Raw genomic sequence first — 70034 nt, 5'->3', positions numbered from 1 at the left:
CTAAAAAAGGTCGAATTTTTTATAATCACACTTTCGTGTGCAGGTTCTTTCATGGTCGTCTTCAGGAAGGTCTTCCTGAATGATCCGTGAATTACAGAGTTCACCGTAAAAAAACAAACACGCCGGCAGGCTGCATGCTTGCTAACTGGTATGGCTCAATGGATAGAGCCTCGGGCTGAGGACTGAAGGGTCCCAGGTTCGATTCCGGTCAAGGACATGTACCTTGGTGTCAAGCTCCACCCCTTGTCTACCTCCATCCACAGTGGGGTGTGTGCAGGAGGCATCTGATTGATGTTTTTAACTCACTATCCCTCTCCCTTCCTCTCTGTAAAAAAATCAATAAAAATGTATTAAAAAAAACACACACAAAAACAAAAAAACAGACATGCCTGCTTCCCTCCTCGCTTCCTTCCCTTAAACAGAGCCACTTAAGTGTGTGCTGTTTGTTACGTGTAACTCTGTGGTCCGTCTGGAGTTTATCTGGAAGGACAGAGTGAGGTGATGGTCCCTCTTTTTCCTCAGGTGCCCGGTGTCCCTGGCGCCTGCAGTGATTGAGCCACGGCTCGCCCTCCGTTGGCTGGTACCTCCCCGTCACAGCGCGGGTCTCAGGTGCAGGAACCAGTGTCACACCGTCTGTCCATCCCCATATGCCATCTGTCCATCCCCATGCCAATGCAGCACCACGCTAGCCACTATTCCCTACAGACACGTTCTAACATTCTCCCATTGTGGGTATGCTGAGTTACTCTGAACACTGAGAACCACTCCTGTCCCATCCTAGGCAACATCCCACTGAGCTTTTCCCTAAATAAATTGGGACGAGTCGCTATCTTTCCAGAACGTCTCTCTGAAGTTGGTGTCATTATCCTCATTTTACGAAAGAGGAAACGAAGGCTGAGAGAAGGCCCTGGCCTCCCGGAAGTCCCCTCTGAGTTGGTCTAAGATGCAAGTCCACTGCCCCATTCTGGCGGCTCAAGTTTTTCTCCCAGCAGCAAGCTGAGAGCATTTAAAAATAAGGGCATTTGAGCCAAAACCGGTGTGGCTCAGTAGATAGAGTGTCGGCCTGCGGACTAAAGGGTCCCGGGTTTGATTCCAGTCAAAGGCATGTACCTTGGTTGCGGGCGCATCCCCAGTGTGGGGTGTGTGCAGGAGGCAGCTGATTGATGTTTCTCTCTCATAGGTGTTTCTAGCTCTCTATCCCTCCCTCTTCCTCTCTGTAAAAAATCAATAAAATCTTTAATAAAAATTTAAATTTTTTTTTTTTAAAAAAAACAAAGGCATTTGGGGATTTCTTACGTTTAGCAAACATGCCACACCTGCTCCGAGGGTGCCACATGTTGGGGGTAAAGATGAATGGGACACAATCCCTGCTCTCTGAAGGCGCTCCTCGTCTCAGGGAAAGGAGGAGAAATATACCAATAGTGACCACAGAGATTAATTCGTGTTATGTCAAAACCATAGGTTCTCGTGTTGGGGCCAGGCAGGCTGGTTCTAAGCTCTTGGCCCACACCTTCCCATTTCGCAGGTGAGAAAACAGGCTCTGTGGGCACAGGTGACTCCGCCATCCCTCGCGGTGTTGGAGAGAGGATGCACACTCCAGCGCATCTGCGTGGAAGGCCGACCCCGCACCCCCACCGCGGCCGGGCAGGGTGGGGCCGCAGTGACCCGAGCTGTGGGAGCAGGAGCATCCCGGGTCAGGACACTCGCCACGGGGAGCCCGCAGGTCACCTCCTGACAGTAATTAGAACGGAGCGCTGCCGGGAGATAAACCCCACAAAGCATTCCTGGCATTCCTGCCGTGGATGGAGCAATATTAGCTTCGTTGGGGGGCGTCGCTGGGCAGCCGCATCAGGGTCCCAGGGACCCCTTCCGTCTCCCCTTGGCCCTGGAAAGCCTCTCCCTTCCCATCGGGACAATGCGCCGAGCGGCTGGAGCCGGAGCCGCGGTCAGTGCGTGCGGCGCCATCTGGAAGGCATTTGGGCACCAAAGGGCCGTCGCCATCTGTGATCCTGAGAACACACACCAGAGACGGCGCGGGGACTTTGAAGGGAAACCAGGAAAGACAGGCAGCGCCGACTGTGTCAACACGTCCCATGGCCGCGGGCGGGCGGGGAGACGCTACTGGCATTCAAGCTGCAAAGGAGGCTGGGGGAGAAAGCCGGCCCACGGGGGACACGCTGACTCCATTTTGCAGATAAGACTGAGGCTCGGGAATGTGAGGAACTTGCTGGAGACCATGGGGCAGTTGAGGTTGGAGTTGAATCCCTATCTGTTCCACTTCAAACCGTCGCTACTATTGCTCCCTGAACGACTCCACATCTGGAATACCGTGAAGAAGAGATTTGGAAAGTTTTTTGTTGTTGTTGTTTTTTATTGTAATGAATGTCAGAAAACATCAATACCTATTTGGATATAGAAAGTGCATTCAAGCCAAAGCCAGTTTGGCTCAGTGGACAGAGCGTCAGCCTGTGGACTGAAGGATCCCAGGTTTGATTCCAGTCAAGGGCATGTACCTTGGTTGCGAACACATCCCCGGTAGGGGGTGTGCAGGAGGCAGCTGATCGATGTTTCTCTCTCATCAATGTTTCTAGCTCTCTCCCTTCTTCTCTGTAAAAAAAAAAAAAAAAAAAAAAAATCTAAAAAAAAGAAAATGCATTCAACTGGATGAGAAAAAGAAAAATCAGACCCTAATACACAGGAGGTCCCTCCCAAAAATGTGTATATACTTAAACAGCTGGTAGCTCCAGCTTGAAAATGAAAGCATTTCAATAAGCACTGCCTTTATCATTATTCAAACTGTGTGTGTGCGCAGGTTTTAGGGACACCCTATGTGAGTGAGCTACAGAACAGCTCCCAGGTGCAATTTAGATCAAATGTGAAAGGCTCGGCGATCGCTGAGAACACTTAAAAGACCACGGGTTTGCTGCTTACTGAAATAAATCCGGGACACATGACAGCATCCAATGGGGCGTGAGGAGGAACCGGAGCGTGCCAGCCCCGCCGGCAGGCAGCTCTCATTGGCCGGCCTTGTTGAGAACCATTTGGCAATGTCTTCTAAACACCACACATCTTCATGGGACTGGCCTCCCCCGTCAATACTCCACCAGGAAGGCTGCTGTCCTGCCGCAGCCACCGGCACGGAGAAACTGAGGCCATCAAAACGCTCCTCGGTGGGGCCAGTGCTGCTGGCTATGGGACATCCATTCAAAAGACGTTGACACAGTCTCTTTAAAAAACATGTTGAACCGAAACTGGTTTGGCTCAGTGGATAGAGCGTCGGTCTGCGGACTGAAAGGTCCCAGGTTTGATTCTGGTCAAGGGCATGTACATTGGTTGCGGGCACATCCCCGGTAGGGGGTGCGCAAGAGGCAGCTGGTCGATGTTTCTCTCTCATTGACATTTCTAGCTCTCTATCTCTCTCCCTTCCTCTCTGTAAAAAATCAATAAAATATATTTTAAAAAACAAAAAAACCATGTTGAGCCCTGACCAGTTTGGCTCGTCGGCCTGCGGACTGAAAGGTCCCAGGTTCAATTCCGGTCAAGGGCATGTCCTTGGTTGCAGGTGCGTTAGGACGTGGCTCCTGGGAACCAAAGAACGCTCCCCTCCCTCTCAGGCATCGCCCCAGGGGGTGAAGATGGGCTCTTGGAGGGGGAGAGTGAAAAACCTTCTCTTTGAATGAATAAAGCACAAACACATGTACAGCACAGAAAACAGACGCAGAGTGCATGAGGGTGCTGAGGAGGATTGGATTTCAGAGAAAAAAAAATCTAGCCCTAACCGGTTTGTCTCAGTGGATAGAGCGTTGGCCTGCAGACTGAAGGGTCCCGGGTTTGATTCTGGTCAGGGCACATGCCCACGTTGCAGCCTAGATCCCCAGTAGGGGGCGTGCAGGAGGCAGCTGGTCAGTGATTCTCTCTCATCATTGATGTTCCTACTCTCTCCCTTTCCTTCTCCCTTCCTCTCTAAAATCAATAAGTACTTCTAAAGAAAAAGGAAAAATATCTAAACATCTCAGGGATGAGAATGAACGGAAGGCTATGTCTGTGGGGGCCCTCAGATTTCGGGAGCCAATGAGTGCCAGCCTCCACGTGCATGGAGATGGGGACACATCCTGACGAAGGGAAGCAGCGGTCACTTCTGCCGTCACTTAACATGGAGAGAGGCTCCAGACATCACAGTCTAACCCTCCCCTGAGCAAACCCCGGTTCAGGGCCCGGCTCCGAGGCAGCCCCTCCCGGCCAGGCCCCGGCCCCACCGCACACCCGCCGGCGCTGCCTCCTCGGACACGGCTCCGTGAACCAGCCACGGCGGCGGCGTCTCCACGCGTCACGTCCTCTCTCGCCTCCGAGTGACGATGGCGTTGTCCTGTTGGGGCCCCCCCAGGTGACCGAAGTCTCAGCGCGCCAGCGGACGCTCTGGAGAGACTTCATAAACGGAGCTCAGGAAGCCCGCACTTGCCAGACGCCAGTCCCGTCCTGGCGCCCCATCGGACAGGAGAGACCGAGCTGAGCGATGACAGGCTGGGCGGGAGCGTGGCCTGTCCCTGACCTTGTCCAGCTCACTGGCCCTGCAGGAGAGGGAGGGGAATGAAACGTGTGAGGCGCCTACTACGCGCTGGGCGCTGACTCGCAGGCATCAAGGCTTCATCTTTTCTCAGCCCCGTTTAGCCTCACAAACCCCGAGAGCGGCACAAGCCATTCGCCATCCGCCCTTCCGCCCCCTCCCCCAGCCCAGGGCGGGCTCAGCCCTGGCCTGTCTCCAGGGCCAGTGGCTCCGTCACAAGCTGGTGTTTTGGACACACGAGTGCCCACTCTCTTTCCCCAAAAGAGGTGGCATTTGCATCATGTTCCCGTGGAGCGGGGCCGTGCGGGGAGGGAGGCAGACGTCCCATCGGCGAGGAGGCCGCCCGCTGTGGCCCGAAGTGAAGGAGCACCTGTCTTCGCTCTCAGGGGCTCCCGGGGGGCCGGCGGGAGGAAACCTCCAGCGTCGAGGCTCCGTGTGCCCCCGCTCACGTGGCAGCGGGGCCAGCCCTTTCTGGGAAGGACTGTGCCTTCATCACCGAGCGGAGGTAATGACGATGGTGCTTCTGCGTGGCTGTCACTGCTCCCTGCTCCCTGCAAAAGGCCGGCCCCGCCTGCCCCCGGGGGAGGGGGGCTCACCAGCTGCCCAGGTGAGCGTGCGCAGCTCCCCGCGCAGGCCAGGCCTCGAGCGCCCATCCACACCGATCGCCGCCTCCCCCCGCGCCCATCCACGGGGCTTTCTATTATGTCTGACTAATTCCGCACAAAGTCATTACTGAGAGCAATTTGTCTCCGGGTGAGAGGCAGCACCTCCCTTCCCGAGAGGTGGGCGGGGAGCATGTCATAATCCACCCGCTTCGGTGTGAGTGATTAAGCGGTCACAGGAGTTCAAAGGAGAGAAATAATGAACAGGTAAGTCATCACATGTAAAAATTCCTCCTCTGTATTATCAAAATACAAATTAATTATAGATAAGATCAAACGAGTTCTCCGTAATGGATGGCTTTCCCAGAGCAGCAATGGGAGCGCCTGCCTGTGGGCGGGGCGCCGGGGACTGGAGAGGGATCTTCCCTGAACCACGGGCGTTCCCTGGAGACACGGGGCCTGCGCGGCCGCGGGGCAGGGCCCGGGGAGCTGTGGGATGAGCACGCACCCGCTTTACTGCAGGAGCTGCGGACTCCGGGAAGCTCATCCCAGAGGGTCCCCCTCGGGGTGACAGCGAAACCCCCCGCACGATGGCCCCGCCTGCCTGAGCCAGGACGGGCTGAGAGGGGCGGTCAGCAGTCTCCCGCCCAGGCAACAGACCTGCGGTCATGGCCGTCCCAGGGTCCTCAGTCTTTGTTTGTTTGTTTCCTAAATATATTTTTATTGACTTCGGAGAGGAAGAGAAACATCAATGATGAGAGAGAATCACCGAGTGGCTGCCTCCTGCACGCCCCCTACTGGGGATCCAGCCCACGTCCTAGACACCACGTGCACGGACAGGGAAATCGAACCGTGACCTCCCGGTTCATAGGTCGACGCTTAACCACGGAGCCATGCTGCCGGGTGGCTCGCATTCTTGATCTTCCGAGCAAGGAGCAGAGCGGAGGCCAGCCCCAGGCCCCTGCCTTGGGCCGAGGGAAGGGAAGAGCAGAGCAGAGGGACAGCCCCCCTCCACCTTCCCGCCCCTCCCAGCTGTATGTAATGCTAATATTCACATGACAGCGAGCATTTTCAAAATAATAGTCCTCTAGACTTAAGGTTAATCAGAACGGGCGCCATCCAACTTGCCAAGGTAGCAATTTTCCTTCATTAAAGCCAAATCAAGAAAGAGAACTTCGGGATTCCTTAGGGCTAATTACAAGGTGTTAATAATAACAATATAATGGCAGCAATTTTCCAGCTTTGCTCAGACCCATAATCTGCTTGAGTGCCTTATAGGATTGTCTGTGAGTTTATATAAAGCCGAGTGGTAATCCAAAAATGTTTTCAGTAATTTCATTTTTACATCATGTCTCTCCCGAGTGTTTATGATGATGTGGTAATTGGTGGTGAAGACGGCTCTCTTAGGGCGAAGGACGAGTCGTAACTTGACACCTCCCGACCCTCCTTTTGTCTCCGGGCAGTGCACCCTGGGAGAGGATGCGTCAGCTCGGGGAGCCCTCCCCCCACGCCCAGAGACTGCGAGGCGCATGGATGCTGACGTGGCCTGCGGCTCCCCCACACACGGCCCCGAGAGAGACAGAAGGGCCACAGGACCCCTGGAGAGGAGAGAGCCGGAGAGCCGGGGCTGCAGCAGAGGGTGGGCAGGGGACATGCCTGGTGGTTTCAGGTGATGGCGTTCCTCAGAGCCTGGCCACCTGGGGAGGGGAGGGGATGCCCAGAAAGGATAAGAAATGCTCGCCTTGGCTCAGCACAACCACATGGGGACCCCTTTCTTCTCGGGGTCTCAACTCTGCAGACTGGGACCATTGATCGAGAGAGAGAGAGAGAGAGAGAGAGAGACGGGGGGGGGGGGGGCATTTGCTTGCTCTCTCAGTACTCTGGGCATGACCACATCCTCATTTAGAAGCAAAAGGCCTTTAAGGCCCAGAGACACACTTCTTGCTCTTTCTCTCTCACTCCAGGCCGCCGGGGGGGGGGGGGGGGGGGTCCATGTTCCGGACGGGAAAGCACTGCTTGCCCGCTGCTGCCGTGTTGGGCCCTGGAGCCCTCTTTACAGTTTCTAAGTCTGATCGTAAAAGTTGCTGATGGAAAAGCTGAGACCGTCCGAAGCCCGTGTGTTTGGGATAGCTGTGTGAGAAGGCCCAGGAGACACACCAAGCCAGAGACGATAACCTGTCCTAATTGGATCAGAGCCACACAGATGAGCAGGCAGCATCTGGGTCCTGCTCGCAGGGGAGTCAGAGCCGGCCCGTGGGACCTACACTGTCCTGGACTCTGACTTTCTTCTCTCTGGCCGTCCAGGGTGCCGGGCAGAGGTGATGGGGGGGGGGGGGGCGCCAGACGGGACGCAGGGACAAAGGGAGACACGGGGTGCCCATGTCCTCCTTGGGCAAACGGAGCCTATTGGATACTGCATCTCTCTCCCAGCACTTACTCCTCCCGCTGTGGTGTAAGACTGTGTTTGACTTCTCTCCTGGACCATGAACCCTCTCGGGGAAGGAATAATGCTTTTCATTCATCCCACAAATCTGTGTCAAGTAGCTACAATGTGTAGGCCCAACGAGGTGTCTACAGTTTGGTTAACGCCTCAGAGGTGTCAAAAGATCAGAGCTGCCTGGCCGGCATGGCTCAGTGGTTGAGCGTCGACCCATGAACCAAGAGGTCAGGGGTTCGATTCCTGGTCAGGGCACATGCCCGGGCTGCAGGCTCGATTGCCAGTAGGGGGCATGCAGGAGGCAGCTGGTCGAAGTTTCTCTCTCAGCAATGTTTCTATCTCTCTATTCTTCTCCTTCTAAAAAATCAATTTAAAATATATATTAATCCTTACCTAAGAATATTTTTCATTAATTTTTATTTATTTTTTATTTTTTTAAAATATATTTTATTGATTTTTTTTACAGAGAGGAAGAGGGATAGAGAGCTAGAAACATCGATGAGAGAGAAACATCGACCAGCTGCCTCCTGCACATCCCCCACCAGGGATGTGCCCGCAACCAATGTACATGCCCTTGACCGGAATCGAACCTGGGACCCTTCAGTCCGCAGACCAACACTCTACCACTGAGCCAAACCGGTTTCGGCTTTCATTGATTTTTAGAGAGAGTGAAAGACAAAGGGAGAAACACATCAATTGGTTGTTTCCTTCCTTCATGAGCCCCATCCAGGGCCAGGACAGAGAGGAGACTGCCCTTGACTGGAATCGAACCCGGGACTCTTCGGTTTGCAGGCCGATGCTCTATCCACTGAGCCAAAACAGCTAGAGCAATAAAAGCATATTTTAAGAAAAAAACTATCAACTATCAAAGTATATAGTAAAACAAAGGGGTCTTTGCAAAGATTAAGTTTGTGACTTATGGATCCCCTTAGCCATCACAGCAGACACCAGAATGAAGATGGAAATATCCGAGAAGAATCACTGGAGTCCCTTCTCCCATGGAGTGAACTCCCACCGCGTACACAGGGGGCCCCAAGGTTCGTGAAATTTTCTGTCAGCAGAAGCACTGTTGGCTCAGAGTGGCAGTCAAGGTTAAGGAAGGCCACGGGACCAGCGGTGTAGAATGGACTCCATCAGAAAACAGGAGGCCAGCTGCCTTTTTAAACAGGGACGTGACTAGATCTGGATTCTAGGAAGATCCCTCTAAGAAAGGGGGAGCTGAAGAGCAGCCCCAAGGCAAGACTAAAATGACTGCAGTCTTGTAGCTGACGGGATCGAACTCTGATGACGGCCCCGGAAACGGACAGAAGAGAGCTGTTACGAAGCCTATGGAGGAGGCGGAACAGAAAGGAGAAGCTGGGGGGAGGGGGATCATGCTTGTCCTCCTGGAAGGTGAGTCCAAAGGGCTAACTCCCTGCTCAGCCCCACCCCCAAAGCAGGCGCTCCGGCGGCATATATCAGGTCACGGATGAGTCTGTGCGGGCAGGATGGATAGTGGTGGCAGCCACTGAGATGGGAACGCCGGAGAGGGAGACGATGAACGCCCGGCGGGCGAGGCCCCAGAAGCAGCGGGAGGAGCTAGGAGAGATCCGAGCTGCACGGACACACATGCCTCTGAATCCCATGGTTGTGGGTGACACGGCCTCTGTTCCTCATCTCTCTGGGCCTCGGGGCTGCCTGGTGGAGATAGGACGAATGCTCCATCTTCTTCCAGAGCCGGTGGAGACAGTGACGGGCCACGCACTGCCGACGGAGCATCTCCCTGGGACCCGGGACCCAGACATCCTCTGCTCCAGCGCACCGGGCTCGGACAGCTCTCGCCACTCCTCAGAACCCGCTGAGGGCACTACGCCTGGCCTTGATTGGCATCCCCAAAGCCCAATCCACAAACCTTTAATGAACACCTACAAGGTGTGACCATGGCAGCCAGGCCGGCCCCGGCCCCAGACCCGAAGTGGTGCCCGGCGACCGTCCTCCTGGCCCGGGGCGATGTGGTGCCAGCGGTGCCCAGGGCTGGGCGCTCTGTGGACTTGCTTATTTTTTTTTTTTTTAATCCTCACACGAAGGTATTTGGCCAGTGATTTTAGAGAGAGTGGGAAAGCGAGGGAGAGACAGAGAGAAATATTGATGTGAGAGAAACATCCATGGGTTGCCTCCTGCACACACTCTGACCAGGGCGCTGGCAAGGGAAAAGCCTGCTACTGAGGTACCATACGTGCCCTTGACAGGAATCAAACCCAGACCCTTCAGTCTGCAGGCCGACGCTCTATCCACTGAACCACACCGGCTAGGGCTCCACAGACTTTCTTAAAGGACAAGAACCCTGCACAACGCCTACCACTCGTGCTTCCAGACACTCCGAGCCCGGGGGATGCAGAGACATCCTGAGGGCATGCAGGGAGGAAGCCGCCAGGCCTGAGTCCGGCTGCTTTCCCCAAACCCCAGCTTTTCTCGACACCACCTTCTCCCCGCCCGCTTCTTCCCATGGAGCCACTGCCTCTGGGGTCTGCGATCTAAGCCGTCCGTTTTCAGACACCATCGCCCCTCGGGCCTCCCCCGCATTAGGCTTGCAATCTTTCTTCCCTGTCAGCACGTGATCCTGCCGCTGGCTGATCTCCCTCCGTGGGCAGCTGGCGGGACCTAACAGCCTTCCTCACACGAGTCTCCGCCTCCGGGGGCCTCGGAGAGAGCCGAGCAGACAGCCCCTCACCGCCCGTCCTGATCGCGCTGCCCATCGCCGACATCAGCGCCAGCGGCCTAGGAAGTCCGCGCTCGCACCAGGCCTGGAAATCAAAGGTACTATTTTTGGACCCAACTTCAATCATTTTCCCCTGGAATCCCCTCAAGGCGAGAGAGAGAGGGAGCAAATAATTTAACCTGATGAGACTGAAACAACCCCAGAAAGCGGTCTGTTTATACCCTTGGCACCATTCCTGACAGGGGCATGAGGGAATCAAAGTCCATGGGCTTGGACCAGGGCTGGGGAGGAGCCAGGGGCTGGGGCCTGGAGGCCGGCCGGGTCCCTGCTGAGGGGGAAGCTCCCTGGCAGAGCCACCCTCTCCGCACCCGCGGGGGCCTGATGGGTGCGGAGGCCCAGCTTCCGGCCCGCTGCTCCGCCATCTGGGCAACACGCGCCTCCCTCGTGGGATGGGCCCTGGCTTTGTTCGGGGGCCCTCGGGTCCCTGTGAACCTGCCATCCCCGCCCTACGCCCCTCTCACCGCCCCCTCGGTGATCACGGGGTGCACAAGGCCTTGGGACGGTCCAGAAGAGACCCCTCTTTCCACTCCTCCTTTCCACTCCACTCCTCCCACTTCTGGAGCCCAAACCACTGCCAGGGCTTCCTCTCCGTGGCCTGGGCTCTCCCTTCCTCCAGGGACCCCAGTCCTGGCTGCGCCACGCTCCTTCCTAAAGGATGTGTCTGCTGAAGCCGGGAGAGGAACACGGCCTGGAGAGGGAGGCCTGGGCAGGGGGAGGCCTGGGCACTGAAGCCACATGGAGACCCCTGCCCACCTGTCCGGCCGGGGCCACTGGTTCTCCCCTGCCTCCCCCCCACCCCCATCCCCATCAGAACCGGAACTTCACACGAATCCCTCCTGCGGGCCCTGCGGGGCCACCCCTGTGCCCAGGCGGCCCTGCTCTTGGGGACCGTGTGTACAGCCCAGTAGCCCCATCCGGGATCAGCGCCACCGCCCCGGCCCCGGCCCCGCGGGGCCCGCGGCCAGGCCTCTCCGGACAGACAGGCGTCCCGCTCCCACCCCGCTCCCCGCAGGCCCGCCGCTCAGCCTCCGCCCGAGCAGCCCGGCCGCTCCGTGCAGACCGCCCACCGGAGCCCCTCCCGGCGCCCAGACACGGCGGGCGTGCGGGGGGTGCGTGCGTGCGTGGCCACAGCCTGCAGGCGCCATCGCGCGAGGCGCACGGGGGAGGAGGGGGGAGGGTCCCGCCAGGCCCGGCTCCTGCAGCTGCCCCCCCCCACGTGTTTGTGCTCAGGGCGAGCAGCACTTCCGGCAGCACTTCCGGGACTTCCTCCCGCCCCACCTCCGGGGCTGCTCCGCCCGGCCCGGCCTCTCCTGGCGCCAGGGCTCCCCGACAGCCTTCCCAGCGCCCCTTCGCCCAGGGCTCCCCACCTCGTCCAAGTGGCTTCCGGCGGAGGAAACAAAATGGCGTCTCCCGCCCCCTGGCTCAGCGGCTGAGCGTTGACCTATGAACCGGAAGATCATGGTTCATTTCCGGTCAGGACACCTGGCCGGGTTGCGCGCTGCCTCCCAAACTGGGGCGAGTAGGAGGCAGCCCATCCATGACTCTCTCCCATCATTGATGTCTCCATGTCTCTCTCCCTCTCCCTTCCTCTCGGGATCAATAAAAATATTTTTTTTAACGACAGCTCATAAAAAATAAAGAAAAAGGAACAAGCGTCACTCACACACAGCTGTCCTGGTGTCTGACCCTCACCGTTGGTTTCGAGACATCAGCTTTAGGGTTCAGTGTGGAGCCACTCCCCACGTGGGCCCTGAGAAGGTGGGCACCCCGAGGGGTGGCCTATTGCGGGGAAAGCAGCCCAAGAACAGGTTTTGCACGTGTTCGGGTCCCAAGCCTCCTACAGAGTCCGCGGAGAGCACCCCAACCTCCCGGCCTGAGAAGTTAACTCGGGTCAGGGTGCTGAGTCAGCCTTGGGGCCAGGATCTGAGGGTACACAGGGGAATGGAGTGATTACCGATGACTCTGATTAAGGTGGACAGGGGGCGAGATCCGGGAGGCGACACAGCGAGCCTGGAAGGACATCACACCTGGACACCTCCCATGTGTCCGTCCCAGGGCCCAGACGACTCTGTCCCGAGTATGATTTCCTGGCCACTCACGTCACTGCCATCACCCGGAAAGCCTCCATGGCCCAGCCTGGGCCGGGCAGGCACCCGCGCCATTCTCAGTCCTGCACCAGCCACGCGGGCCAGGAGGGCCCAGGCCGGCCTCGGTGAGGAAACCGAGCTAGTGCCCAGCCACTGAGAGGCAGGGCTGCGTTTTGGTTCGTTTCACATGGTGCTTTTTTTTTTTTTTTTTTTTTTTTTTGGTGTTTACTTTTTGAAAATCAGACATGGACAAGGGCGTGTTTTTATTTATTTATTTATTTTTGTAATATATTTTGTTGATTTTTTTCAGAGAGGAAGGGAAAGGGATAGAGAGCTAGAAACATCGATGAGAGAGAAACATCGACCAGCTGCTTCCGGCACACCCCACACTGGGGATGTGCCCGCAACCAATGTACATGCCCTTGACCGGAATCAAACCTGAGACCTTTCAGTCTGCAGACCGAAGCTCTATCCACTGGGCCAAACCGGTTTCGGCAAGGGTGTGTTTTTAAACCACAAAACAGTGCAGCCCCTCTCGCTCCTGACTTTCCTTCCAAACTCATCCGATGCCGTCCCAGCACTCACAGGTGCTCCCAAACATGCACACACTCCTCCCAGCTGATCACTCGGTGCTCACTCTTTTTCAGGTTTAACTGATTTGAAATAATGGGTGAAGCCAGACTAAGCTTTTAAGAACAACAGCAGCAACAAAAGTATCCACTAGGCCAGTGGTCGGCAAACTCATTTGTCCACAGGGCCAAATATCAACAGGATGACGATTGACATTTCTTTTGAGAGCCAAATGTTTTAAACTTCTTCTAATGCCACTTCTTCAAAATAGACTCTCCCAGACCATGGTATTTTGTGGAAGAGCCACATTCAAGGGGCCAAAGAGCTGCATGTGGCTCAGGAGCTGCAGTTTGCCGACCGCTGCCCTAGCCTGTTTTATGGGGATACATAAAGGGTAAAGGCTACAGTACAAAACTGGCCACAGCTGACTACACCCTGTAACACGGTGTGTGCCTCCCCACCTTTCCCACACATGGCAAAACCTCTTCTGTCTCTTGCATTTTCAAAAGCCGGCTATTCTAGAAACCTGCCGAACCCACGTAAAGGTGGGCAGGCTCAGACCCGGGGTCCCCAGGACCTCCGGCAGCTTCCACAAACATCTCGCCAGGCCGGTCTGGCTCCGTCACCTCCCACCCGCCCCGCCCTGCCCTGGACTGTTTGGAAGCAAATATCCAACATATTTCAACCGTAAACAGTTCGGGCTGTATATCTAAAAGATAAAGCTGCTTTGTAAAGTGTGCACATCGTGCAATTATCATGCCTTTAAAGGAACAGGCCCTTGTGTGTCTTGCAGGGAAGGCCTCCGCCCCCACGCTTTGCATAGCGCTGGCTCCTTTGCGTGGAGGCCTGGGGACCGGTTTCCTGGGGACCAGCAGTTAGGTCGTGGCCAATCTTTGGTGACTGTTAAGGGGAACCATGTGAAATCATCCATCTGTGATTACTTTTGACCACCAAAGAAACCCCAAACAATTTCATAGGGTTCATCAAATGCAGGACACACTACAAGTGCACCAGAGTACACATCTCTGATGGGAATCTGGTGATAAGAGAGAGGCCTCAGAGCAGGAGGTCCTTGCCAGGATCCCAAGTCTCCCAACAAGGACTTGGGGAACCCAGGAACACACAGCACCAAACGCTCCGTGTTCTCTGCCTGGAATCCCTCTACCTTCCTGCTCCCACACTCCCTCTGCCCGGGCCATCTGCCTCCACGGGTCCATCTCCACCAGCACATCTAACAGGTCACTTTTCCTGCTTGGAACCTTCCCTGGCTCCTCTCCGCCCTCAGGACAAACAACCAAATCTCCTTCACCTTTGAGCACTTTCCCAACCTGGCCCAACCTGTCTTTCTGGCCTCTTTCCGTCACTTCTCTCTATCTCCGCCATGCCAGTTGACTCACCATTACTCAGGCATTCCATCTGCTTGAAATTCCCTTCCTCTAGTCTCTGGCCAGAGAACTCCTATTCATCCTTCAAGACCCCACTCCACTGTGCCCTCCTCTGTGAAGCCCATTCCAAACCTCCCAGGCAGTGTCCGCAGGCACAGCCCACTCCATGTGAAATGGCTCCCATTAGTTTTTAGGTTTGCTGGTCTGTGATATTCAGTAAAGTATTGCTCTCTCTCCTGACCAGAAACCCATACACCCAGTATCTGCAACCCAACAGACAAAGAATTGCGTGGCTTGGGTTCAAACAGCTCCAGAGTCCGGTGCTTTGTTCCGCAGCTGCATGCTCAAAATCTAATCAAACCCAGAGAACCAAAGGCGGTTGCACAAGGTGGCTGGTAGTTAACACTATTTCAGATGAACAGGGAGAGATTGAGTCTCGGGGTCCGGGAGCACTTAAGGGGGAGGGGAAGGGAGGAGAGAGGAGGAAGGAGCAGGGGAATAAAGAGAGCAGAGCCATAAAAGGCAGGGGAGCCCCGCCCCTCCCGCCGGAACAGACTGGTCGCCCTCTGCACTGTAATCTCCGATGAGGACATCTCATCAATTAGCGGTGCTGTTGTCAAAACTTGCTTCCCACCGAGCAGAGCAGGAGAGTGCCCGGGGCACCGGCTGGTCCTGCCCCCCCTCCCTTCCCGCCTGGGATTCACCCGGCAAGAAGCATCACGTTCCCCTCCCAGGCGAGGTTCCTGCAGCCCAGATGCAAAACCAGAGGCCTCTTATCTGGTGCTACTTATCCCTGCGCTAATAAAATGTCAGTCCCCAAGGGGAAACTTAAAAGAACCAGCCCTGCCTTCTCCTCAGCCCCCCTCCACCCCTCAGCCGCCCAACCTGCCCTTCCCGGGCTCCTCTGCTCCCCGAGGGCGGGCACCTCCTCTCCTCACTCCACTCTGCCGGCCAGGCCAGGCGGGGACTCCAGGCGCCTTTCCCTCTGAGGGGGACTCGCTGGGGTTCTGAGAGGGAAGGAGGGGGCGTTGGCAGTTCTGCAACAGTGAGGACACTTTCCCCGCCCCTGGGCAGCCCAGTCCTCCTGGGGAGCAGGCGGGGGCTGTCCGAGCACCCATGTCAACGATGAAGAAACTGAGGCCCAAGCCTGGCTGAGCTTCGTGAACTCCTGCTCAGTGAGACAGCGTCCCTCCCGTTCATGCCTCACCCGGGCCCTCGGAGGAAGCACGGTCACTGCCCACGTGACGAGGAACTGTGTCCTCAGCGTGTCTAAGCAGAGCCGGAGAAGTCACACTGCGTTCTGATGCCCCTTGTTTTGTGATTTAAAAAAGAAAAAAGAATCAGATAAAGACACGGATGTATACGTCCTCCAGTGCAGAGGCACAGCAGGGAGAGGTGAGGATACAAAGTGATGCCGATTTCAGATCGACACCTGCATGGTCGGGGCCAGCAAATAACCATCCTCCTGCATATCAGGTTCTTTTAAAAATGTTCTTATTGACATTTAGAGAGAAAGAAGGAAGGAGGAGAGAGAGAGAGAAACATCCATTTGTTGCCTCCCAGGGACTGAGATCACAATCCGGGCATGTGCCCTGACCAGGAATCAAACCGGTGACCTTTCAGTGCCTGGGACGACGCTCAACCACTGGGCCGCACGGGCCAGGGCCTGCATCCCCTGCTCGATGCGACAGTAAGTAGTCTGGGCGGGCAAAATGAAACCATGGTCACAACAGCTAATTATCATAATAAAAATAAGACAGGGACTCAGCATCAGTCCCAAAAATATATACATTATCGTAAGAGATGAAATAATAAACAGTAATAAAATAACAACAACAAACAGGATGAGGGGAGCAAAAACAGTAATTAAAAGCAGCTTGAAACCAGCCGTGACTCTGGGCCAGGCTTCCTCCCGAGCCCTCGGCCCTGGTTCCTCCTCCCTTCTCACCGCCGAGGTCGGAAGCTCTGCAAAGCCCACGGTACGGACGGGGAAACTGAGGCATCAGGAAACCAGGAGCAGTCTGCGGGCAGGACACACTGGCTTCTCAGGCCGGGAGAAGTCCTGAGTCCCGAAGTGTGGAAAGCACAGGAGGCCCTGGCCCCGCATCAGCCAGCACCTCTGTGGGCTCTCATTGCTCGTGAGCCGAGTCCGGACACTGCCCAGTGGGACTGAGACAGTGTCCAGCGGACACGGAGGGACCCATTCAATGGCTGCCCCGGCCTTGGCCCAGCCCGGGAGCTTGAGGGAGGGGCTGTCCTCCGAGTCCTGGAGAAGCCGTATCCTGCTCTCTGACCCTGCAGAGGCTGGGTGGGGTGTGGAGAAGAAAGAGCCAGCCCCTCCCCCATTCCCCACCTCCTGCCCTCTCCTACACCCCCACCCCATGTATAAGCTCTGGTCCGGCTCTTTTCCATCGCCTGCTCTGAGCTAGGTGCTGGCCACGGTGCCAGGGGCAGGACAGGAGGCAGCCCTGCCCCCCTGCTGGAATTCCTCCCCTGGAGGGAGGGCCGTGGTCCTGGAGGCCCTGCCTGGAGCTCTCCACCAGCCTCAGGGTCACTCCCCCCATACCCTACCCCCACTCCCGACATACACACACACACACACACACACACACACACACACACACACCACACACACAGTGCAGGCTGGTTCCCTGTCATCCACCGAGCTGTGCAGCCAGGCGGCCGGCCTCTGCTCTCCGGCTCCCTCCAAAGAGACGCTGAGAGGTGGGAGGATGGGGGGCACGAGGCGGACGGGACACGGACGACCACACGGGACCCAGCGCTCCGTGATGACATGGGAAACGGTGACTGCGCAGCTTCCATCCCAAGGGCATTGAACTCACTGGGATTTGGTTCAACCGGAGAGGTTGGAACAGGTGTGTCATGTTTCACTTCGCTTACTGCACTCCAGGCCTCTCCGCGCTGCCTCAGAGGCAAGAGCCCCTGCTTTTTGCTGGCTGCATAATACTCCACGGGGGCGTGTCCCACGGCCCCTTTACCCACTCGCTATGGCAAACACCCTGCAGTGACCATAGGGCGCATCTATGCTTTGGAATTTGTGTTTCTTTGGCCATATTCCCAGGAGCGGAAATACCATGTGATCTCACTCATCGGTACTGAATAAAACAAACCGACAAACAAAACAGAAGCAGACCCATAGACACAGCGATAAAATAACAATAACACAGGACGAGGGGAGCCTGGTTGGGGGGGGCGGGCCTGAGGGGACGTGGAAAGGGTGAAGGGACTGAGCGAAGAGAAGAACAGCTCTCGCTCAGACAGCAGGAAGGAGACTGCCTGAGAGGGGGGAGGGGGGGTAAAGGGGGGCACGTGGTGATGGAAGGAGACGTGGCTTGGGGCAGTGACCCTACTGCATTGGGGGCAGGCTGCAGGGGTGGCCTGGAGGGGTCAATGGGGGGGGGGGCATATGTAATACTTTCAACAATAATTACTTTAAAAAGTACTACATACAGATGATGTATTATAGAGCTGTACCCCTGACACATACATGATTTTGTTAGCCAAGGTCACCCCAATGGATCCAATAAAAATGTTTAAAAGCACTGCACATGCATCGCAGAGCCCCTTGCCATTTGGTGAATCGGACTGATCCCCAGAAATAGCTAACCCTCCGGCACCCGCGGCAGGAGCTGGCTTCTGGGGTGCAGGGCGCAGGAGCACGGCCTCTCTCTCCCAGCCACACCCCCCGGTGCCTGCAGCGGCAGAAGACGGACCCTGTGCCGGCACCCGCTTCCGGCCAGCCGAGCTGGTTTTCCACGATAAACAACCGGCCCCACACCCAGGGCTGTGTGCGCGAGCTCAGGGCTTGTCCATGGTCACTGTGACACCACGTGGTTCGGCTTTCCCTGCTCATGCATGTGCATGCTGTTACACACACACTCCACACACACACACACACACACACAGGCATCCAGATTTCCTTTATGACTGGCATTTGCAGATGAGGTATGATGTGCCCTTAATTGCTTCACGAAATGTACATCATATAGAAGGCTGTGGCGGCTCCCTGTAAACCCAGGAAGGCCATGGAGCCGGTGCCTGGCTGAGGGGTTAAAGGTCAGCATGTTTGCAGCCACACGTTGGCCTGGGCGGAAATGCGGGCTCAGCGATCACAAAGGAATTAGAGGGTGCTCCCCATTAGGGGGGGAGCTGTGCTCTCTCCGAGCTCCTCCGGCCCTAATGAGGTCAGCCGGCCACCTCCCTCAAGGCCTAGGACGCCGAGTGGCCTGCACCGGGAGGAAACTGAGTCACGGAGTGGCAGGAACATTGCCAGAGGCTCACCGAGAGCCTTGTGTGCCATCCCACTGTTGTGTGGGGGCTGTTTTTCTGTTTTCCGTGCCGTCTCCATCACGGAAAAGGAAACAGGTTCCTGAGTGGAGGAGCTGGGGATTAAGAAATTAAAGAAAGACAGAGACCAGGAGGCAGAAATAGAGACAAGCTGGGAGCCAGGTGGGTGCCATTCTCTCTGATGGAGAGGCAGCAGGCACTTGGGTCACGCAGCAGGTTTATTTTATAGGGTCAAAGGAGCTTATTTGCATTCTTAACGAGGCCCTAGCATTACTGGATTTACATATCTAGACCCGCCCCTGCTGACACCTGGACAAAGGTAAAGGATGTCCATGTGCCTTCTAGGCGGCCCTCTCCACGCCGTCTCTACGGAGAGAGACGGGCTTTGGAAATTGCTAGAAACACGGAGAAGGATGCTGAGACCAGGATGCACAAGACGCATCCCTGGGACCAGACCTCGGACTTCTGGGAGCCGGTGCTTCTGGAGAAAGGGCCTCGGGGAAGGCATGGTCCCCACCTTTGTTCCCCCCCGGAGCACGAAGCTCCCGGTTGGGGGCGCACACTGTGCGCTCTGCAGTGGGAACAGGAGGAGAAGCCAGAGAGCGTGTCTGCGGCCGGCTCCCGAGGGCCCTCCCTCTGTGGGTGATTCTGAAAGGGCTCGAGGGACACTGACTAATGACACGTGACCTCTGATTCTCCGCGAGGCAGCAGGCGCGGGCCCGGGCCCAGCGGGGCCCCCCTCGGCCAGTTCGGGGTCACTCTCCCCATTCAATGCTTCATTAGCTGGGCCCGGGCTCGTCGCAGGGGCTCGGGGCTTTGATGGACGAGGGCCATTCAGGCCCCAGGAGGCTGTTTGTTTCCAGGACGAAGCCCTGGGAGCTGCCTCTCCCCCGAGTCCCCAGAGCTGGAGAGATAAAAGCCACCCCTCCCCTGACCCTCAGTGGCCAGCAGGGCCCGCTCAGCGTGCGTGCGGCAGTGAAGGCACATCATGCTGCACGCATTATCCGTGACGGACCCTTTCTCCCAGCTCCCCGAGCCAGCCCCAGCGGCCGGGGAAGTGTGAGGAGGAGCTCAGCGCTAGGCAAGCACCTACTATGTGCTGGAGTGCTGGGGGGACGTGTGCCTGATGCATTTCTCTCTCTCTTTTTTTTCAATGTATTCTTTTTTAAATATATTTTATTGGAGGAAGGGAGAGGGATAGAGAGTTAGAAACATCAATGAGAAAGAGAATCATCGATCAGCTGCCTCCTGCACACCCCCTACTGGGGATGTGCCTGCAACCAAGGTACATGCCCTTGACCAGAATCGAACCCGGGATCCTTCAGTCTGCAGGCCAACGGTCTATCCGCTGAGCCAAGCCGGTTTCAGCTGACGCATTTCACATTTCACTCTAAAAATGATCCTAGGAGATCCATGTTCTTTTTCTTTAAAAAAAAATATATATATATATATATTTTATTGATTTTTTTACAGAGAGGAAGGGAGAGAGATAGTTAGAAACATCGATGAGAGAGAATCATCGATCAGCTGCCTCCTGCACACCCCCCACCGGGGATGTGCCCACAACCAAGGTACATGCCCTTGACCGGAATGGAACCTGGGACCTTTCAGTCTGCAGGCCGATGCTCTATCCACTGAGCCAAACTGGTTTCAGCTGACACATTTCACTCTTACAAATGGTCCTAGGAAGTCCATGTTCTTTATCCCCGGGACCTGTACAAAGACCTTCTTCTGCTGCAGGAATATTTTCACAAAGGCCGAAAAGGCAGCTTTCTAAAAACTGCCAAGTGACCAAGTAAGTGGTCATCTTCCAGGCCCCTGCTCCAGACTGACCCCAGGGGGAGGAGAGGGGGGGAGGCAGGAGAGGAGCGGGTGCGGGACCAGGAGGGCACAGGGCCACCCAGCAGGCACCCAGGCGCTCCGCCCACACCTGTGTACCCAGTGCTGCTTGCCAGAAGCTTGGATGGGCCGGTGGCGTCTGGTGTGAGGGAAGCACTGTGCCACCTGGCGTGTCATGGCGAAGGCGGTGGGAGCCGGGCAGGAAGCACGTGGGTGGGGACGGACATTCTGGATGACGGGAAGGCCTTTGAGGAAGGGAAAGCAGGACGGCAGCAGAGAGCGTGCTCGGGGAGGGGCAAGGGTGCGACTCTGGAGGGTGGTCAGGGCACCCTCCCCTCCCAGGAGGTGACATTTCCCCCGGACGCTGAGAATGAGGGGAGCGTGGGGGAGCTGGCAGGGGGGTGAGGGGCCAGGAGCCCAGCACATTCTCCAAGCCTGGATTCCTCCCTGGAGCAATAGAAGCTACCGGAAGGTGTTCATGGAGTGAGCGCAGTGAAGCAGGAAGCAGGGGTGGGACCAGGGAGGCCTGAGCGGTCGGTGGCTCGTGGGTGACCTGCCTGTGACCTCTCCCTGGGGCGTGGCCCACGCTGTGTGTCCTTCGGTGTTGCGGCTGGGACCGGCGCAGGAAACACTGCTCTCTGTTAAGTCTGTGCCCCCCTACCAGGTCCCCCACCTGGGCATCAGCACTCCACATGCCTTGGGAGTCCCAGGGAATGGGCGCCCCCAGCAGGGTGCCCGGGAGCTGTGGCAGGCTGGAGGGTGGCACTTGTCCACAGGGGTGGCTGCTGCTTAACTCCAGCCGCTGGGCCAGGAGAAGGGGAAGAGAAGCCTCTGATTCTGGAGAAGCCAGAGGCCCAGAAGGGTGTGCGAAGCCGTGGTTTTTAAACGCTGACATCAGCTCCAACTGGGAATAACATTCCCGAGCTCCAACCGTGAGCCCAGAGCCTAACGAACTGCAGGAGATCAGGCCTGGCCGCTGGGAGCCTCCAGCCAGACTCCCGCCTCTGAGAAATCAGCAGCACAGCCTGAGGAGGAGGCAAGGGCAGCCAGGAGCTCTCACCCTTCCCTGTGCCCCTGCCCTGCTGGTGGCTGCCCAGGCCTGTGAGCTTCTCAGAACAATGTTTTTAAAGGCATGAAACCCATTAACAAAAGCACCCAATTATATTTAAATACAATTGTCCAAAAGAGGCCTTGTGCTCACACAGCAGCATCTTTGTTACAAAAGGGGTGGAAGGAGTGAGGGGCAGAAACAAAGTGCCAAGACCTCTGTAAGGACCGCACCCCCACCCCCAGCTCTGCGGAGCCCCTAGATCACGCCCCCTCCCTCTCCAAGCTGAGTGCTCCCAGACCTGCTGCTGCCTCGCTCCTACTTAACACCCCCCCCCCCAAGGCTCCCTCCCCCTAGAGAGGACGCCCTGGTTCTTAGCCCGGCCTTCAAGGCCCCGAGGGCCCGGTCCTTCCGGCTGCCTCCAGGCTGACCGCACAGCTGCCGCCAAGCACTCTCTCCTTCCGAGCTGGGCACCAAGGACACAGGACGGTCAGGATCGCCCACCTGGTCCCGATCTCCACACAGGCCGCCGGATCAGACGGGTCATCCTGAGCACGCATGTGGGCTGCCAGCTCTCCGCTGTCTTGTGCTGCTTTAGGTGTCTTCTCTGCACGGAGTGCCACCTGCCATAGGATGCGCTTACCTGTTTGTCTATACGCTGGTCCACCCACACTGACAAGAAGATAAGCTCGTGGCAGCGAGAATTTTCTTTTGTTCACGGCGGCATGCCCTGTGCCTAGACCTGTACCAGGTCCACAGCTGGCTTTGCAAGCATTTGTTGGATGGATGGATGGATGAGTGGATGGATGGATGGATGGATGGGTAGATGGATGGATGGGTAGATGGATGGATGGGTAGATAGATGGATAGATGGTTGGATGAATAATGGATGGATGGTTGGATGGAAGGATGAATGGATGGAAGGGTGGGTAGATGGATGGGTGGATGGATGGGTGGATGGATGGATAGGTGGGTGGGTGGATGGATGGATGGATGAATAGATGTATAGGTGGATGGATGGATAGATGGATGGGTGGATGGATGGATGAATGGATGGATGGATGGATAGGTGGATGGATGGATGGATAGATGGATGGATGGATGGGTGGATGGGTGGATGGGTGGATGGATGGATGGGTGGGTAGATGGATGGATAGGTGGATGGATGGATGGATAGATGGATGGATGGATGGGTGGATGGGTGGATGGGTGGATGGATGGATGGGTGGGTAGATGGATGGATAGATGGGTGGATGGATAGGTGGGTGGGTGGATGGATGGATGGATGGATAGATGTATAGGTGGATGGATGGGTAGATGGATGGATGGATGGGTGGATGGGTGGATGGATGGATGGATGGATGGATGGATGGATGGATAGGTGGGTGGATGGATAGATGGGTGGATGGATGGATGGATGGAAAGCCTTTACCAATATCTCCCCTACCTGATGGGCACAGAACCGCTATCTGACGGCTGTGGAAATCCCTATCTGACAGGCATGAAACCCCTTTCTGATGGGCACAGGACCCCTATCTGACGGCCATGGAACCCCTATCTGACAGAACCCTAACCCCTATTTGACAGGCACGGGACCCCTCTCTGACAGACACGGAACCCCTATCTGATGGGCATGGAACCCCCATTTGATGAGCACAAAACCCCTATCTAATGGGCACAGGTGCTGGACATGCCAGGGCTGGGATCGCACCCCTGCCCCATTTCTCCATCAGGAACAGACGGGCTTCCATTCAGAGGTGCTGGCACCTCCTGCGGCCATTCCTGCAAACTGCCCAGGACCCCCTTTCCTATTTTCCGGCAGATGAGGATTCTTCCAGGTACTGCAGGCTGTCGGAAAGCGGACACAAATGTCTTCTTGGCGTTATGGTGCCAATCGTCTCTGCAGTTTGATTTGAATATGTTTAAACAACGTTCCCTGGAGGTGTGACTGGGTTCTCAGTCTTTCCCGTTGTGGCCTCGGTCTGGGTCGTTTGGAAAAGGCCCACTCGCCTCAGGGAAGGCCAGGAGCGGCAGCAGGAGGAGGCAGCAGGGGATGGGGTGCTGGGGTCCAGGAGGGGCCAGAGCAGGGCGCCACCTGGAGGAAGGGGCAGGTGCACGCGGAGAGCTGGGCCCAGGCCCTGGGCACAGGTGCTGGCACAGGGGCGCAGAGATGCGGGGTGCGGGGTGCAGGGTGCGGATGTGCAGGGAGATGCTGGGCCTCTCAGAGCTCCGGGGAGCCTGGACGGGTTGAGGAGAGCGACCAGATCCGATCTGCACTCTTCATGACCTCCTGACCCCCTGGCACAGGAGAGCCGGTCTGCCTTCCCCCGTCCTGAGAGCCAGCCCCTCCTACACGGTTCTTCCGACTCCGCACCGTCCCGATCCACACACGCCCACGCACAGGGAGGCCCAGGCGATCTTTTAAAAACATAGAAGTCAGCACCTCTCTCTTCCCGCCGGAAGCATGTCAATCACGTCGCCACCCTTGACCTGCGCGCTCCGCTCCAAACACTGGGTTTCTCAGCCCCACGGCCTGGCCGCTGCAGGGCCCCTACGGCTCCCTAGATCCAGAGTGAGGGCCCCCAGCTTCCCTCCTTGCCAAAGCCGCTGAGCGATGTGGCCCCACAGGGTGCCTCCTGCCACCCAGCACCGCATCGCCGCTCCCTCTGGCTCCTAACCCCTCTCCTTCCTGGCGGCATGGCCATGGCTGTCACATTCCCTCAAGCGCCCCGGGCCTGGGCCTCAGGCTCGCTGAGTGCGGGTCATACCCCCACGTCCACGGTGAACCCCAACTGCACACGCGTGTCCCCCTGCGGCTCTGAACACACCGAGCGCTCAGCGACCTCACTCCCCGCCAGGCAGACCCCACTCTCACTTGTTTTTGAGAAGAGGAAACTGAGGCACAGCGAGGGGCTGGGCGCAGGTGCCCAGCTGGAAAGCAGCCGAGCTGGGGCTGGGGCTGGGGCTGGGGCTGGGCCCAGGCCGCGCGGTGGGTGGGCCGGGGCCCAGGCCAGTGATTGCAGAGTAGGGGCCAGAGGCTGTCCAGCTCCTCCAGCTGCCCTTCTGCACATGCTCAGCAGCAAAATCCTTGTGCAGGACAGGCCAGAGCCAGGAGTCTCTCCCCCCTCTCCCTCCTGCCTTCCCCTCTCTGTTCTTTCTCCAACCCTGACTCCGCCGGCCACCTCCACCCGCTCACCCCTGAGTCCTCCCTCCCTCGCCTCTCTCCCCAGCAGCCATGTCCAGTCCTCCCTAAACCACCTCCAATCCACACCCTTCCCTCCACCTCTGACCAGCCCACCAACATCCGGGCAACTGCAGCCGCCTGAGCCCTACTTCCACACACACACACACACCCCCCTCCTCGCAGAGGCCAGAGCTCTTCCAGAAAGTTCCACCATTTCCTGTTCCGCGGAGCACCCTCCGGTGCACAGAGGAGAAAAGCTCGGATCCTCTTTGAGATCGGCCTGCGCCCCAGCGGGTGGCGAGCATCACCTCCCGCACCCCGCATTCCAGGGAGGCGGAATGGGCTGCCCCCGCGGCCTGCGCATGCTCCCTCTCCCTGCGGCCCCGCCCCGGACTTGGCATGAGGCCTCCAAGTCTTGGCCAATCGCAGGGACACGGCCTCCTTGGGGGGCCGTCCCAGGCCGAGCCCGCACCCCCCACTGCTTCTCCTCTACTCCTACACTCATGGGGAGACACGCAGGGTCCTGTGAGGCCAGATCCCGCGGGAACCTCGCCCCAGGATGCTCTCGCCTCCACGGAGTCCCCAGAGCCCAGGACAGCGGCACACAGTAGGCACTCAGGAGAGACCTGCTGAGGGAGGGTGGCCAGGCCCGGGCAGAGCCTGTGTCCCTGTGCCATCAGCTCAGCGGCTGGAGGAGTAAAAAACACGGAGCAAACCGGAGAGGAGACCCCGTGGGGGCGGAACCACAGTAAATTCTTGACCTTTCTGCTTCCCGCTCCACCATCGTCTGTAAAAAGCAAAGAGGGTTTGTTGTTTTTTTTTAAATCCCACCAATTACCTCCGAGATGAGACTTAATATACCAAGTTTCTGCCTGGAGCGCATTTTTACAGCCGAGTCATAAACCCCAGAACAACATGCCTTCCCGCAGACCCCGGCCGCCGGCCAGCGGGGCCGAGGCTGTGGCTGCGGCGGGGCCTTCTTGTCAGGGGAGCAGGAGGGGGGGGCGTAAATATTTACGGAAAGAAGCAGTGTTGCTGATAATCCGGAATGTGGGCTTTCCTTCCCAAACCAGGTCTCTGCTTGTTTTCTATTCCAATCACTTTTATGGCGCTTGGTTTTTCTGCACAATGAAGTGGCTGGGAGGGGGAGGGGGAGAGGGGGGAGGGGAAAGGGGAGGGAAAAGGAGGGGGAGAGGGAGGGAGAGGGACAGAGGCTCCCTCAGTGGCCCTTTGCCAGCCATGGGGTGTTCCTCAGATTCTCAGAGGAGACGGGCATGGGCACCACCGTCTGGACCCTCGCGTTGCCAGAGACGCCGGGAGAAGTGACCCCAGGAGAGGGGACTGTTTCCGTGACCAGGGAGCAGGGCTGTCCTGAGGACACAGCCGGCTCGCCCTGATGAGGCCCCGGCAGGCGGAGGTCTCCAGCCTCAGGGTCCAGGCTGCGAGGGTGCGTGCGGCCTCCGCACCTTAGTCTCCGGCGGTCAGGAAGCCAGGGCGAAACGGGCACCCAGAGGCTAACCAGGCCCGCGGTGCAGAGCAGACACAGCAAGTGTGGGGGACGGAGGGATGACAGTGAAGCCACTGCAGCCTTTCCTGGGCGAATGTGAGGCCGGCCGGGAAACCCCACCAGCAGCCACTCCGCTCCAGCCAAAGGCAGCCTCGAGTCCAGTTTTGAAACTTTTTTTTTTTTTTTTTAATTATTATTGTAAAAGCCCAGGAACATTCAGGAAGATTTGGAAAACAAACTCACAGAATGTTCCACGACCCCGACACCCCTAATTACCCTCCGTCTGCACAGTTCTTCCTGCCCCTGTGTGGCCTGCATTCCCCCCCGTGATGGGAAACACCCGCGGAAGGCGGGTCAGCCCGAGCACGGCCGCTGCCCTGCGTCCCTGATGCACTCACCACAGTCCTCACCAGGCCGAGCGGCCCTCCCACACCAGCCGGCTTTGTTCGCTAGTTGTTTTTTAAATATTTTTATGGATTTCAGAGAGGAAAGGGGAGGGGGAGAGAGAGAGGGGGGGAGGGAGAGAGAGAGACCAATGATGAGAGAATCATGGATCAGCTGCCTCCTGCACACCCCCCACTGGGATGGAGCCTACAATCCTGGCAGGTGCCCCGACGGGGAATGGAACCATGACCTCCTGGTTCATAGGTCGATGCTCAGCCACGGAGCCACACTGGTGGGGCTAAACGTATTTTTAATCTAAGAAAAAGGATTTCTGTTAAAAGTGACACCAGCCAAAACCGGATTGGCTCAGTGGATAGAGCGTCAGTCTGCGGACTGAAAGGTCCCGGGTTCGATTCCGGTCAAGGGCATGCACCTTGGTTGCGGGCACATCCCCAGTAGGGGGTGTGCAAGAGGCAGCTGATCCACGATTCTCTCTCATCGATGTTTCTAACTCTCTATCCCTCTCTCTTCCTCTCTGTAAAAAAATCAATAAAATATATTAAAAAATAATAATAAATAATAATAATAAAATAAATGTGACACCATTGGTGAGAGCTCCCTGGCACCATAGACGTGAAACTCCCCACCAACCGCCTCTGACTGGCCGGCCGGGGCTGACAGGAGGGCCTCAGCATCCTGCCTGGATAGCTCTTTCTTCTGAGCATCTGGGCAGCGCGAGTTGGGGGGGAGGGGAGGGGAGAGGGCTGACTGCCACAGGTGGCGTCACCTAGGTAACCAATAGCCAATCACAGAACCGAAGGGGGTGGGAGCAGGAAAATAGTTCTCATCACCCCTCCTCCTCTTCAGAGTCCGCTGGTCTATGTGAGTCCCTCAACTGATGGTTTTCAAACACTGTCACCTCTGCCCTAACCGGTGTGGCTCAGTGGATAGAGCATCAGCCTGCGGACTGAAAGGTCCCAGGTTAGATTCCGGTCAAGGGCATGTATTTACCTTGGTTGCGGGCACATCCCCAGTAGGGGTTGTGCAAGAGGCAGCTGATTGATGCTTCTCTCTCATCGATGTTTCTAACTCTCTATCCCTCCCTCTTCCCCTCTGTAAAAAAAATCAATAAAATGTATTTTTTTTAAACAAAACAAAAAAATGTCACCTCCATGTATTATTCTGTGCTAAAAACTGTGACAGAGGCTTGCTGTCCGTCCTCCCAACAACTCTCCGAGGTCAGCGTTAATGCCAGCCCATTCTACAGATGAGGAAACTGAGGTTCAGAGCGGCTAAGTGACTTGCCCAAAGTCACAGAGCCCACTTCTGTCTGAAAGCCTATACTCTTCCCCTGCCCGCCCCCCCTCCCACCCACGTCCGGCACAGAGCTGAGGACACCGACTTCCCAGAGAAAACGGAGTGGCCATGCCAGAACGGGGAACCAATTTCCATTTTGACCCTCACGATTGGCGCCACACCCAGGATTGCTCAGCACTTCGACTCGATGCCCTCGAGGTTGGACATCCACGTGACGGCTCAAAGGTCACTTAGTGGGCCAGGTAAAGGTCAGAATCTCAGCGACGGGGCCAAGCTGGCCACAGGGTGCCCCGTGGGGAACAGGCCAGTTATAAAGTCAGGTGGCCCCGTGTGGACCGAAAGGGACCCCGCTGTTGGCCATTTAAGGGCTCAGCAAACACGCCGGCCGGCTGGCTGGGCCGCCCGGCTGGCTGGGCCGCTCTGTACTGATGGCAATCTGGGTTTCTCCCGGCCTTGGAGTGCCGCCTCGCTGGCCGCGGGCTTGGGGAAACCCTCAGAACAAGGTGACCCCGTCCGGGGACACTGGGGTTTCCCAGGGGCCTGGCAGGTCAGACAAGAAGGCGCTGTGCGGTCCCAGGGCTGGGGAGGAGCAGGGAGAACGAAGAACGACAGAGCAGAGGGGCAGAGGGAGCCAGCGCATGTACCTTGGTTGAGGGCACATCCCCAGTAGGGCGTGTGCAGGAGGCAGTTCATCGATGTTTCTAGCTACAATAGAAACATCAATGAAAGAGAAACATCAACTAGCTGCCTACTGGGGATGTGCCCGCAACCAAGGTACATGCCCCTGACCAGATCGAACCTGGGACCTTTCAGTCCGCAGACAGATGCTCTATCCACTGAGCCAAACCGGTTTCAGCTCAATAAAATATATTAAAAAAAAAAAAAAAACTTGAACTTGATCTAAAAAAATAAATAAATAGAAAAAGAACCCTGATGGGGGCTCAGCAGCCTGGGCCTGCCTGGCTCTTTTCCAGAAAGCCCCGCTGTTGCTTGGAGATACCTGGTCCCGGGAGCTGTGAGGTTAGGAAGCGGGTCCGTGAGGCTCAGGGAGACAGTGCTGCCGATGGTGCTCACACTGTGACGTCCCAGAGACTCCACGGCCAGGCTAAGGCGGCTCCCAAGTTTGTCCTGCCCACAGCGGCCCCCCCCCCTCCCTGGCCCCCACCCCGGCCCTGCTCATTCCCGGCTCGGCTCCCAGCCTGGGGCCTAGGGCTCCAGATGTGCCAGGCTGTGGCCCTGGAGCTTGGAGGGCAGGAGGCGTGGGTGTCTGTCACCGAGGAGCATGGTGGACAGCAGGGGAGGCGGCCTGAGCTGCCAGCAGGACCTGCCTCCGGCCCAGGATGTGTTCCCAGCACCTCTCCTTCTCTGGACCTGCCTCCCCACACCCCGCCCTCCACTCCCCGCGCTGCCCTCCCTCCACGGAGCCTCTCAGCAGCCTCCTCAGGGTCCTTTCCTTCCAGAATCCCACCGGCTCCCCAATTCCGCCACGCCCCCTCCTCCCAGCATGCCCCCGCAGCGAGTGTCAGAACGCTATGGCTCAAAACACTGTCCCTGGCAGAAAGCAAGCAGAGTCCGGCCTCTGCATCTGGCAGAGCTGGGGGGGGGGGGGAGGGGTTGAGGGATGGGGGGGAGGGTAGAAGGGGTGGAGGATGAGGTGGGTGCTGTTGCTGCCGGGTTAATGGAACAGGGTTTTGCACAAGAACCAGCAATGTCGCGTGTCTCCAGCGATCTGAGTTTTGGGAAAGAACCCTAAAAATAAGAGGGCGGAGACGAGGTCCGTCATAAGGAAAGCGCTCGCTGAGCTGTAAGCATCCCTGCGGTGGAAGTGAGGTTAGACTTACGTCTAGTGAGTCGGTGACACGACCGCGATGTGGAGAGGCGGACACTGAGCAGCCCCCAGCTGGGAGGGGGGGGGTAGGGGAGACATGGGAAGGTGAAGGGGAGGCGGAGGAACTTGCCTTCCACACGGATGGGAGACCCATACACACAGTCACACACAGACACCATCAATGTCTGCTCTCCTGCACTCACACCGTGTGGCCAGATGATGATGATCTCTGAACCTTTAATAATCTGGCCACTCAATGTATATTCTATATAATAAAGGGCCAATATGCAAGTTGTCCCCTCGACCAGTAGTTCGACCAGCAGGCAGGCTGGCCAACTGCCCATGTCCTCTTCCCCTGGTCAGGCTGGCCAGACCCCACCCATGCACGAATTCATGTTCCGGGTCTCACACACACACACACACACACTGAGTAGCCAGATTATTATGCGTTCAGAGATCATCATCATCTGGCCACTCAGTGTACCCAACAGCTGCTCAGTGTGTAATGAGAGCACCTGAAGATACACAAGAAAGTTCATGCAAAGATGTTTCTGGATCTTAGCTATGTGATGGCAAAACAGCACGAGAACATGGGAGATTATGAACTGCTCGCATGTCTGTGATTTGGCTTATTGTATGGTGACTATTCATTTACTGCCTTTGAAACTCCCAAAGGATAATTTCATAGAACACGCAGGCCGCTCTGCAGACTGACCCAGCGAAGCCTGAATCCCAGCTTTCAATGGAAAGTCTCCTGATCTTTTAAAAATATTTTTTTTTATTATTGATTTCAGAGAGGAAGGGAGAGGGAGAGAGAAATAGGAACGTCAGTGACAAGAGAGAATCAATCACTGACCAGCTGCTTCCTGCAGGCCCCACACTGAGGATCGAGCCGAAACCTAGGCATGTGCCCTGACCTCCTGGTTCATAGGTGGACACTCAACCACCGAGCCACGCCGGCCAAGCAAGTCTCCTGATTTCAAATATTGGAAACTTACTCCGACGTGTAATACACTGTCTTCAGGCCAACACTGCGAGCGTGAGAGGGTGGTCCTGCAGGAGGATCTGGCTGGGACAGCGCCTGTGCTGGCTGCTGGAGTAACCGGGCCCGTGCAGGCCACCCTCCCCCTAGAGTAGGGGTGTCGAACTCAATCAGAGAAGGGGCCAAAATCTAAAATCCAGCCTAAATCGCGGGCCGAATGGTTTACTGAACAGTCATAAACTGTCATTGTGATGGAAACGCAGCGGAGTGCAGTGATGACAGCGCGGTGCGGGCCACATTGCAAGGCCTGGCGGGACGGATTTGGCCCGAGGGCCTTGTGTTTGACACATGTGCCCTAGAGGGATGACCTCGGGCAGGATCTGTCTGGGTAGCAGGTGCTCCGGGTGGACAGTGACCAGCCCACAGCTGCCCAGGAAAAAGGGGGAGCGTTGGGGAGAAAGAGGGAGAACTGGGGGGAAAGAGGGAGAATTGGGGGAAATGGGGAAAGGCAGAGAGGGAGGCGAGTGGAAGAAGAGCAGGAAAGATCATGCTACACGTCTGACCCTTTGGAAGCGAACAGAGGAAACCACTTTCTGCTCACTTGCAGCTCACGGGCACTGGTGTTGCCGGCGGAGCCTAGGATGTGCCGGGGTCTCCCGGGCCCTCCAGGAGGGGCACCTGCATGTGAGATGCCGGGGGTCGGGCTCTTCCACAAGGGAGGATGTCCAAACAACGCAGCTTCCAGAGCCTCGTCTCCTCTAGCAGTGATGACTGAGCTGGCCGGCGGCCAGGGCCAGGGGCCAGCGGCTGCCCTGACCGAGCACTCCAGCCCTTGTCCATCACCCACACCCACACCGCCACCTGGGCAGGGCCCTCCACTCCCACAGGGCCGTCCTGCCAACCCAGAAGGCGGGCAGATCCCTGCCCCGCAGCCTGACGGGGAAGGGGTCCAAGGTCCAGAGAGGGGCAGTGACCTGCCTGAGGCAGCCCAGCACGAAGGTGACCAGCAGGATTCCAGGTGGAGTCTGCGCTGCTGGGAGGGCAGTGTCCCCTCGGTCCCTCGGCTCCCGAATCCCAGGCGCCCGCCCAGCATGGTCCTCTGTGGAGGAACCAAGCTCAGGACGCTGGCCTTATCCCAGCAACGCCGGGGGTATTAACAACTCACATGTAACTGCAAAGAAGCCCTCGCTGTCAAACTAAGCCCGCCCACCGCGTTCTTTACAGAGCGGGGGTGGCCTCTGAGGGTTGTGGTGTGAGGCCGGGGCCGGTGAGCTGCCGGTGGGCGCTGCTGCCCCCGAACCTGCCCGGTGCACGGCCCACGGGCGGCCAGCCTCGCGGGCGCTGGCGTCGGACCCAGACGGGCTCCGGAGTGTAACAGGAGGGTCACCGATGGCCAGCACGATAGCGTCCTGGTCCCGTGCCCAGTGTGACTTCGCGCCCAGGCCAGACGCTGCCCTGGCGTCAGCAGGGAGGCCTGTGCCACCTCCCGGGGACGCCGGGTGCTGCCAGAGGCGCCCGGATCTTAGCGAGCAGCTTTCCCTGAGCCTCTCTGCCGGGTCCACCCAGCGGCGCTCGGCTAATTGTCTCATTAACCATCATCCCCCGTGCCTCCTGCAGCACCTGCTGAGTCAGCCTCTGCCACCGAGCAGCACCGGCCAGGCGGGCTCACCACTCAGCACTTTCTGCGTCCACAGCCTCCCTAATCCCACTCTCAGGGGGGAGGGAGCGCTGCTCGGGGAAGTGGGAGCGCGCCCCGGGATGCACCCCGGCCCAGGGTGAGAGTGGGGTGCTCATCAGCTCCCCCACACACACACCTTCTGTGACCCGTGAGCCTGTTGCCTTCCTGGAGACTTCGGTGAGCGGTGGGCAGAAGTGGGAGCAGCCTGAAGTTTTCACCCACCCACTCACCACCCACTCATCCACCCACCTACCCACTCACCTACTGACCCACCCATCCACCCACTCACTCACTCACCCACCCATCCACCCACCCACTCACCCACCCACCCATTCACCCACTCACCACCCACTCACCCACCCACCTACCCACTCACCCACCCACCTACCCACTCACCCATCCACCCACCCACTCACCCACCCATCCACCCACCCACTCACCTATCCACCCATCCACCCACCCACTCACCCACCCACCCACTCACCTACCACCCACCCACTCACCCACCCACTCACCTACTCACCCACCCACTCACCCACCCACCTACCCACTCACCTACTCACCCACCCATCCACCCACCCACCCATCCACCCACCCACTCACCTACTCACCCACCCACTCACCCACCCACTCACTATCCACTCACCTACTCACCCACCCACTCACCCACCCACCTACCCACTCACCTACTCACCCACCCATCCACCCACTCACTATCCACTCACCTACTCACCCACCCATCCACCCACTCACTATCCACTCACCTACTCACCCACCCACTCACCCACCCACCCATTCACCCACTCACCACCCACTCACCCACCCACCTACCCACTCACCCATCCACCCACCCATCCACCCACCCACCCACCCATCCAACCACCCACTCACCCACCCACCCACCCACCCTTCTTCATGAATCCACAGAAGTAGGAGAGACATGAATGCAAGGACACCCTCCCCCCCACACACACACTTTTGGCCAGTGGGGGAAAGAAGGACGCTGAGAGGAAAAGAAGGGATGCTGAGAGGGGAGGGCCTGCTTGGGGTCCCCCAGCGAGTGAGTGAGTGACACGTGGGGGCAGGCCTCGCTGCCCGCTGTGGTCCGGGTCCTCTCTCCTCACTCCCCGCGGAGACCAGAGCCTCTGCAGGAAGCCTGGGCGGTGGGAGGCGGGCCTGTGTCATCACAGCCGCAGTCACCCTGCCCAGCAGGGACGGTGCTGCCACTCACGGGCCTAACTCGTCCTCCTACAGCGGCCGTGACTACTTTTTCTGGGGATAGAGGGGGGAGGGGCAGGGATGGCCTCTGCGCGCGCGCGCGCACACACACACACACACACACACACACACAGTAAAAGAGAGAGAAATGCGATTTCCGGGGTGCCCCGTGTCTGAGTCAGACCTGCAAGGCGTGGGTAATAAGAGCACCACCAAACGGGGTGTGTGTGTGTGTGTGTGTGTGTGTGTGTGTGTGAGGGTTCAATGCTAGCGCCCGCCATGGACCGGGACAAGGCCTGCGAGGAGCAGCAGACGCCCAGGGCTGCTATGAAGGAGGGTCTGTTTATATTTTCTAAACACTTTTTTTTTTTATATATATTTTATTGATTTTTTTACAGAGAGGAAAGGAGAGAGATAGAGAGCTCGACACATCGATGAGAGAGAAACATCGACCAGCTGCCTCCTGCACACCTCCTACCAGGAATGTGCCCACAACCAATGTACATGCCCTTGACCGGAATCGAACCTGGCACCCTTCAGTCCACAGGCCGACGCTCTACCACTGAGCCAAACCGGTTTCGGCTAAATTTTCTAAACACTTTAGCCCAGTTTTTCTACCCCATAAGCACAGGACACCTGGAAGAGCAGCAAAACCAAGCCGTTCCTGAGGGAGGGGAGCGTGAGGCAGGCGAAGAGAAGAGAGGACCCTCAGGCCCGGATGGTGGAACTGGGGGGGAGGGGTGGGGAGGGGTCCTGCAGGCAAACCCGCTAGGGTTGGAGTCAGCCCCAGGGGTCAAATGCCAACTGGGTCCCTTAGACGCTGCATGACCTCGTGCAGGCGACAGGCCCCTCACTGTCTCCCTCTGTGCGGTGAGTCATTGTGGGGGAGCGGGGAGTTCATTGAGAGCCCAGTAGGTAAGAGTTTGGGGCAACATGAGCCGGTTCTTCCTTGTGGACAGACTTGGCAACCCGCCCCTCCCCACGAGAATCCACCGGAGACCACACCTCACAGGTGAGGGTGCAGCGGGTGCCTGGGCGGTCCCTTCGGCGGGTGCCCTGAGGTCTTGCATCGTCCCTTCTCCATCCCCGACGCAGCCACTTACTCAGCCAACGTTTGCTGAGCCCCTCGCTGGGCCCCGGCGCTTCTAGACACTGTTCTGTGGGCGCAGGACAAAGCTCAGAGACTCCGGAGTCAGCCCTGGGAGGTGGGGAGAGGGCTAGGTCCCCACACCGGAGGGTCCCTGAGCTGGAAGGATCAGGGTGTCTGAGGGGCAAAGAAAAGCCCTCTGGGACTTCACACAAATGGCCCCCTCTCTGAGCTGAAGTTCCCTCCTGGGAGAATGGGATGGCGGACAGGGTATAGCAGGGAGGAGGGGAGAGTGGGCCCCGTGTGAGCACTGTGTGAGGCTGTGCAGGCCTGCAGCCCTAGTGGAACAGTATTGGGGTCACTGCGGGGTGGGTCTTCCTGACCTTGGGGAACCCAGCCTCCCCGACCCCCCAGAGCCTGCCCCCTCCCCGCCGGCTCCAGTGCCCCAACCCCTCCCCTAGAAACAATTAACAAAATTCAGGATAATTGCTTCTAATTGTCTTCATCCTCCAGGTAAGCAGACCTGGCTCCGCCCACTCAGGCCTGGGGGCTGCCGGGCCCCTGGCAAGCCTGGTCTTCCTGAATTAAACACATAATCCTGTCCCTGAGGGAGTAGCTCTCCCGAGTTTCCTTTCTCCTTCTGCCCCCACCCCCGGTGGGCTGCGTTTTGAAGATGAGACCATTTGGAGGCCACCAGCTGAGAGAGTCCAGACTCCTGCCCAGCTGCAGGCCTCCACCATCCCGGGGCGGCTGTGACCTGCCGGGCCCCACAGCCCGCCTGGGAGTCTGAGGAGTGGAGAGGGGAGCGCCTGCGGCCCTGAGCGGTTCCAGATCCCTGTCCACCTGCACAGCGTGGCCTCGGGCAAGATCCGAACATTTTAGGAGCAGCCAAACCTTGATTGGAATTCCTGCCAGGTATTTACTAGTTGTGATAACTCTTATCAAGCCCAAAGCTTCAACTTTCTCCTCCTCGGGAGACACAGGCCCTCAGTCCCAGGGCTGCTGGAGGAATGACAGGGCGCTGACAGTTATTGACCCTGATGCAACCCCCTTCCCCCGTCCCCGGGCCCAGCCCGGCCCAGCCCAGCCCAGCCCAGTGCAGGAGGTTTCCCTGGTTCTATGGACTGAGGGTCAGTATGGGAGGGGGGACCGGTGACAGGCAGGGCGCGGTCCCCTGGCTGGCTGCAGCCGCCAGCCTCCTGGACACACTGTCTCAGGGCCTGCTGGTCCTCTCCGCACACATGAGAGCCGCGCCCTGCTTGTGGGAACCCCGCTCCAGGGGGCAGGGCCCCGAGCAGCCAGCGAGCTGGGCCTGGGCCTGGGCTCAGCAGATGCTTCCTGCTGTCCTTCTACCACCCTCTACTCTCCCCTCACTGGACAGAGCTGCCCATTTGCTCCCTTCTCAAGAGATGGGTCGTGCCCTAGCCGGTGTTAATCAGTGGATAGAGCGTCGGCCTGTGGACTGAAAGGTCCCAGGTTCGATTCCAGTCAAGGGCATGTTCCTGGGTTGCGGGCACATCCCCAGTAGGAGGTGTGCAGGAGGCAGCTGATCAATGATTCTGTCGCATCGATGTTTCTAACTCTATCCCTCTCCCTTCCTCTGTAAAAAAAATCAATAAAATATATTTTTTTAAAAAGAGAGATGAGTCATTACTCCCACTCTACTGAGCTAAAAAATAAAAGCCTAAGAGGAGTCACAGCCTCAGTGAGACCCTGCCCAACGCTGGATCGTTGGACCCCAGAAATGTGTGGTGCCCGGCGGCCCTACTGAGGGGAGGGAAAGAGATATAAAGGATGATTGAGAAATGATAACGGTGGAAGCATGGACTGGACGCTAGGCCCGCCCGCCCTGCAGGTGAGGAGACCCGGGCAGACCACATGGACCGCCTGCCGGAGCCCCAGGAGGGCCTGCACACTGCAGGGGAGGGCTGCGACAGCCACCCCTGGGAGGCTGCTGTGCACACGGGCCACTCATCCGTGTTCAGTGGTGCTCATCAGCCACGCCATAGCCCGGGCGTAACTGGGCCCGTTTTCTGAAGAGTCAGTGACACCCCCCAACCCCCCAAGTGCAGGGACTGTGGCTAATGGTAGGGAGTGGGCTGGACTTGAACACAGACCTGCGGGAGGAGAACCCGGGGCCTGCCCTCCTGTGCCCTCCGCCTGCGGTGGCCCAGGAAAGGGGCACCTCCGCTCTGGCTTCAGACTGGCACCGTGCCCACCCATGTCTTCCCCTCCTCCCCCTCCCTTCCCAGGAAGTCTTGGTCCCAGCCTCCTCCAGGGACCATGCGGGAGGCTCGCCCACCGCAGCTCCCAGCTCATCTGTAGAATGGGAGCCAGTGAAGGCCCAGGCGCCGCGGCCCTGCGACCTGGGCGCTTTGCAAAGGCCTGGTCTGCAGTCCCCACCTCAGGGGGCGGGCGGGGCCGTAAAAAACCCTTTGATCGTCCAGAACTTCGCAAGCGAGGAGTGCATCCCCCACAGAATCTCAGGCAGGGCCCCGCCGCCGCTTTACCCCCTCCAGCTCCCTCGCTCAGGAGGTGATCTTTCCTGTCCCAGGTCCGCTCTGGTCTCCGCACCCAGGTGAGGGCCGGTGAGCGACGGGAGCCCAGAGAGGGGCGGCCCTCCGCCCGAGGTCACACAGCGGAGGGACGGGCTTGCGGGCGGGGGCCGCTGCGCCGCGGAATTCCAGGCGGACGCCGGCGCCCGCTAGTCTGCCCGCTCCTGATACCCGGGTTCGAGAGGACAGGCCGCAAACGAACGAGCGGCCCCTGAGGAGGGACCGTCCCTCCTCCGGGACCCGGGCTGTCCCATTAGGGCGAGTTGTCATCCCTCCCGGAGCGAGGTAGTGCCGGCTCCGCGCAGGCGGAGCGCCGGGCCGAGAGCAATTACCGCGGCTCCGGAGCGGCAGCGCCTGTGCCCGGGGCGGCCGGGCGGGCGGGGCGGGGCGGGGCGCCCGGCGCGGCTGGAGCCGGTCACCCGGCGCAGCCCCTTCCCCGCGCCCGCCTTTCATCTCCCCGCGCCTGGCGCCGGCCCGCGGCCCTGGCCCGTCTCCGCCCCTCCCTCCGGCCCCCTCCCCCGCCTCCGCCCCTCCGCCCGGCCCGCGTCCTCCCGGTCTGCAGGAGGGTTCCCCGGGGTCTGCAGGAGGGTTCCCGGGGTCTTCAGGAGGGTTCCCCGGGGTCTTCAGGAGGGTTCCCCGGGGTCTGCAGGAGGGTTCCCGGGGTCTGCAGGAGGGTTCCCCGGGGTCTTCAGGAGGGTTCCCCGGGTCTGCAGGAGGGTTCCCCGGGGTCTGCAGGAGGGTTCCCCGGGTCTGCAGGAGGGTTCCCCGGGGTCTTCAGGAGGGTTCCCCGGGTCTGCAGGAGGGTTCCCCCGGGACTGGCGGCGCGCCTGCCGCGGCTCCACGCGGGGCCCCCGCGGGTGCCCACCGCCCCGGGGAGCGGACAGGGGAGGCCGCGGGGGTGCGCGCAGGGCCTGGGCCGCGCCTGCCATCCCTGGGCCCCCACTTCTTACCTGGGTGACCCGGGGTGCATACTCAGTGCATCGGACGGAGACTAGAATCCGGCGTTAGAACCGAGGAGACGGGGGGGGGGCGGGGGGGGGGGCGGCGGGTTATGGACACGCACCGGTCCAGGCACCGAGGCATCCAGTAGCGCCCGGGCTTGGTGTCACCGCGTTCCCACTGGAAGCCCCTTTCCTGCCCACGAGGATGTCCCCTTAGTGCCGAAGCCAGAAGCCAGGCCCCGCTCAGGGCTGCACCCACTCCGCGAGGGACTCAGGCCCCCGCCGCCCCAGTCCTCCGCCGCCGGGAGGGCTTACAGAGCAGCCGCAGGGACCTGCCGCGGGCGGGCGGCGCGCCTGGCTTAGGAGAGCGGGCCCAGAGGACGCAGTGGATAGATTATTACTGCTTTTGATTACAATGTTTCCTATCGTTTTCTCCGCATCTTTATGCAGCCTATTGAATGGAATCACCTTAAGAGCCCTCTCTGGTGCGGGTTCTCTGACTTTAGGGGCCAAGAAGCAGGCTGGGGGGGAGGGCTGGCGTGCAAAGTGAGGTCCCCAAGCTCCGGGCCAGGAATGCAGGACAGGGCTCTCCTGAAAGGGTTCCCGCTGTGCTGAGGTCCCACCCTTTTCCCAGCAGAAGTGAGTCCCCCTCCGGACCGTCCCCATCCCAGCAGGGCGCAGGGAGGGAGCTGCCCGGAGAGGAGAGGAGTGGGGCAGGCTGGTGCCCCTGGGCATCACTCCTGTTCACGGGGCAGAGCTTGGCAGGAGGAGTTTGCATGTTTGCTTGCTTGCTTGTTTTTGTTTTTTTCATCTCTACCCCATCTTCCTGTGTCTGGCCTCTTGGGTTACTTTTCCTGTCTGGACACCTTGCCTCCCCCCCTTTCCCTGAAAAGTTCACCCATTCAAATAAAAGGGCCCCAGCAGCTCAGCCTTTTATTTTCATTTCCCAGAAGAGAGCTCTGGGGGACGGACAAACATGAGCAAGGAGTTTGCAGAGCCATAAAGCGGTGGCCCGGCACAGCCCAACGGGCAGCCGAGCCTTTGGTTCACGGTGGCACCCGGGGCTCAACGAATCCCAGGTTCGCTTCCAAGCCCCGCAGCCTGTGCCGGCCGGGCACCTGTCTAGGAGGCACAGGTCACCATCTGGCTTTACCTGTCCGGTGTCTCAGATGCCTATCAGGCCCGCTGTCCTCCGAGGTGACTCAGGGGAGAGCGAACACACAGGTCTCCGGATAGCTCTCACAGTTGTTGTTCAGCTTTCTCTGGTTTTTCACTTTGTTGGAGGAAAAAAAGAGAACAGAATGTGCTTGTTCCTGGTGGAGGGAGAGGGACTGGGGGGTGGTGTTGGAGGGGGTGAGAAGGCCCTGCTTAGGGCTTCTTTACTCTTTTAACTTCCCGGGACAGTTTATAATCGCACTGAATTAGCCGGCCAAGCAGGCTGTTTTTATCCTCGGGAGATTCAGATAATGCCTGTTTGCCTACCCTGACCCAGCAGTTTCACTCCAGGCAGAGAGGTTGGGAGGGAGGAGGAGGAGGAGGAGGAGGAGGAGGAGGAGGAGGAGGAGGAAGCAGGGCATCAGAGAGGTGCTCTGGCAGTGGGTCTGGGGGTCAAGTGTCTAAGACCTGAAGTGCTAGGAGCCTCCAAGCCTTGGCCATGTCAGTACCTTCCTTACGAGGCTGTGGTTTAGCAAGCGCGTGCTGTGTGCAGGGCCCTGGGCTGGGGGGCTTCTGTTTACCTGCTCACGTGCAGGAAAAATTGTTCCTATCCAGGGGCCAGCAGCTGCCGGCCCGGAGTCACTGGAATCTCGGCCCAGCGGCCTGCAGACACCCCAGGCCTGCTCTCCCCTTCCCTGGGCGGAGAAGCAGAGGCAGTCGTCAATAAGGTTTAAGATGAATTATCCAGGTACAATTGGGAGTCGGGTGAGATCTCTCTCTCTCTCTCTCTCTCTCTCTCTCTCTCTCTCTCTCTCTCTCCTTCCTTTTAAAACCAGGTGTAATGTGTGAAAATGTGCTTCCCCAAAAGGTCCCGAGGCCTGGGGTGTGCAAACTCGGAACCCTGTACTTCTGAGACCTGAGAGAGAGAGAGAGAGAGAGAGAGAGAGAGAGAGAGAGAGAGAGAGAGAGAGGAAGGCATTCGATACTATCGTGCCTGTTCTTCCCGTGTCTTCCTCCAAGGCAAACACTGGCACCAAACGCACAGGACAAACATGGGCCCAGACAAACGCAGGGACACAGAAAGCAAGCGCCCGAGCTGGAGGGAAAGGCTGGGCAGGAGCCACCAGAAAGGAAGTTCAGGGGAAAGGAACCGGCCACTGCCAAGAGGGCGCTGGTTACCCTTCGCGGGGAAGACGGGACCGCTGGCTTCGTTTGTCCAGTCGGGACTGTTTGGGACAGGGCAGCCCCTGACCCCTCTCCCTCTGGGTCTCTCTCGGTGGCTTCTCCTCTGCCAGGGGGCTTAGCGGGCGCCCGTGGGCACTCCTTAAGAGCCAAATACCCTTCCAAGCGCCCTGCACTGCCACTCCCTCTCCTAGGGAGGCCGGCCCGACTTCAGCGCCGACCCCTAACGTGGCAAAGGCGGCCCAGCGTTGGTGCATACTTAGTGGGCTCTTCCTTCCACGTCTTTGCACCATCAGCTGCAGACTCTGAACGCGATCCCGCGGTGCGGGGAGGGGTGTGACACAGACCCGGGGTGCCTTTTCCAAAGAGGGGGTAAAAAGGAGAGAAAGAAATGGGACTCGGGGAGAACTTCCTCTTTCAATAATCGGCCTTAATGACGCCCTGGACTTTTTTAAGTTCTGGCGTGATTATAACCCTTGAGGGATCGCCTAATAACCACTCTGCCGACTGCTCCTGTAATTAACTCCTAATTTATTTCAAACAGGGGGCGGGGGGGGGAGGGCTGAAAGGACCGGCCTCTGCCGCGGGAGCCAATGGGAGGCGAGCGTGCGTGACGTCAGCGCCAGGGCGGGCGCGGATTGGCGGGCGCGGGTCTCCCACTTCCCCTCGGAGCGCAGGCCCGGCGCCCGGCGCGCCCTCCCGTCTCCCCTCAGAAAGTTGGAGCCGCCGCCGCCGGGCCGCCAGCCGGAGTCGCGCGCCGGGACCTCCGCGGGGGCACAGGCGTCATGGCTTCTCCGTCCCGAGGCAAGGACCTGTTCCCGTCGGAGGAGGAGGGCCCGGGGCCCGGGGGCGCCGAGGGGCCGGCGGAGGAGCGCCGCGTCCGGGTCTCCAGCCTGCCCTTCAGCGTGGAGGCGCTCATGTCGGACAAGAAGCCGCCCAAGGAGGCGTCCCCGCGGCCCGGGGAGAGCGCCGCCGCCGCCGCGGCCACCCTGCGGCCGCCGCCGCCGCCGCCGCTGCCCGGACCCGGCGCCCGCGAGGCGCGCAGCCCCGGCGCGCGGGCCCAGCCCTTCGAGGCCGCGGCGGTCAAGTCGGAGACCTCGGAGGACGGGGCGGCGTGGATGCCCGAGCCCGGCCGATACTCGCCGCCGCCCAGTGAGTGCGCGCCCGGGCGGGCGGGACGCCGGGGGCCGGGGGGAGCCAGCCGGGGGCGGCTGTCCAGGCCGGGGGCTCGGAGGTCCCCTGCCCCGTGCGCCCCGGGGAGCAGGCGCAGCCGGCGTGGGCCCCCGTCCCCCGGGGAGCAGGCGCAGCCGGCGTGGGCCCCCGTCCCCCGGGGAGCAGGCGCAGCCGGCTGCATCCCATCCCGGACGCGCCGTGGGCGCAGCGCGTGGCCCGGGTCCCCGCGCGGAGCGGACTCGCCGGTCCGTGCAGGGCGCGCCCCCGCCGGGTGTGCGGGTCGGTCACTTCGCTTATTTTTTTCTTGTCTCGGTGCCCACCAGGGTCTGAGGAGGGAAGGGGGTGTGAGTTCGCAGCCCCGCGAGGTGTGCCCTCGTTGTGACGGTGAGCTGGCCGAAGCTAGCCCGATGTTGGATGGAAATCCTCATCTCCCCTGGGTCCCGCGACGGGAAGGCGGCGGAGGCTGATGCCCGCACCTCGCCCCCAAGTCCCCCTCTTCGCTGGGAGCGGGCCGGGCCGCAGCGCGGGTGCCCGCTGGGCTCAGCGGTAATTACAGGTTTTCCTGGGCGCCGGGCTCAGCAGACCCCAGTCATCCTGGAGCCTCCAGGTGCAGGCAGAGGCGGCGGGGACCTGGGGTTAGACACCCCCCCCCCACCCCCACCCCTCCTCAGACACCCAGACTGGGTTTTAAGAAGACTAACTTGTCTGGCAGTGGCCGAATTGGGCCGGGGCCCTGGTGGCCCAGCCAGGCTGCTCTGGGGCGCCCTGGCCCCCAGACCTTGGATCCTTCTCCCCAGGGGGACCCAGCAGAGGTCCTCACACCTGCACCCCGCTTCCTGCAACGAGGCGGGCGGGCTGGTGGTTGGGGTGTCGGCGCAGGGGAGGGGTGGCTCCTTCAGCTTCAGCATCCACGTTGGGGCCCTAGGGCCTCCTGCAGGTTGGAAGTCACCCTCACAACTTTCAAGTCTCTCCCGGGGCCCTGAAGAGTCCTCCGCCCGCCGCTCCTCTCCGGGAAGGTGGGCAAGAGGGGGCTTGTGGAGGGACGTTTTATGCAAAGTCATCAGAGGATGCCTCTCCTCTCCCACCCGCCAGCCTCCAGGCTGGAGACACACCGTATTTTGTGAAGGAAACCAGGCCGGCTCCCCGGCTTCGGAGGCTGTCCCCTCTGGCGCCTCTCTCTGCCCCCGGAGAAACTCCCAAAGATTCCGAGGGCGTGGGGATTAAGGACTCAAAGAATTTAAATACAAGTTTGCCCCTTGCTTTATGGCACTTTATCCGTGTTATCTTATCTGATCGGTGTGGCTTCTGGGAGCAGAGGAGGATTCTCAGCCGAGTCCGGCGGCTTCCGCACTCCCGGAATGACAGGGCTGTGCCGGGCCCGCTAACCCGTCCTCTGAGCCTCCCCGCCGGCCCCTGCTGCTCACCCATTCTCCTGACGGGGAGATAGAGGCTCAGACGCTCTAAGGGACTTAGTAGGCCCGCGGCACACGGAGTTTCGGGCCTTCCAGGGAGACAGAGGTCAGAAGGCCCACTTCCTCAGGCCTCCAGGTTCCGGGACGCCGGTCCCCGCCGGACTCTGCAAACAGCCCCGCCACCGAGCGCAGCCCCGCGCCCCTGCTGAGTAAGGCCGCCTTGGGCCCTGGAGCCGCTGACCTTCCCAGCAGAAAAGCCGGAGGTTCCGAGAAAGGACTTCATTTTAACACACAAAAAGCGGGTTATTGGTGCTCGGGGCCTGCGAGGCCGGGGAGTGCGGGGGTGGGGGCCTGGGCCCGGAGCTCCCGGCGGGCGCCTGGGGCGGCCGCCGGGCCTGGTTTTGTTATTCAGAGGAAGTAGGATAAATGCTGTTTTGCTTTGTATAATCGCATCCTTCCTCCGCCTGGTTTAAAATGGGGGGTTGGGGGGGGGGGTGCGGAGTGGTGGGCCCGAGAGGAAGCCTCCCAACTTCTCAGCTTTGATGCACGTGTGCGATCCCGTCTCCTGATTTATAATTCACACGCAGTCCCCGGAGGGCCCTGGAGCTGCTCCCGGCGTAGCGCGGGCTCCCGTATAGACGCCGGAGCTGGGACCGGAGCCCACCGCCGGGTCCTCCTGAGCCCGGCCGTCCCCAGGCTGAGGGCGTCCCGGGCCTGGAGGCATGGATGGTGTGGCTGTTTATTTGTAAATTAAGGAGCCGGTACCCCGGTTTACTCAGGCATCAGCATATGCAGAAGGTACGCTTCTGCCGCCCTCCTCGCCCACCCTCCCAGAATGCCCGCTTTCTGGTTGATGGCCGAGCCCACTGCCTCTTTCCTTCCAGCCCCTTAGCGCGGTGCTGGTTAGTCACAGCACCCGGGGCAGGCCGGCCGGGACTTGTGCTGTGTCACCCTCCCGTCTGAAGTGTAAACTCTTTGGGCCACCAAAGTCACAAAACGAGAAATGTGACATTCTCCCCTCGAGTCCTCTGGAGTGACTAGAACCGCGGCTCCACTCGGAAAATTAGCCTAGCTCGTAAAAGCCGGAGGCAGCGAGCTAATTGTTTAGCAGCCTGCCCCCGGCGCCGCCCGCCTCCCCCCCCCTCCCCCCGGGGAAAGAAGCCCTGGGCGCACGTACGCCCGGGGCCTGCCAGGCGCCCGGTCCCGTGGCTTTTGTCCCCGAGGCCGGTGAGACACGGAGTCGGATGCCGCTGGCCTGCCTTTATGTGGCTCGCGATCGCCTTGCTCTGAATCCAGGCAACCCGGGGAGCACTGACTCAGAGCGATGGGCCGGGGTGACGGAACGTCAGCACACGCTCTCCGCTCAGAGGCGGCGAGATCCCCCCTGACATTGACGTTTACGGGCGAGCTAATTTCTCCCTCCTTCTGGGTGAAGTTTATATTCCAGAAGCACCCGGCCAAGCAGCTTAGCCCCATCTGTGCAGTGATGTTCACGTTTTATCATCTGCAGCCGGGATGGGATGACAGCTGCGGCGGTTTACTGCCGGGAGCTGCTCCCCCCTCCTCCTCGCAAGATGCGAGCAATTCGCCACAGCCCGGGCTGCAGGGTTACCCTCCGCCAGCGTGCGGAGGCGGCAGTGCGTCCTGTCAGTCCAATGCCTCCTGGTGCCCTTATAAGACCCCTTTCATTTCCCCTCTCCGATGGGCTAGGTCAGCATCGGTGGGAAGTGAGGATTATTCCAAATCCATCCTCCCGTATTATCGATTTTTGGTTTTCGAGCAAGAGAAGAAGAGGGAGGGAGGGAGGGAGAAGCATGGATGTGTTGTTCCACTTGTTTACGCATTCATTAGCCGATTCCTGTAGAGGAATTTAACCCAGTTTAATCCTGACCAGGGACTGAACCCAAACCTTGGCTCTTCAGGAAGATGCTCTCACCCCCGTGTTCTGGCAAACTGCGGCTCGTGAGCCACATGCGGCTCTTTGGTCCCATTGAGTGTGGCTCTTCCACAAAAGACCATGGCCTGGGCTTTAGAAGTTTAAGTTTAAAAAATGTGGCTCTCAAAAGAAATTTCAATCGTCGTGCTGCTGATATTTGGCTCTGTGGACTAATGAGTTTGCTGACCACTGCTCTAACCAAGTGAGCTACCCACCTTCCTTCCCCCCAACCCCCAATTGAAGGAGGGTAAATTGTGCTCAGAGCGATGGCATGTTGTCTTAGGAACCACCTGACGCCCTGGACTCCGGAGGAGCCTGCTCTTAGGGGTTCTATTTCCATCGCTCGAAGGCTCTTGCTTTCCCATAAAGTTCTGTTACACCATGACATTCCCAGACGCTTTATTAAGGGCCTCAATTTTTTTAAATGAGTTAATTTATCTATTTAAATATGGTCCTCCATCCTACCCCCTCTCCCCCCAAAAAAGAAAGAAACCACCCCACCTGGTTTTGACAGCGGTATCTCTGAAGGATGCCGAGGGGCCCTGGCCGCGCTAACCGCTCTCTCTGCCCCCAGGACACCTGAGCCCCACGGCCTGCACGCTGCGCAAGCACAAGACCAACCGCAAGCCACGCACGCCCTTCACCACGGCGCAGCTGCTGGCGCTGGAGCGCAAGTTCCGCCAGAAGCAGTACCTGTCCATCGCCGAGCGCGCCGAGTTCTCCAGCTCGCTCAGCCTCACAGAGACCCAGGTCAAGATCTGGTTCCAGAACCGGAGGGCCAAGGCCAAGAGACTGCAGGAGGCAGAGCTGGAGAAGCTGAAGATGGCGGCCAAGCCCATGCTGCCCTCGGGCTTCAGCCTCCCCTTCCCCATCAACTCGCCGCTGCAGGCCGCCTCGCTCTACGGCGCCTCCTACCCCTTCCACAGACCTGTGCTGCCCATCCCGCCCGTGGGACTCTACGCCACCCCGGTGGGCTACGGCATGTACCACCTCTCCTAAGGAAGAGGCGCCCGGACTCCGGACCAGGCCTGTGCCACGGGCCCCGCCCTCGCCAGGAAGCAGCGGCGCCAGCACCCAGCTCTGCCAGCCTCACCGAACCGCCCTGAGCAGCCCAGGCTGGCAGGCCGCAGCCCAGCCCGTCCTGGAGGCTGGAGGCCCCCCAACTCCGTGTTCTGGGCGTCCTTTCCCAGACACCCCTCTCCTCTCACCAGGATAGGCCCTGATGGTTTTCTATATAAATATATATAATAAAATGGAACGCGTTTTTATACAGCGGACGTCGAAATCCAAGTTATTTTGAAAGGCAAAATTTATATATATACTTTTTTATATATATATATATATATAGCACCCTAAAAGACTGCTGAAGTTCATTTGTGTAGGGTTTTTTTTTTTTTCTTTCTTATAGGGGGAGACAAATTAAAATTGCTGAAAGTAGTGATTTGGGCTGGATGATCGGCTTTTGCTAAAGGAAAACATATTAGAATTAGACAAATAATGGCTAGGTCATAGATAGGGACTGAGATTCCTCCCAGGGACAGGCACAGGCCACGGTACCTTACTGTCTTCCATGCATTAGACTAATGTATGTGGCCCTGTCTCTCCCCTCCCCCGGCACACTGTTACCCAGTTAAAGTTTTACTTTTTCTTTTTTAGGATCAATAAAAGGGGGCTGAGAAGACTGAGCCAGCCTGGGGGGGCAGGGGGTAAAGTGGGAAATGGAAGTACTTCCTAATTCCTCTCCAGGCTGTTGCTCAACTCCATTTCAGATCACTGTCGGGAGGAATGGACGGTTTCTGTGAAATGCTAATACTCAGTCCTCACACATTGCAAAAGGGATGTGGGGGGAGGGGGGTATAGTTAATTCTCTGCTTAAATTAATGTCTGTAACCGTTACCTATATGCTCCTTATTCCTGGACAATGAGTAGATCCAGAGAGAAAGAAAAGCCATGCTTTGTCTGTGTGTGTACTTGTATGTGCTGAACGTATTAGGGAAATTTATATCCTTTTTTTAACGTGTGGGGGGCAGAGGGCGAAGCCATGTTTGGACTTGCTAAGAACCCGGGTGTCTCAGCCCATTTAGCTCCCGTCCCATCCATCTCCCCCCCATCTCCCATCCCTACTCTCCCCCCACCAGTACACTTCATCCCTTTGAAAGGGTGTCTTGTATAATTTTATATATTTTATTGAAGAGTTATTTCTTATCTCTTTTTCCGAATTAAATTAAACATTTGTTTATTGCAGTCACGTTTGTCCCAATTTAATTATTTCAAGAGGCAATCTCGCTCTGTTCCGTTCTTCCTTGGGCTTTGCTCAAAAAATGCCACCCAAATTGGGGAAGGGGGGGTGCTGCTGATTTTTATTATTTTAATGCGAATCAATCAAGCGTTTTGGCCAGATTCAGCAGGGGAGGGGGGTCGGTCCATTGAAAATAGCAAAACACTTTGAAATACTTCCCCTGCGTTTGGCTCCTCTTGGAAGGGAAGGGGGGGGGGGAGTTTGAAACGCCAGTGAAAGGGGAGCTTGGGCGGAAGCAGCAGGGCTGAGGCTGAGGCTGAGGGGCGGCCAGCATCTGAGCATTGCAGACGGTCAAGTGGAAACCTTGAACTTGAAATTTACCTTCTACCAAAACAACAACAAATGGACGCTGAGGGAAGGACCCTGGCTCCTGGCACATGGGGGTGGTGACTGGGTGCTCTCTCACTGAGGCCCTGCCCCGTGCAGCCTCTTCCCGGAGCAGCCCAGACCAGCCCTCTTCCCCGTGGTTTGCGGGGTTCTGGGGTTCATTCGAGTCCCCTTTGCTTTGTAGCCTCCGCTGGATGCAGGAGGTCAGCCTGGGCGTGAGGCACCCTACTGAACCAGTGGGCGGGGCTGAGGGCACCTTCCAGGCCACTTGGCGACACACAAGTGAGTGAGGAGAGGCTGCTGGTGCCTCCCCCCCCCCAACCCCCCAGGTCTGATGAGAAGCTCCTGGGGCCCTGGACATGGTTGAAGGGGAGGCGGGAGGCTGGCTCTTTGGCCCAGATTTTCTTGCCGATGGCCTGAGCCTCAGGCCTCACAGCCCCGCACAGAGCCCAAACCCAGCTCCCATCCCTGCTCCGGTCCTGGCAGAGCCCTCGGAAGTGCCCAGTCCTTCCCAACTGGGCGGCCTCCCCGGCCCCAACTCCCAGCCCCGGCCCTCTACGCCTTCCCGTTGAAGGACGCGCTTGCCAAAGCCCAAAGCCTTCCGGTGCCGCCATCGCAGCCTCCTTGGGTCCCAGTTAGCCCGCCTCCCAAGCTTCCCTCCCGCTCCGAACCCGCGGCCTCCGGATGGGAGTCCGAAGACCGGGCTGCCCCAGGCGGGGTTCTCCACCCCAGTGCTGCTGGCCTGCGGGGTGGGGGTGACTGCCCATGACAACAGAAGTCCCAAGTCCCAAAGGCAAGCCGCCCCGGGGAGGGGGAGGGAGAGGAACTGCTCAGGCTCAGACTCCTGCACCCTCACCGCTGGAGCACCAAGCTGAGGGCTGAGCCAGGTGTGGGGGACCCCGCCTGGCTCTGGAGGCCTCTGAGCCTCCCAGGGAGCTGGTTCAGCCATCCTGGGGCCCCACTTAGGGAGGCCAGTCCCACCTTCAGAGACCGGGCCAGCAACCTTGGGGCAGAGGCCCCTGACTCCCAGGCCCCCAGCCCGGCAGAGGCTGCCGGAGGCCTGCACTCGGACCCTGCCTCCCCTTCACCGCCTTCAGCCACAGCTTCCCGGAAAGACAGCTCTGCTCTCGGAAAGGGGGGAGAAAGGAGGGAAACCGTGTTCTGAGCGCCTAAGTGGGGAACCAGCTTTCTCTGGTCCGATGCCTTTAGCTACTGCACACCCGTTGGGAGGTGTGACCCGCCGGGTCCCAGGAGTCTCAGCCCGGGAACCCCAGGCGGAGCAGTGGCCCCTGAGCACAGGGCCAGCGTGGGGCGGGCTGCGGGGGGCCAAGGCACCCACATAGGAGCCTCAGACCTGAAGTGGGGCCTGTGCCGCCTTCCCCATCCCACAGCTCTCTCTGCATCCCCTTCCCTCCCCCCCAACTGCCAGGGGTTCCCACTTCCCCCTCCTGGGCCCAGCGCTCAGCCCTGGGAGGGGGTGCGGGCAGGCGGGCAGGTAGGCTCAGGCGTTTACAAGGCAAACCGTCTGCCCAGCGTGCCCACCCGGCGGCTTGAAAAGAGGGCCTCTGAGGGGACCTCGCCAGCCCGAATGCAACTCCCACGGCCATTCTTCGCCATAAAAGCCGCGCATTTGCCACGGGGTGGAGAGGCCATCCCCACCCCCTCCCGCTCCGCTGCTGGGTCTGGAATAAGCATAAGCCCCCTGAATAAAAGAACCCGGGAATCTCTCTCTCTCTCTCTCTCTCTCTCTCTCTCTCTCTCTCTCTCTCTCTCTCTCTCTCTCTCTCTCACACACACACACACACACACACACACACACACACACGCCACCCTCTGAAATCACGGGCCCGGGGAGTGAGGTTGGTGACGCCCGTTTCTCCTTCAACGTTCAGTAAAACAATTTCCCCCATTTGGCGATGCTGCGGGCATCTTGAATGAAGCCGGTCCCAGGGCTGGGAGGAGAATCGGCTGTCAAGTACTGGACCCCTCGCCTCAGAGGCCCCCCTCATCCCCGTCTCCCCCCACCCCTCCCTGCTAGGAACTAAATAAAAAGCAGGAAAATTACTTTCCAAAATAGCCCCGCTTCAAAGCAGACCAGGGCCGGGGCTGCGGGGATCCTGAGCCGGCCCCCCGATAAGGCTCCTAATAATCAAATCCAAACTCCATCCACCTCCTCCGCCTCCCGCCACCCTCCTCCCCCGGACCCTCTGCATTTGTTGATGAAAACACTTTGATGTCCCAAACAATTATTATTATAATTTTAAACAACCTGGTATTTTCCATTACTAACGGCTCGGGCTTTGAAGTTACACCTCATAATTTCCTAAATTAAATAAATCATTTTAAGTTTGCACTGGGAGGCTTTTAATAGCAGAGAAAGGAATATCATTATCTTATTGAGACCCAATTGCAGCGGCTCCAGCCTGGCTGTAGCTGGGGGCAAAGTAGGCTCCCTCCAACAGACACACTTTATTAACCTCCCATAACTCTTGAAAGAACATTTTTATATTTTCTTTGATTTCCCCCCCTCCCTCTCTTGTTTTAAAGCTGTCCCAACCTTTAATTAGTGCCTAATATGAAAAGCATTATTTTTTTAATGCTATGTAATTTACCAGCGGCAACAGGCCAAGCGAACAATTGTTCCTCAGACTCGGTTTTTCACACAGGGCGAAGAATGCTGCTCCAAACCCAACTTTTCACGGGTGGTTGCACTAATTAATACAGTGTCTGCGGCTCCCGGGGGTTTAATATTGAGGCCTACGGGGCGGAAGGGGTTTAGAAGTCCGGCTCCTGTCGATGAAGTCGCCCTCGGATTTCTTTCTTTCACGCTGTGTGACCCTGTCTGTGGAGTCAGCACAGACAGAGACTGTTCCCTGGCCCCGCACGCCCGGAACCCCCAGTGCCTCCAACTTGAGGTTTAAGGCTTGGGAAGTGGGGGACAGGCTTGGGGTGCAGGGAGCTGGGGGCTTGGGGGAAGGATGCCCCTCTGGCAGCCTGGAGGGGAAGAAGCAGGAGGGGCTGGAGTCAGGCCCTTGGGGGCAAATGCCAGCTCTCTGGGGCACTGGGCTCCGGGCACGGAATTGCCCGGACAGGGAGGGCCTGGCAGGGGGGCTGGGAAAGGGACCCAGGAACCCAGGCCAGCTTTCCCTCCCGTTTCCACACTCTTGTCTCCCACTCCCCCTGCCCACCTCCAGTCCCAACCCGCGGCCGTTCCCAGTTCCCATCCTCCTCCTTCTCCACGTCTGTCCCGTTTTAAGTGTTTGTACACTGTTCCTCTTCTGCCTTCTGACTGTCTAGACGAGTCCTTTCCGAGCCCGCGCTCTTCATTTCTTTTCCCCGCTTTTCTTCTCTTGTTTTCCTGCCGCTTCCCGCTTCCTTCGCGTCTCTTAGTCTGGGTCGGTTTTCTGTGTCTTCTCGTTCCCACTGTCACCTCCTCCCCCGCCCCCTCCTCCGCCTCTGTCTCTGTCTCCTTTCTTTCTTCCCGGTTCCAGCGATTTCGTGCCGGATTCCAGAGCCCAGCCTTGCCCGCTCCTCCCGGCGCTGCGCTGCGCTCCGGCGCGGGGGCCCCTGGCCACCCCTGTCCCCCGGCGCCCGCCTCCCCGCCGCACCTGGCGGGCCAGCCCGGGACCCCGGGCAGGAGGAGGCAGCCCCCGGGGTCTCCCCGGAGCCGGGGCGCCGCGGCGGGAAGGGCCACGCCGGGCCGGTAAGGGCCGAGTCCCCGCGCCGCCCGGCCCGGCCCCGCCCGCCGCCGGCAGCCCGTTTGAAGTCGCGGGCCCGGCAGGAATGCGGCCGGGTTATCAATCACGCAGCTGGATCCCCAAGGTCTCGGCCTAATCACATTTAATTGCTCGTGGAGGCCCGCTCCCGCCCCGGGCCGGCCGCCGCGCCAATTACTCCCCGAGCGGCCGCCACCGAGCGCCGCCACCCGCCCGCCGGCCCCCGCCGCCCCGGCGCCCGCCCCCGCCCGCCGTTAGCTCACACCCGGTCCCCGGGAGCCAGCCCGGCCCCCGCCACCCCGTCCCCCGCCGTTAGCTCACACCCGGTCCCCGGGAGCCAGCTCGGCCCCCGCCACCCCGTCCCCCGCCGTTAGCTCACACCCGGTCCCCGGGAGCCAGCCCGGCCCCCCGCCCGCCGTTAGCTCACACCCCGTGCCCGGGGACCAGCCCGGCGGGTAATCACAGCCCCGTTCACGGGCGCTTCCCGGGCCGGCTCTGCCCCGCGATCTGCACCTCCCGGCGCCCGGAGCCTCCCCCGGCGCAGACCGGCCCGCTCCCTCTGCGCCCCGGAGCCGCCGACCGGTCCCGGCGAGAGCGTCCGCGGGGCGAAGGCAGGCGGCGCCCCGCCGGCCCGGGACCCTCCCCGCCGGCCCGGGACCTGGGGACCAGGGACCCGCCCCGCCGGCCCGGGACCCTCCCCGCCGGCCCGGGACCCCCTCCGCCGGCCCGGGACCTGGGGACCAGGGACCCTCCCCGCCGGCCAGGGACCCGGGGATCCGGCGGCGGCGCAGGCGGAGGGCGCGCGCACAGGACAACGGCGCCTCCCAGAGGCGGGCGCGCACCTGGCGCACCTCCCCAGGTACAGCCCTGGCGGCGGCTCCCCGGCGCCCAGCCTGGGGGTGTCCCCGTGTGTCCCTCTCCAGGGAAGGACCCGGGGCCCGAGCCGCAGGTGAGCTGGGGGCGGAGAGGGGAGCTCGCTCTCACTCTGGGACTCTGGCCTGTCCGCTGCCCGAAGGCCAGGAGCTAGGGGTGCGCTCACACCGCAGAGCGGAGGGTGAGCCTCAGACAGAGGCTGCCCTGGGGGCCAGCAGGCGGGCATCAGCGGCCCGGTGGGCCCGGAGCCCCTGTCTGCCCAGCGTGGCCGCTGCGCGCCGGCCCCCGCCCGGAGCCGCTGCTTTGGGAAGAGCGCGCGCGCGCGTGTGCAGTGGGGAGGGGGGCATCCCAGCCGGACACTGACAAGGAGGGGCACAGGGCCGCCAGAGGGCTTGGGCGGCCTGCGATGCGGGGACATAAGCTGTGCAGCGGAGAAGCCAGGCACAGCGCTCACACCGATCGCAGCCCGCTATGCTGACTCCTTATCATGTACCCCGACTGGTTCAAGATACCATCCGTTATCACGTGCATTTTGTATTCCGCTGGAAAGGAAGCGTGGCCAATGGTGATATATTTCATTCCCTAGAATCTTGTTATACTGATGATCAGCTCTTACTAGGAAGAGCTTTTCTAAGTAATAATAAAAAAAATAGATAAAACGGATTGGTGTCATCGAAAGCCAGTCTTTGCCTTTATTCTATCCCCTTTCTTTCTTTTCTAAAAAATATATTTTATTGATTTTTTACAGAGAGGAAGGGAGAGTGATAGAGAGTTAGAAACATCGACCAGCTGCCTCCTGCACACCCCCCACCGGGGATGTGCCCGCAACCAAGTCCATGCCCTTGACCGGAATCGAACCTGGAACCCTTCGGTCTGCAGACCGACGCTCTATCCACTGAGCCAAACCGGTTTCGGCCCTATCCCCTTTCTTAATCCCTCACATTTGTTTGTAAAATATATTCCAGTTCCCAAAACACTCTCATCTGGCCCTCGAGGCAGTATGTGGGCATAGTAATTTCCCCAGGTCATGGAGCAGTGGCGACTTCCCAAGGTCACGGGGAGGCAGCGCCAGGGGAAGGTGAAGTCCCCGCTGGATTAGAGATCTCTCTCTCTCTCTCTCTCTCTCTCTCTCTCTCTCTCTCTCTCTCTCTCTCTCTCTCTCTCTCCCCCTCCCTCTCTCTCTCTCCTTCTCCCCCACCCCCCACTCAAGAAAGCCTACCTGCCTCTGAAGGGGGCTCCTGGGTCGCAGGGCCCGGTATAAAAAGGGCTATTTTGGTAGCCGAGCCTGGCCTATTTCTGTTTCAGGGCAGAGAAAGCCTGATGATGGAAAAACTGACTTTGTAAAGAAACGCCGCGTAAGACGCTAAGTGCCTCCTGAAACCCCATCGCCGAGAGCCACCTGAAAGGCGGCGGTGATGGATGAGGCACTTATTGATGCGAAATTGGCCAATTTGGGGAAAGTCTGAGGGCTGCGAAGTATTCACCTCCTCCTCCTTCCCACCCCATTAGCCGCTCGCCCCGTCTAGTCTTTCCGGTAGGGTTTCCCTTTGTTTAGCGATGGGAACAGAGAGGAACCAAAAAGCGTAACCCCCCACCCCCCAAAACAAAACAAAACAAAACAAAACAAAAAAAAACCCGGGGGTAGGGGGAATATGATCTGGGATTTGAGGATTCCCGGAATGCAACTGTGCGGTGAAGTCATCCCAGAGTGGGAGGGGGCGGGGCGGGGCTCCGTGCGGGACGTCATTGCCCTCCTCCCGCCCCCGCCGCCCCTCCCCCATGGGCAGCGGGCACCGGGCCTTGGGGGAAAGATCTGCAGATCTCCGTTACTCCCAGGGTTAGGGCCGTCTCTGCCCTCCCGCGGTACCACGGAGCCCCGGCCAGAAGCGGGCCAGTGCGGAGGAAATTGGGTCTTAGGAGGAAAGCAGCGATTAGAGGGAAAGGCCCCTGATTTCCCCCAGTGCGGGGCTGATGACAGCTGAGCGGGACTCAGATGTCTCTTTCAGGGGCAGCAATGCCCACGTCTCCCTCCCCAGGCCATCCCGGCCCAGCCTGGGGCTAGAAAGCAGACACCGCGTGCTTTTCAGAACAAGGAAAATAAAATGAATGAGCGACAGGTCTGGCTCCACGTTACAACACTGAACACGGATAGGGTCACGGCCCAGGAATGTTTCTGAAATTCTCCGAGCAGAGTGACTCACATTCTCTGCAGCCCACAAGAAGAGGGGGGTGCTGTCCACCCCTCTGGACAACGCCTGGAGGACAGGAGCCCTTCCCACCATCCAGGCCTCGGGTTCCTTACCGAACTCCATTTCAGTCCCAGGAGCAGCACAGCCCTGTCCGATCCCCACCCCACCGGATCCATAAGGAAACCGGGGCCGAGAGTCCGTGTCACTGGCCGGTCTCACCGCGGTGAATGGCAGAGCGGGGAAGGGGACAGGTGGGCCCCAGGGAGCATTCCCTGTTTCGTGAAGGATTTCGGGATCGTGTCACCCACAGGAGGGGGAACCAGAATGAAAGACGTGGTTTTGGGACCTACTGTTTTGTTTTTTTTTTTCTTCTTTTTTTAAATATATATATATATATATATATATATATATATATATATATATGTATATATATATAATTTTAATGATTTTTTACAGAGAGGAAGAGAGAGGGATAGCTGGTTAGAAACATCCATGAGAGGGAAACATTGATCAGCTGCCTCCTGCACAGCCCCTACTGGGGATATGCCCGCAACCAAGGTACATGCCCTTGACCGGAATCGAACCCGGGACCCTTCAGTCCCCAAGCCGACGCTCTATCCATTGAGCCAAACCGGTTTCAGCTAATTTTATTGATTTTTTACAGAGAGGAAGAGAGAGGGATAGACAGTTAGAAACATCCATGAGAGGGAAACATCGATCAGCTGCCTCCTGCACACTCCCTATTGGGAATGTGCCCACAACCAAGGTACATGCCCTTGACGGGAATCGAACCTGGGACCTTTCAATCCACAGGCCGACGCTCTGTCCACTGAGCCAAACCGGTTTTGGCCCCACTGGCTTTCTGAACTGATTTAAAGTAAGAACTTGTCGCCTTCCAGGCTACTATCTCGGGCCGAGGCTGGAACCAGGCTGAAGGGCCACACAGTGGGATCTTACGGTCAAGGGTGTGATCGTATCGATCACACAAAAGGTTCCGAGTGGAAGTGGCTCGCCCAAAGTCACACGGCCGCGGCGTGGAACAATGCTATACATTCTGTCAAGTTCCATGTGTAGCTCAGCGAGGAGGCCTTGGGAACTCGATTTCTGAGCCACGTGAAAGCCGGGCGTCCTGTGCCTCAGAGGGCGGTCGCTCAGGAAGAGAGGCCGCCGTCAAGGACACCAGGATCAGGGAGGGCGCTGGTCCCCCGTGATGTCCATCCATCTCCATCTCCCACAGCCACTCCAAATCAAAGACATATGTGTGTGCATTTGATCTGATCAAATACTATTTTCCCAAGCTTAGAGAAAGTGCAAGCAAAAGGCCTTTTTTTTTTTTTTTTTTTTTTTAAAGAAAACTTGGCTATTTTTACTCATCTTGTCACATACCATCGTGGTAAAAATAGCAGGCCTGTTGGGCACCCAGGCAAGTCTCCAACTCCATCACACTCTCTTCCAGATACACTGCTCTGGCTATGCCCTCCTTTATTGATATTTTGGTTCTTCTCACCAACGACCAGCAAATGAGAAACCCACGTTACCCAGCCCAAGTCCAAACTAGCCACTGTGGCTCCCTGCAGACCAGGGCTTGGCATGGGCAGTGGGCAAGAGGGAGGACGCTCTGAGGGCCACGTTTTCTTCCTCGGGTCTGAACTGTACCTCGAGCGCTTAGCATGGCGCATGCTCAGCAAGCACCGTGTTTATTGAATGAATGAAGGCGAAGGTTTGACCAAAATGACATTTTGGGAACTCTGGGCTTTGCTGATTGTTAAAGCTTTCTAAAATGGACGGGTTTGCCGTGAGTTCAGACTTCGAAAAAGTTGGTTCAGTTCCCAAGATAATAAAAACGATTTGCACTTGGCAAGATGGGCCAGGCAGTGCTATCAAGGCAGTTATAGGAGCCCCGTGGTCCCGTCACGCCTCTGACGGCTGGCACAGCTGAGTATTAAAGCAACTTTCACGACCCTGACTGGTGCCTGAGCCAGTCCTTACATTTCACGGGCAAAAAACGTTGAGAACATCGCATTAAATGAAACCCTCCTGAGTTATAAAATCGTCTAGCTGGACCTGGGACACGTCTTTAGAGATTGCTTTACAGTGTGGTCCAGGGGTTGATTCATGGGCCCAGGGACCTGCTTGCGAGGGGCGGAGTCTAGGAGCGCGAGGGGCGGACTCTGGGAGGGGAGGGGCGGGGTCTAGAAGCGCGAGGGGTGGAGTCTGGCAGAGGAGGGGCGGAGTCTAGAAGTCGAGGGGCGGAGTCTGGGAGCTTGAAGGGTGGAGTCTGGGAGGTCGAGGGGGGGAGTCTGGGAGGAGAAGGGGCGGAGCCCGATACTGCTGTTTGAGAAGGAGAGGCTCTGGAAAAATGTCTTATTTAGAACCTAAGTTTTCTCTTCTGTGGTCTCTGCTGCTCTGGCCCTCACATGTATTTTTAAAAATATATACTTTATTGATTTTTTCACAGAGAGGAAGGGAGAGGGATAGAGTTAGAAACATTGATGAGAGAGAAGCATTGATCAGCTGCCTCCTGCACACCTCCTACTGGGGATGTGCCCGCAACCAAAGTACATGCCCTTGACCGGAATCGAACCTGGGACCCTTCAGTCTGCAGGCCGATGCTCTAGCCACTGAGCCAAACTGGTTAGGGCCCTCACATGTGTTTTTCAGAGGCATCATGAAGGCATCATGAACACTGCTGCTTCTTGAGACCAGTGATAGGGTTTTGAAGCAATCCAGCACTTCTAGGAATCGGGTGGGAAATGAGAAGATAATAATTTCAGAATAAAAAGTCTTCTTCTTACTGACTCTCCTGCTCACCTCAGAGTTGCTGTAGGGCTCCGGGCCCATGATGTTTTCGAGGGCGCAATCACGCAGGCTGCAGGGCCCACTGCTGGGGGTGCAGCAGAGTCCCTTAAATTCATCTTGATTTTCGGGTCGTTATTAAGAAACCCGACCGCTTCACGCATTACGGATTCATAGATTGTAAAACTCTTCCCCGCGCTTCTCGGAGCCCAGATTTCTAAGCCCCGGGCCTGAATGAGGTTTCACGTTACCAGGACCTCATCACTTTTCTCCAATACACGGCGGCCCGTTTGCCGGTGGGTTATGAAATATGATCATAAATTAAAGCGAAATGACTCACGTGAAATTAGTGGACAAAGAGCACTTTGTGGCACCGAGGGCCCCGTCGGATTGTGTTGGTTCGTTCATTGGGGTATTTCGAGGATTTCAGGGAGCCAGGGAGCCCCACCCGTCTGGACAGACGGCAGGCCCGGCGCTCCTGTCTCTGCGAAGCTGCTGCCCGCCCTCTCAGACCCAGCGCGCAGAAGCCACATCCGGGCTCCGCTTCACAGGCGCACAGGCCGGTCACGTCCCCTGCACGTCCCTCCCGGGCAGGCAGGCGGCGCTACAGGGCGAGGAGAGGCTCCCAGAGGGAGAAGGGGTCTCTGGGATCTCAGAGAGTGGAGACTTTATTTATTTATTTATTATTATTATTTTTTAGGAAGGGCACTTCCAAGCTTGCTTCCTTCCTTCCTTCCTTCCTTCCTTCCTTTCTTTCTTTCTTTCTTTCAATATATTTTACTGATTTTTCACAGAGAGGAAGGGAGGGGGATAGAGAGCTAGAAACATCAATGAGAGAGAGAGAAACATCGATCAGCTGCCTCCTGCACACACCTGCCCCCCCCCCCCGGGGATGTGCCCGCAACCAGAGTACATGCCCTTGACCAGAATCGAACCCGGGACCCTTCAGTCCACAGGCTGATGCTCTATCCACTGAGCCAAACCGGTTTTGGCAAGGGTTGAGACTTTTGCCCCAAACAGAAAATTACAGTGAAAAGACACCGCATTCATCTCTCAAAGGAGTTAGGGGCTGAGCAAGACCCTCTCCTGGGAGACGGGTGGTGACTTAGTTCCTTAGTGCCTTCGGTATGTCTGCCTGGTCCAGCACTCTTGGTTGGAACGTGGAGAAACAGGCCCAGTGGGAGGGACCTGCTGGGCCTTCCGGGAGGTGCCACTGAGGAGGGGCTTAGTGCCCTGAGGGTGCCGGCAGGGAGTGGAGCCCAGTGTGGCCCTCGTTGTCCAGGGTAACCTGTCAACCTGCTGCCCCTGGCCCTGCCTTCAGCAGATGCCCAGCCCTGGTCGCTCTCTACAGTATGGTTTTGTTTTCCACTAGAGGCCTGGTGCATGGAAATTTGTGCACTTGGCAGAGGGCCCTCTCACAGTCTGGGACCGCTCAGGGGATGTCCACCTGCTGGCTTAGGCCCACTTCCCTGGGCCTAAGCTGGCAGTCAGACATCCCTCTGGCAGCCCGGGCGCCCTCGGGTGATGTCTGTCTGATGGCTTAGGCCTGCGAAGCCGTCAGTGGGACACTCTTAGGACTGCCGAGGAGGCAGGCAGGAGAGGCTCCCACCACTGCTGAGGCACTTGCAGCCTTCAGCCTGGCTCGTGGCTGAGCAGACCTCCCCCTGCGGGAGAGCACCCATCACCAGGGGGCAGTCCTGCATTGAGCGTCTGCCCTCTGGTGGTCAGTGCACATCACAGCGACCAGCCCTTCTGCTGTGAGGGTCCCTTTGCATATTACCCTTTTATTATACAGGATTCCATAGGGCGGCTTTACTGAGGGGAAAGGCTCTGACGTGGGGATTAAGGGTTTGGTTCAGGGGTCAGATGTGTGTGCTCTCGGAGGTGACAGAGCACACCTCCCGGGTCATCTGAGACAGTAAATGAGTCCTTTGGGTAAAGTGCTTGCCGGTGACCAGCCTAAGGAATGCGAGCTGTGGCAGCCGCCCTCCCCTCCCACTCTGTTTCCGTCACACAAAGAGCTACAGAGGACCACCACTCTGAGCCTACCAAAGCCAGACCAGGGCAGCTCATGTCAGCCTCCTGAAACCGGCTGAGACACCCTGGCCGAAAAAGGGGAGCCCGGAGACACTGGAGTGAGTCCTCACCCCGCCGCTCACCGGCCATGGGACCGCGGGCAGGCCCTCAGCTCTGTCTGCCTCAGCGTTCTCACCTGTGAAATGGGAATAGTCCCGGCTCTCTGCACAAGGGCAGCGACCGACGAGGATTACACATCCTCCGTGCCAGGCGCAAGGACGGGCGCTCGGGAGAGCCAGAGAGTAGGACGACGTCCCTGCCTCTGTGCCGCTCACGTTCCAGCAGGTAAAACGGGCCGTGAGCGAGCTCCACCACCTCCTCTTGTTCCACGGAGCCGGCCACGGGGTGCGTGGGGAGCGTGGGCGCCAGAACCCTGGGTCAGAGCTCCCTGACCCCCTCACAGGTGTTCTCACTGGCAGAAGCCGGCATCAGGCGTCTCCTTTCCCGTATAGAAATCCTCACACACGTTCGGAGGAGGAGCTTGAAGGACTGCACTTGCCGTCACGTGCTTCACCGACGATCAGCTTTGTTACATCAAACGCCTCCCGCCCACTCCCCCTCTTTCCCAGGACTATTTCGAAGCAACCCTCAGGCGTTACATTATTTAATCCATAAACGTTTCACCACCATCTCCAAAAGATAAACAATTATTAAAATACACCCATAAGCACAATGCCACTAACCTATCTGAAAATTGACCACAATTCCTTAATATCGTTAAATACCCTGGCGATGTTTCCATCTCCCTGTCTCATAATTTCTAAAAAATTACAACCGAGTAAAATGAATATGGACATAAGGTCTGCACATTGCAATCTGTTGCTATGTCTCTCCGAGTGATTTTTGTTTTTGTTTTTTTAAATAAAGCATTATGTTATTTTTATTATATATACTAGAGGCCCAGTGCACGGAATTCATGCACAGGTAGGGAGGGTCCCTAGGCCTGGCTGGTGATCAGGGCCGATCCTGCGGGGCCTTTGGGCTGCCAGCTGGGGCCTTGCTTTGTTCCACACCGCCCCCTGGTGGGCAGCGCACGTCTTAGTGATCAATCAGTCTCCTGTGGGGCAGGGGCTGAGGAGTGGGACAGAAAGGACACCTCTCCAATCCCAGATTGCAGTCGCCAGTTACATCGTCTTCCCAGCTTCCCAGCAACCCCTGAGGCAGGCACTATGCTGTGCCCATTGAAGAGGCCAAGAGTCTGAGGCTTCCGTGAGAACAGGAACTTGCTCAGGAATCAGTGGCGATGGGATTTGAACCCAGCACGTCTGACGCGCGGGATAAGCCTCCTCACCACTCCACCGCGCTCTGCCACCCACAGGGTGCTCATCTCTAGGTGTAAAGGCCCCTTTAAGAAGGGTCATGGCATCTCCCTCTCGGCCTCCACCCTGGGTCCCCGCATCACAGCGACAACTGCGGACACAGAGCAACGCCTTCACCCCGTTTCCCCCGGAGCCCCAGCTTCCCTGTCCGTGGAAGCGGGAGGATGACGGCCGCCGCGGACGGACGTGCCGCAGAGGGAGCACGGAGCACAGAGCTCATGCCCAACAGACAGCGTGAGAAACAGCGAACCGAGAGCTCACGTATTCCGCCCCCTGGTGGTCATTACAACTTGAAACTTGTATATGTCTCCATCCCCATTTTACGGAGGAGGGAACTGAGGCACAGTCTGTGTCTTAGGCCACAAGGTGAGTAGCGGCACCAACATTGGACCCCGCCCGAGCCCATGGGCTAAATGAAGCACCGGGTGTGCTCAGGCCCCTAAGGAGCAGTGCTGCCCAGCAGCGCCCCCCGTGGCAGCCCTGGGGCCTGTCAGCTGCCTGGGAGGGAAGCACCTGCTCCGAGAGGCAAGCTGCCCCTGCAGGCAGGTGTGGGCGCACCACCTCCCGGGTCCCCTCGGCCCTCTATCCTGTAAACCTCGCAGGCCCTGCTCCCGTGCAGAGTTCCAAAAGGGGAACACCTGCAGGGTTTTGTTTTTCTTTTTTAAAAAATAATATATTTTATTGATTTTTTACAGAGAGGAAGAGAGAGGGACAGAGAGTTAGAAACATCAATGAGACAGAAACATGGATCAGCTGCCTCCTGCACACCCCCTACTGGGGATGTGCCTGCAACCAAGGTACATGTCCTTGACCGGAATCGAACCTGGGACCTTTCAGTCCGCAGGCCAACGCTCTATCCATTGAGCCAAACCGGTTTCAGCGGGTTTTGTTTTTTTTAAAAAAATGTATTTTTATTGATTTCAGAGAGGAGGGGAGAGAGAGCGAGAGAAACATCCGTGATGAGAGAGAATCATTGATCGGCTGCTTCCTGCACACCCCACACGGGGAATCAAGCCCACCACCCGGGCCTGTGCCCTGCCCCGGCATCGAACCAGGGACCTCTGGTTCATAGGTCAACCAGTGCTCCACCTCTGAGCCACACCTGCCACCGGGCTAGGCTGAAGGATGGCTTTAAAGAATTAACTTTGTCTTCAAAACTGAGTGTTACGCCAACTCAGTGTTACGCGGTGGAGGGGTGATTTTCACCCCACCCGGAGAGGGGGGGGACAGGGGGCTGAGGGGCAGTGCAGGTTCACCCCCAAGCCGCCCAATAAGCCTCCCAACCCCGCTTTCCGGTGTTCCCGGAGCCCACGGGTTTGCATCAGCGGGAACACACTCTCTGGCCCCGCAGGAGCTGGTCTGAGGGGAGTGTTAGGAGGCGGCCTGTCAAGGTAAATCACACAACATGCCTTCGTGCCTGGATCACTGAGGGAGAGTGACAAACCGGAGCCTGGAAACTGGTCGCAGCCAGCACACCGCAGGCCCGGCGCTTGTGCCAGATGTCAGATTTCACCTCCTTTAGCCCAAAATAAAACAGAGTAAATAAGTAAAGCTTCGTCTCCTGGTGACCATTCCCATGGAGGGAGGAAGGCCGGCTATTTGTCTGCATCCTGCCTGCCCCGCCCCCGCGCTGGGAGTCACAGACTGGCCACCACGGGAGACGGAGAAGCGGGGGGATGGGGCTGGCCCTGGGCCCCCTCTCCCTGCCCCTCCCCCCAGGCTGGTCCCTGCCGCGGGCTCCAGGGGCAGAGCGGGGCTTTTATTGGCAACATATGCCGGGGCCACCGCGCACCCTGATGGCCCAGCAGCTCCCAATCCCAAGGGATGGCCGGGGCCGGGGTGACAAAGGGCACAGGGCGCTCCCAGGTGGACAGCGCGCTCTGGGGGGGGGGGGGGGGCGGGGCGGTTCCCAGGCCGCGGTGGCGCCTTGAACGTGGCCGGATGGATTGGCAAGGCCATTACTGTAGCTCCCGTTGTAAGGAGTCCCGGCCCGCGCACAAGGGCTCCCTCCGACCTGAATGAGGGCGAGCCACAGCCCGACCCAGGAGAGGGGCCGAGGGGGCCGCATTCCCTCCTTTCAGCAGCCAGACTGTGAAATCCGCTCTTCACAGGCGGAGAGGGGCCCAGGCCGCGCGCCGGGAGCGGGCACAGGAGGGTGAGTTCACCCCGGGGACAGGGGACAGGGACAGGGACAGGGGACGGGGGACGGGGGACAGGGACAGGGACAGGGGACAGGGGACGGGGGATGGGGGATGGGGGATGGGGGACAGGGACACGGACAGGGGACGGGGGACGGGGGATGGGGGATAGGGGATGGGAGATGGGGGATGGGGGACAGGGGACGGGGGATGGGGGACGGGGGATGGGGGACAGGGACACGGACAGGGACAGGGGACGGGGGACGGGGGATGGGGGACAGGGGACAGGGACAGGGACAGGGGATAGGGGACAGGGGACAGGGACAGGGGAGGGGGGACGGGGGACAGGGACAGGGACAGGGACAGGGGACAGGGGACGGGGGATGGGGGATGGGGGACAGGGACGGGGGACAGGGGACAGGGACAGGGACAGGGGATAGGGGACGGGGGATGGGGGATGGGGGATGGGGGATGGGGGATGGGGGACAGGGGACAGGGACAGGGACAGGGGAGGGGGGACGGGGGTCAGGGACAGGGACAGGGGACAGGGGACGGGGGACGGGGGATGGGGGACGGGGGATGGGGGATGGGGGATGGGGGACAGGGGACAGGGACAGGGACAGGGGATGGGGGATGGGGGATGGGGGATGGGGGATGGGGGATGGGGGACAGGGGACAGGGACAGGGACAGGGGATGGGGGACGGGGGATGAGGATGGGGGACAGGGACAGGGACAGGGGATGGGGACGGGGGATGGGGGATGGGGGATGGGGATGGGGGACAGGGGACAGGGGACAGGGACAGGGACAGGGGATAGGGGACGGGGGATGGGGGATGGGGGACGGGGGACGGGGGATAGGGGACGGGGGACGGGGGATGGGGGATGGGGGACGGGGACAGGGGACAGGGACAGGGACAGGGACAGGGGACAGGGGACGGGGGACGGGGGATGGGGGATGGGGACAGGGGACAGGGACAAGGGACGGGGGACGGGGGACGGGGAACGGGGGACAGGGGACAGGGACAGGGGATGGGGACGGGGGATGGGGGACAGGGACGGGGGACGGGGGATGGGGACAGGGACAGGGACAAGGGACGCGGGACGGGGGATGGGGACAGGGACAGGGACAAGGGACGGGGGATGGGGGATGGGGGACGGGGGATGGGGGACAGGGGACAGGGACAAGGGACGGGGGAAGGGGGATGGGGAATGGGTGATGGGGGACAGGGGACAGGGACAAAGGACGGGGGACGGGGGATGGGGGATGGGGGATGGGGGACAGGGACAGGGGACGGGGGATGGGGACAGGGCGCGGTGTTGGGCAGGGGCCTCCACAGCCCTGCTCCCTGCTGCCTCTCCTGGTGCCTTTTGTTTGGCCGTCCCAGCCTGGGGCCTGGGTGCTGGGGGCCTGGGGGCTGGGGGCCTTGGTGTGGGCCTATCAGGGGCCCAGACACCCCGTCCCTGCTGCTGAGGGGGAAGATGGGGGGCACCATCCCCAGGAGGACAGGCCCCATGTGCGCACAGTTGTCCAGGCTGGGGCGAGGCACCTGGCCACACCCAGTGTGGGAGCACCCCCGCCCCCCAATAATGAAAACAGCGGGAGAAATGCCCAGACCCAGTGTAATCCACTCACTGCGTCTGAGATATTGGCGTTGACAACTTGTTTTTTTAAAAAGCGACTTGGGCCGGCGTTTAAAATCCTGGCACCACACACGTGGATTCCAGGGTGATTACAGGATTCGGACAATGTACATGCATGTCACGGGCATCACGGGTGCCAGCTCCGCATGCAGGCCCCGGGAGCCGGGGCACGAGCGCCACAGTGCTCCCCTCCCTTGGGGAGATCACCCCAGGGGGGGGGGGGCGGGGAAGGAGGACCTCCTCCCAGCTCTGCGGCCTCTCCGGGGCACTCAGCATGGGCATCTTTCCACTCTCTGAGCCCCGGATGGAGGTGCCAGCCGGTCTGGAGGAGGGTCAGGATCCGGCTGAAAACGGCTTTCAGTAGAATGCGGGGTGGGGTTGGGGTGGGGGGCTGGAGCCCCAATGGGAACGACTTCCCAGTCCTTCCCCATCACGTCCACCACCTCCTCGCCACCCTCCACGAGCATGGCTGGGCAGATCACCCACTTCCTGCCCCCTGTCCCTCCCAGAACCCCCAGACAGAGGGGTTTCTCACCCCTCTTCTCCCCACGTAACAGACACAGACACGGAGGGTCCCCGATGCTCACCATCGGCTCAGGGGTGCCCGTGACGCCCAGGGTGCCTGAGCGGGGGCCGGGGCGGGCACAGGGCGAGGCCCGGGCGGCGCGGCTCTTCTCCCCTCTGCCCATTGCACTTCCCAGTCAGGGAGCTGCTCCGGGCTGGTCCTTCCTCAGCAGGTCTAACACGCATCTCTAAAGGGGAACACTGAAAACCCTGCAGTGCGCGCGTGTGTGCGCGCGTGTGTGCGTGTGTGTGTTCATGTGTGCGCGCGCGCGTGCGTGTTCGTGTGTGTGCATGTGTGCGTGTGCATGTGTGCGCGCACCCCTGTGGCCGTCCTGCGGCCATGAGCCGCCACACTGTCCTTTCTCCCTTTCTCCTGCAACCGTGTGCGCATATGTGCGTGTGTGTGCATGCGTGTGCGCGCGTGCGTGTTCGTGTGTGTGCATGCGTGCGTTGCATGTGTGCGCGCACTGCGGCCCTGAGCTGCCACACTGTCCTCTCTCGCGTCGCTCCCAGCTGCTCTGACTGGTGTTCACAGTGGCACCTTCCCGGGCAGCCCGTCAGCTCGGGGCCAGGGGCTTGAGGACCCCGTAGGCTGCACTGAGGGGCCTCGTGGAGCCGGGAGAAGGAGAACCCCCCCCCCTTTCCTCTCCTCCCTCCGGTAACCGCCCCATCACACACCCAGTGTCCCTCCCCTGGGAGTCCTCCCGCGAGGACGCTCCGTCGTGGCTCTGAGAACCGGGCTGGGTTTAATGGCTGTTTAACTGTCAGGGCATTAGGAGGTCTCAGCCCGCCTCCTCCGCAGAGCTGGGATTTGTAACGGCTTAGGCTTAAATGTTCCCCATAAGGAATTTATTTTCAGTTTAATGGTCTACCCCGAGTCTGACTTTCCAAGCCACGTCTCTGCCAGATTTGTAAAAATGGGATGGGAGCCGGGCCGTGCCTGAGCGGAGAGAGGCTGGTGGCGGAGGCTCTGCCCTGGGACACACAGCAGAGGGCGGTGATTGGCGGGGGCGCCCGCAGGGGGTGCTGCACTCAGACCGGGACCGACAGGAGGGAAGCCCTGGTACCCGGGCCTGCGAACGGGGTGCAGAGCTGGACTGAAGGCCGGACGCCCCACAACAGACAGCGGCCGAGAGCCAGGTCCAAACTGGAGGACAGCGACACAGCCCTGGGCCGTGACTCCTCGGGGACCTGAGTTTGCAAATAACTGCAGGGGGTGCGGCATGGAGGGGGTGCAAGAGGGGGAGGGGAAGTGGCGAGGGGTGTGACACATTCATTTCCCGAAGAACCTGCAGACACTTCGATTGGTTGCCTCCTGCACGCACCCCGACCAGGGCGTGGGAACCTGCCTTTGGCTGGATTCAAACCCAGGACCCTTCAGTGCAAATGCCGATGCTCTATCCACTGAGCCGCACTGGCCAGGGCAACAGTGTTTTTAAGCAGCCAGTTCGTAGTGGCTGCTTCCATGTTCCCGTGGCCCTTGCTTCCCTCTGCCAGCTCACCTCTGCCAGGGGTCCCTGAGAATGAGCTCAGAGCGAGTGGCTACAGGGCACCGTGGAAGTTCAGAGGAAGAGCCCCTATCTTTTTTTTTTCTTTTTTTTTTAATTGATTTCCAAGAGGAAGAAAGAGAGAGTGAGAGAGAAACATCGATGATGAGGGAGCATCATGGATCGGCTGCCTCCTGCACGCCCCACCCTGGGGATGGAGCCTGAAACGGGGGCCTGTGCCCTGACCGGGAATCCAGCCCTGACCTCCGGGTTCCTAGGTCATTGCTCAGCCACGGAGCCACACGGGCCAGGCTCTGTTATTGATCTGCTCATGAAATGACAATCTGATTGTGTCAGCACCGTTAGCGGAAGCCTGGTCCTTGTCAGGGACCTGACATCCCCCTGCGGGCTCCGCCATGTGGGACAGGTGACGCTGTGACTACAGAGGAGGACGCTGGAAGGCTGGGAGCAGAGTGGCTGCCAGGGGGCGGCGGCTTCGGGCCACACCCCCTAAGTCACATGTGCAGCCCTCGCTCCCCTGAGTATTTTCCCTCAGATGGGCCCTGAGTTCTTGGTAGGTGGGACAGCTCCATCAGGTGCATCTCAGAACGAAAGCCGCTTAGGAAGCCACTTCTGGCTGAGAGCCGGTGACAAACGTCAGTGCGACAAGCGGAGCCAGGCGTGCTGAGCCCACGCTCGGCGCAGCCCCCACGGCGCTGCAGGAGCTTGCGAAGACGTGCCCTCGGTGATGGGGCGGCACCAGGACCTGCTACGGACAAGGAAACCCGGACTCTAGCAGCAGCTTTGGAAAAGGCCCTGAGTCACACCCAGGGTCAGGCAGGATGACCATCATCTGAAGGCTCGACCGGGGCCACAGGCGAATGGCAGTCGGTGGCAGAGAAATGGGGTTGGCATGAAGCGCAGGGAACTCCAGAGCGTCCCCCGTGATTGTGATGAAGGATCAGCTGACTCTGTTTTGGTTTTTCACTCCTCGCCTGTCACGGGCCAGCATTTCTATAAGATACAGTGCCAGTGAACTGCTGGGGAAGCGATTCCTGGGCAGTGCTTGATGCCGAGCTGTGCCCAATGGCTCTGCTCGGCTGCTCAGGCAGGGCAGCGTCCTGGCAGGAGGTGGAGAGGGTGGGGGCAGTAGCAGGCAGGGCAGAGGGGTGCGGGGGGCAGCGGGTGGAAGATGTGGCGGTGGGCTTGGCCTGGAAGCCGCCCCTCCCTGCTTCCCCCTCAGGGACCCGAGGAGAAGCCAAGGCTGCTTTTCAAGGCTCAGGAGGCTGATCCTGCAATCTCAGGAGAGACCCTCCCCCTCCCCCCTCCTGCCCCCCAAGCCACAGCTGCCCAGCTGAGCTGCACACACATTTCTGACAGACAGACAGACAGAGAGGGTGGGTTCTTCTGAGTGTCACAGCCTGTGCTGAAAGGCACACACGTGTGTGTGTGTGTGTGCGGGGAGGAAATGCCGATTCTCACCCACCCGGCCATCTCCCCACGCAGGACAGGAGCGAGGATCCGGGCCAGGCTCTGCACCAGGCGGCTTCTAACGGCATGCCTGCGCCGATGGTGATGGAGTTCATCATCATAACAACAATAAAAGGAGCCATTAGCCTTTACGGCACGCCTAATGCGAGCCAGGTGCACGGCGGACGCTCTGCATAGATTTATGACGCCGCGGCTGCAGGAGGTGGGCGTGAGGTCCCCAGAGTACTATGACCAGGCGGATAATTTATCTCTCACTGTCGGAGGCAGGAGGAGATGAGCCTGAAAGTGAGGAAGGGAAGAGAAGGACTTCCAGGAGCTCCGGGGACCGACGGACAGAGCTACAAAGCTGGAGGGGATGGCGGAGAAGCCATCGACAAGGAGTGAACGGGCAGGAAAAGAATGCGGACAGATTACCGGCCGGTGGTGGGGACCAGCATCCAAGTCCAAGATGGTTCCTCCCGGTCCTCTGCCACTCACGTCCTTTTGTTGTCCCCGACATTAAATTAGAGCAGGTCTGTGCAGCCAACAGAAGATGGAGGGATTGAGGTGTGTGACCTGTGAAGCGAGGTCATCCCAGGCCCTGCAGGGTCCCCGCTGGATGCAGGACACGCCTCTGGAGGAAGCCGGCTGCCCTGACTCTGGAGGCTTCCACACGGAGAGCAACTGAGGCCTCCCACCAGCATCCGTGGTGACTGTTCACTGGGCATGGATCGCCCAGCCCTGGTCGAGCCTTCAGATGACGGTCACCCTGCCTGAGGTCTGACTGCAGACTCATAAGAGGGCCCCTGCCCCCTCAAGCCACAACTGCCTGGCTAAGCTGCTCACACTTTTCTTTCTTATTTTTTAAAATATGTGTTTACTGATTTCAGAGCAGACGGGAGAGGAAGGCAGAGAGAGAAACATTGATGAGAGAGAATCGCTGATCGGCTGCTTCCTGCACGCTTCACACTGGGCATGAGGCCACAACCCAGGCCTGTGCCCTGGCTGGGAATTAAATCGTGACCTCCTGGTTCATACGCTCAACCATGGAGCTACATAGGCCAGGCTGCTCACACATTTCTGACTCGGCTTTCCTCAGAGCTGAGTGTGGATCCCTTAAACATGGCGCGTTTCCTCCTACCCACAATCCCACCCGCCGTGGGGTTTGGGTCGCCACCTTCAATGTGGGGCTGAGGCTAAGCCTGGGACACGAGTTGGCTTGGGCACGCGGATTTGGGGTCGGGTGCCAGGGGAAGCAGGACACTCCCCACCCGAGGGGAGTCCCCGGAGGGCGGGCATCCTCACTGGCGAGGAGGGAGAGGATCGGAGCGAGTGGAGGCCAAGGAAGGAGCCACAGCCACGTGGTCCAGCACGTTCATCTCTGGGTCCCGTCCTACCTGCCTTGCACCCTCACCTGGATGTGTTTACTCGGACGTGGGGGGTCGCCTCGCTGTGTCAGTGCTTGTCCACGGGGCCCAGAGGAGCCGGTATGTGGGTGCGGACAGAGCCACCTGCTGATGGAGGGCCTGCCCTGAGGTTGCTGGATTGCTCCAAGGTGCAGCACCGCAGAAAGGGGAGTCTGTGACTGACAGCAGGACCAGCCCAGGTGTCTGTGTGTCTGTCTCCGTCTATGCACAGACACTCGTGCTTTATGAGTCCAGAACAGAACAAGACAAGATACACAGGCGTGGCCCCTGGTCTGCAGTTCTGCTTCCCCTGCTTTCCATTGCCTGTGGTCAACCTCCGTCCGAAAACAGTCAATGGAAAATTCCAGAAGTAAACAGCCCACACGTTTTACGTCGTACGTCTGCCTGCGGAGCATGGTGGAACCTCGCCTCACCCGCTCTGTGCCGCCCGGAATGTGAGTCATCCCTCCGTCCGCACCGGGGCCGGCCGGCCTGCCAGCCACCCAGCAGCCGCCGGTTCTCGGCAGCACCGTGGCGGCGTCGCCGGGCTCTGGTCACCCGTGTTCTACTGCGACCGCTGGCAGCTCAGAGGCGC

The 70034-nt window shown here is 59.1% G+C and overlaps 1 protein-coding gene across 1 annotated transcript; it reads left to right on the top strand.

Moving 5' to 3' along the window:
- The first annotated feature begins 41289 nt into the window (after positions 1–41289).
- MSX2 (msh homeobox 2) lies at positions 41290–47385 on the top strand. Its single transcript, XM_036424667.2, has 2 exons — positions 41290–41768; positions 45712–47385. The coding sequence occupies exons 1-2, from the start codon at positions 41402–41404 to the stop codon at positions 46134–46136; spliced, it is 792 nt and encodes a 263-aa protein (XP_036280560.1). The 5' UTR covers positions 41290–41401; the 3' UTR covers positions 46137–47385.
- The last annotated feature ends 22649 nt before the right edge of the window (positions 47386–70034 follow it).

The sequence above is a fragment of the Pipistrellus kuhlii genome, unplaced genomic scaffold (assembly GCF_014108245.1).
Source record: "Pipistrellus kuhlii isolate mPipKuh1 unplaced genomic scaffold, mPipKuh1.p scaffold_m20_p_8, whole genome shotgun sequence".
NCBI lineage: Eukaryota > Metazoa > Chordata > Mammalia > Chiroptera > Vespertilionidae > Pipistrellus > Pipistrellus kuhlii.
This window is presented reverse-complemented; position numbering and strand designations above follow the sequence as displayed.

What these genes read in the sequence shown, in the direction of transcription:
- MSX2 (XM_036424667.2), top strand. Translation starts at nt 41,402, where the DNA reads ATGGCTTCTCCGTCCCGAGGCAAGGACCTGTTCCCGTCGGAGGAGGAG. An exon ending in CCGATACTCGCCGCCGCCCA is followed by an intron (nt 41,769 to 45,711) that starts GTGAGTGCGCGC and finishes CTCTGCCCCCAG; the next exon opens with GACACCTGAGCCCCACGGCC.